General features: G+C 45.1%; 1 protein-coding gene across 1 annotated transcript; it reads right to left on the bottom strand.

Moving 5' to 3' along the window:
* Positions 1-28942: 28942 nt before the first annotated feature.
* Positions 28943-65533, bottom strand: LOC142312629 (scavenger receptor cysteine-rich domain-containing protein DMBT1-like). Its single transcript, XM_075351625.1, has 9 exons — positions 65500-65533; positions 64759-64836; positions 56908-57034; positions 56553-56758; positions 55624-55665; positions 38069-38146; positions 30238-30364; positions 29883-30088; positions 28943-28995 (listed from the first exon to the last, which is right to left on the bottom strand). The coding sequence occupies exons 1-9, from the start codon at positions 65531-65533 to the stop codon at positions 28943-28945; spliced, it is 951 nt and encodes a 316-aa protein (XP_075207740.1).
* Positions 65534-72089: the final 6556 nt, after the last annotated feature.

Genomic DNA, 72089 nt, shown 5'->3' with positions numbered 1-72089 from the left:
TCAAAACAGTAATATGTTGTACAACTACAGTACTTAAGAAGATGAGAGCGAATAAAAGGTACAGTTAATGGAGAATTGAAAAGAGAGATAAGAGAAGTGTGATTGATAGTCCATTTGCCATGTTGATTTTGAATTACAATAGAAAGCAGCACATCAGCACAATATGTCTTACAGAAATCTGAAACCAATGTTAGTCAGAGTTGGTGTGTTGGCTCATCGCAAGTTATAGTATTGAGTTTTCTCATTTCTACTGTAATCGTTTTGGTGAAGAAAAAAAATAATTATTTTTTAAAATTGAAAATGAAAATTTCCCAAAATGCCGACATCGAATTGCGATGTTTATACAATAGTCTGTGTATCCTTTATGATTCTAAGAACTGGGGAGTTGAAGAGCTCATGTGAATGGAGATGTGGGCAATTATGTGCATTTCTACTTCATTCACATGGGCTTTTCCAAAGCTCGGTTCTCAGTATTGGGAATGGAGGTGTCCCAGGTATTGGACCTGCGGTGAGCAATAAGCTATTCAACTTCTACACTTGAGACAACCCCTTTAAGAGACTGGTAAGGGGCATGACCAAATAATGAAAAACTTGCTGAACCTTGCATTGTGCGTTGACACTTCAGTAATGGTGGAGTTTGCGTGTCATGGATGCTTTTTTTTGTCCCAGTCCTACCCTGGTGTGTATGATGTGTATAAAGATAATGTATTTTCCTATAACTTGTGTGTGAGGTGTAAATGTATATGTGGAATATAATGACTTGTTCATGGGCTGTGGATGACACATAGTCTATAATTTATTATATATGTGAGATTTGCATATGTAGAATATATAGTATTTCACTGTAAATACACTGTGTATGAGAAGATATATTAATACTCGGCTCAGTGCTTTTTACCATCTACCTCGGCATCATTGTTGAAAAAAGTGATAGACTGCAGCGGTTACATAGTCATGTTGCCACTACTGCAGACGTGTTAGCAATACAACAACGGGAGGCAACAACACAATACAACGCTGAAGTAAGCCTGTGCTTAGACAGATCAAACAAAATCCTGAAAGTGGACACTCCCTTTAACTTTTTCCTTTTCATCTGTTTATTTCTGTATGAAGGGGTGTTTGATCTGAAGGTGTACTGGGAGCGATAAACAAGGGTTACATTGCACTTTTTCTTCAAAGCAGTGAATATGAGCAGTATTGGGGCTTGTTCATACATTGTGGATTTGCAGCTTATATTCTTTGCAAATATTCCTCCTGTTGGTGGCTGTTCACATTCAGCCACTTCACCACTTTTTCACAGGCATTGCTAATTAAGCACTATACTTGGATCTGGTCCGCTTTTATTTATGGCTGCTGGTCTGGCACTGTGAAGGTCAGTTCTGACATTGTCCCGGTCTGTGTGGCATTTGCTGCACATGCTGGGTCCTGGGCTGCCTTTCATTCACAATTGCCTCTTTTTGTGACATGGAAGCGGTTATATAGAGGTCACAGGTATGTGTTGCTCCAATATGGTTCAGCTTTTAATTTATCTAGGAGGCCACATGGCACGATGAAATATAAAATATAGAGTAGGACCCCCCTGTTGAGATTTGCCGTGACGTGGCAGGGGTGGATCAAAGAGTTGATTAATTGGTTGCTAAAAATCTCATTTTGTATTATAGTAGAGTTGGAATAAATCCGTGAATTTACACTTTTATTTGATGCATGCCATTTGCATATGTGCTGGCTCCCCTCTCTTTTTTGAGCTTATATTCTTTCTTGATTTGTAATTGAAAATCCATTAGCAGATAAATTAATGAGATTTCAATAATCCCTCCCGCGAGCTGATGAGAATATTCATGTGGAAATTCACTTGTGCGGATTTTTGAATTTGAATTTTTGAATTTGAAGCAAGTTAGGAGCGATATTACTCTGAACTGCCCCAATAATATGTAGCTTTCCCTGTCATTAATAATTGGGAACTATGTCCTTCTGTGACTGTGGCCTGCATAGTTTATTGTATTTTTTTTGGGGTGCAAGAGAGCGGGGGTCCAATTAAGACTTTTGCTATTTCCCCCATGATTTTTATGTACGTGCCTTGCTTGAGTCAAGGATGGTGAGTAGAGCACAATTTGTGATTTTTATATAACAAACTGCTCCCAGTGACCTGGACTTTGTGAAAGTAGACAACCCCTTTAACATGTCATTAATAAACTATCGATTTGATGAACTATTACACATATTACCTGAAAAGCATATGATAAACACCATTTCAAACTCTCCATAGTCGTATGGGTTAACAAATATCAAGGTAATGAAGTTGAATGATGTGTAAAACCTTTGAGTTGTTTGCTCGCAAATCATGCCAAGTTCAATGTGATTCTCGACATCTCCATCATATATTATCAAATACTCGTAGTCGTAACTGCAAATACCACCATTACTTCGCATACTATAAAAAAGAGAAATTCTATTAAATTAAATAACTAATTAATTATACAATATGAAACATTAAGTTATGCTGGGGAGAGGGTTAAAAGAAAACCAAAAGGGGGGGTTTGTAAAAACAAATGTTAGTGCACATGTAAATATTACTTACTGTATACTACTGAAGTATATGAAGATACAATTATATGGGACCTCAATTATCCAGATGCAATAACTGTAATAGGAATAACCATTTATAAATCCTGTTTCATCATTCAGACTGCCCCCGCATGACGGTGCTGGAAGAAAGCGAGACAAATGATGTGAACAAAAATGACATAGTTTTAACCCCTTCTTTTCATTGGATCTACTGGCATGTTCGTTGTCAAGTCCTGTCTTTGGTGCAGGCTCAGTAGCTGAGTCTGCAACTTCATTGGCAGATAATTGTCGAGTTACACAGCCACTATATCTGCGTCCAACATCAGAAAGCCCAACAAAGCTTCACCTGCCATGGCGGCACTGCCATGAAGGTCAACCTATGACTGGTGTTTATAGGAGACTGTCGTTATTGTTATATATTGCAATAATTGCATGTCAATGTGCCATAAGGCTATGTGCACACGTTGCTAATTGGATGAAGAGATTTCTGCACCATTTCTGCATCTCTTGTCCAGAAAAATGCAACTACAAAAACTTGCAAGTTTACATACAATAATGCGGGCGTCACACGGTACGATATATCGGGCGATATGTCGTCGGGGTCACGTCGGTAGTGACGCACATCCGGCATCGTCTGATATATCATAGCATGTGACAGCTACGTGCGACGGTGAACGAGCAGAAATACTCATCTTCTCGTTCATCGTTGACACGTCGCTCACTTTCAAAAAAATCGACCGTCTGGTTGTTCATCGTTCCCGAGGCAGCACACATCGCTCCGTGTGACATCACGGGAACGATGAACACAGCTTACCTGCGTCCCGCCGGCAATGCAGAAGGAAGAAGGTGGGCGGGAGGTTTACGTCCCGCTCATCTCCGCCCCTCCACTTTTATTGGCCGGCCGCTGTGTGACGTCGCAATGACGCCGAACGTCCCTCCCCCTTCAGGAAGTGGATTTTTGCCGCCCACAGAGACGTCGTCCGGAAGGTAAGTACGTGTAACAGTGGGTTAACAACTTTGTGCGCCACGTGCAACTAATTGCCCGTGATGCACAAACGACGGTGGCGAGCATGATCGCTCGTGCAATCGCACGATAGATTGGCTCGTGTGACGCCCGCATAAGAGTCCTATGCCTTTAAACAATATGGAACAGCCCATATAATGATGTCATGCATTTAGAAGCCTCTGATAGGGTTATTGGCAACATCTGACTCTAGCGGCACAACTGGAAACCTTGTTTGTTTGTTTTTTAACTATTACTCATTATTTTTGCAGAAGCCACCTATAGTCTGCCAGCAAATATTAGCTTATATCAAGAGTTTGTTCAAAGTTTATTCAAAGTTGTTTATGCAGGCAAGCGTTCATTACTATCTATGTACAGTGGAACCTCGGTTTACAAGTAACTTGGTGTGCGAGTATTTTGCCATATGAGCAAATCTTGCTGTAAATTTGTAACTAAGTTTACGAGCAATCTTTGCGGTACAAGCAAATACTCACCGCACACACTTCCGGTTCCGTACTTTCACCGCACTCTGAGACGCTCTTGCAGTCCACACAAAGACAGACAAACACACACAAACACACATAAACACACACGCACACACATATATTATGCTCATCTTACCTTCCGTTCCCTTGGCGGCCTCCTGGTTCTTGTAGTCCACAGGTACAGTAAGTGTATCCGGTAACCATTGTGACGATGGAGAAACTTCCGCTGTTTCCGCGATGGTTACCAGATACACATACCTGCGGACTACAGGAACCAGGAGGCCGCCGAGGGAACGGAGGGTAAGGTGAACATAATGTGTGTGTGTGTGTGTGTGTGTGTGTGTTTGTGCGTGTTTGTGCTTGTGTGGAATGGCACAATTGGGGACATTGCACAAGTTGTGGAACGAATTGTCTGAGCTTCCATTATTTCCTATGGGAAATTTTGCTTTCCTAGATGAGTAACTTGGTTTATGAGCACACTCACATAATGGATTGTTCTCGTAAACCAAGGTTCCACTGTAGTTATTTATTTACACATTTTCTCCAGTTCACATCGGGCCCTCTGAGGTCATAATAATGAATTTTGTTTGTTGATGTTGTACCCATGATATGCCAACAGGTATTCCTTATATCTGAAATGTGACCTACTTCTACAAGATTATCAACATTAAGGCAAGCACTTTTTCTTCACAACCACAATTGTGATAAGTAGACATAATCAAGTGTATATACAGTACAGACGAAACGTTTGGACACACCTTCTCATTCAAAGAGTTTTCTTTATTTTCATAACTCTGAAAATTGTAGATTCACATTGAAGGCATCAAAACTATGAATTAAAACATGTGGAATGAAATACTTAAGAAAAAAGCGTGAAACAACTGAAAAGATGTCTTATATTCTAGGTTCTTCAAAGTAGCCACCTTTTGCTTTGATTACTGCTTTGCACACTCTTGACATTCTCTTGATGAGCTTCAAGAGGTAGTCACCGGAAATGGTCTTCCAACAGTCTTGAAGGAGTTCCAAGAGATGCCTAGCACATGTTGGCCCTTTTGCCTTCACTCTGCGGTCCAGCTCACCCCAAACCATCTCGATTGGGTTCAGGTCTGGTGACTGTGAAGACTAGGTCATCTGGCGTAGCACCCCATCACTCTCCTTCTTAATCAAATAGCCCTTTCACAGCCTGGAGGTGTGTTTGGGGTCATGGTCCTGTTGAAAATAAATAATGGTCCAACTAAACGCAAACCGGATGGAATAGCATGCCGCTGCAAGATGCTGTGGTAGCCATGCTGGTTCAATATGCCTTCAATTTTGAATAAATCCCCAACAGTGTCATCAGCAAAGCACCCCCACACCATCCCATCTCCTCCTTCATGCTTCACGGAGGGAACCAGGCATGTAGAGTCCAATCCGTTCACCTTTTCTGCGTCGCACAAAGACACGGTGGTTTGATCCAAAGATCTCAATTTTGGACTCATCAGACCAAAGCACAGATTTCCATTGGTCTAATGTCCATTCCTTGTGTTCTTTAGCCCAAACAAGTCTCTTCTGCTTGTTGCCTGTCCTTAGCAGTGGTTTCCTAGCAGCTATTTTACCATGAAGACCTGCTCCACAAACTCTCCTCTTAACAGTTGTTCTAGAGATGTCTCTGCTGCTAAAACTCTGTGTGGCATTGACCTGGTCTCTAATCTGAGCTGCTGTTAACCTGCGATTTCTGAGGCTGGTGACTCGGATAAACTTATCCTCCGCAGTAGAGGTGACTCTTGGTCTTCCTTTCCTGGGGCGGTTCTCATGTGAGCAGTTTCTTTGTAGCGTTTGATGGTTTTTGCCACTGCACTTGGGGACACTTTCAAAGTTTTCCCAATTTTTCGGACTAACTGACCTTCATTTCTTAAAGTAATGATGGCCTCTCGTTTTTCATAATACAAATACATAATACAAATTTTAACAGTCTATTCAGTAGGACTATCATCTGTGTATCCAACAGACTTCTGCACAAAACAACTGATGGTCCCAACCCCATTTAAAAAGCAAGAAATTCCACTTATTAAACTTATTAAACCTGACAGGACACACCTGTGAAGTGAAAACCATTTCCGGTGACTACCTCTTGAAGCTAATCAATAGATTACCATGAGTGTGCAAAGCAGTAATCAAAGCAAAAGGTGGCTACTTTGAAGAACCTAGAATATAAGACATATTTTCAGTTGTTTCACACTTTTTTGTTATTTCATTCCACATTAATTCATAGTTTTGATGCCTTCAATGTGAATCTAAAATTTTCAGAGTCATGAAAATAAAGAAAACTCTTTGAATAAGAAGTTGTGTCCAAACGTTTGGTCTGTATTATGTATATATATATATATATATATATATATATATATATATATATAATATAAAGCTGAGTGTATGTGTGCGTGTATGTATGTCCGCCACAGGAATCCGCACCGTCGCATTTACAATCACACAATTTTGCACAGACACCCCATGTGACCCAGGGAGCGTCGTAGACTATGTTTTGACAGAAAAGTTTAATCCCGTGCTTTAGTCTCTAAAATCCTGCCGCCATTAAACTGAATGGAGGTGGGAGATATAGGTTATTAATAGCAACTGTCGGTGGTTGCTATAGGAACAAAATAAACTGTTAGTTGAAGCTTATGTGTGAGGTAATATGATGTCGGTCGAGAGATGGATAGAGAGATAGAAAAAGACAGACAGACAGAGACACAGACAGAGACAGATGGGGAAACAGACAGACAGACAGGGAAAGAGACAGCCCTGGAAAGAGACAGCCCTGGAAAGGGACAGATGCGCAAAGAGACAGATGGGCAAAGTGACAGACGGGCAAAGAGACAGACGGGGAAAGAGACAGACAGGGAAAGAGACAGACAGGGAAAGAGACAGACAGGGAAAGAGACAGACAGGGAAAGAGACAGCCCTGAAAAGAGACAGCCCTGGAAAGAGTCAGCCGGGCAAAGAGACAGCCCTGGAAAGAGAGAGCCCTGGAAAGAAACAGACAGGGGAAGACACAGACGGAGAAAGAGACAGCCCTGGAAAGAGACAGCCCTGGAAAGAGACAGACGGGCAAAGAGACAGACGGGCAAAGAGACAGATGGGGAAAGAGACAGACGAGGAAAGAGACAGACGAGGAAAGAGATAGTCCTGGAAAGAGTCAGCTGGGCAAATAGACAGACGGGGAAAGAGACAGACAGTGAAAAATACAACCCTGGAAAGAGACAGCCCTGGAGAGGGACAGGCGGTCAAAGAGACAGCCGGGGAAACAGACAGCCGGGGAAACAGACAGCCGGGGAAACAGACAGTCCTGCAAAGAGACAGTCCTAGAAAGAGTCAGCTGGACAAAGGGACAGCCCTGAAAAGAGAAGGCCCTGGAAAGAGACAGACAGGGAAAGACACAGACGGAGAAAGAGACAGCCCTGGAAAGAGACAGACGGGCAAAGAGACAGACGGGAAAAGAGACAGACGGGGAAAGAGACAGACGAGGAAAGAGACAGTCCTGGAAAGAGTCAGCTGGGCAAAGAGACAGACCGGGAAAGAGACAGACGGGGAAAGAGACAGACGGGGAAAGAGACAGACCTGAAAAGAGACAAACCTGGAAAGAGACAGACCTGGAAAGAGACAGACCAAGACAGACGGAAAAGAGACAGATGGAAAAGAGACAGACAGTCACACACATAGAGACAGACAGAGATAGAGAGAGACAGACAGACACAGAGATGGAGACCAATAGACTGATACAAATACAGACAGAGATAGAAATAGTCAGACAGAGACATAGACACAGACAGACACGGAAAGAGACAGACAGACAGCAACATACAGACAGAGACTGGGAGAGAGGCAGAGAGACAGTTACTATCCCGGGCAATGCCGGGAGCTACAGCTAGTATATATATATATATATATATATATATATATATATATTTCAAACACAGGAGGAAAAGAGTAAAGTGCAAAATCAATACTTTATTAGGACAGACACAACAGAAACATTTTTTAAAAGAGGTATACTACCAGACCAATAGGGATACAGTTACAATAGTCCCATTATCATGACAGTTTGCAATCCATATATTACATAAAAGTCAGACCAATAAATATTGGAGTAGGAGGTAGATAAGATAAGGACTAACCAGAAGTTCAGTCAGGACTAAGAAAAGTAGTAAAGATGAAAAAAAGGGGGCTGTTTAGGAATGCGGTGCAGGTAAGTCGTCATGGAATCTCCAGCTGGAGGCAGGGAGAGACCATGATGGCTACAAAGTCAGGCACCAGCAGTGGTAAAATAACAATTTAGAGTTACATGGTAAGTGGAATAGCTTATTACAAGGCACAGAATGGGGTTCGTTTCTCTTACCTAAAGTGCAAGTGCAGGATGAAAGGATCCACAGTGTGCCTAAGGTGTCAGCAACCCAGATACAGTCCCTTTAGCGAGTCTAAGCCTAAGGCTCCCCACCTTGAAAAAGCTAAACCCACCCGCGAAACGCGCGTCGGATGGAGATCTTGGGCGTTTATTAGGGAATCCACTCGCTAAAGGGACTGTATATGGGTTGCTGGCACCTTAGGCACACTATGGATCCTTTCATCCTCAACTTGCACTTTAGGTAAGAGAAGCGAACCCCATTCTGTGCCTTGTAATAAGCTATTCCACTTACCATGTAACTCTAAATTGTTATTTTACCACTGCTGGTGCCTGACTTTGTAGCCATCATGGTCTCTCCCTGCCTCCAGCTGGAGATTCCATGACGACTTACCTGCACCGCATTCCTAAACAGCCCCCTTTTTTCATCTTTACTACTTTTCTTAGTCCTGACTGAACTTCTGGTTAGTCCTTATCTTATCTACCTCCTACTCCAATATTTATTGGTCTGACGTTTATGTAATATATGGATTGCAAACTGTCATGATAATGGGACTATTGTAATTTTATCCCTATTGGTCTGGTAGTATACCTCTTTTAAATTTTTTTCTTGTTGTGTCTGTCCTAATAAAGTATTGATTTTGCACTTTACTCTTTTCCTCCTGTGTTTGATTAGTACTATGAGTAGTGCTGACACCCTTCCCATCCTACCTTGGCTTGTTCGGTGTTTACATTAATGGCTCATATTTTGAGATATGTGTTGATAATATATATATATTTGTTGTGACTTTGTCTTCAAATATGTATGTATTCCTGCATGTGTACGTATCTGTGTATGTGCGTGTCTGTGTGTGCATGAGACTGAGACTTTTTTTGCCCAGGCCCACGAAGACCTGAAGCCGGACCTGGCAGCAAGCAAGGGTGTCCTGAATGTTTGACCAGTTTTAAATATACAGTTAGGTCCAGAAATATTTGGACAGTGACACAAGTTTTGTTATTTTAGCTGTTTACAAAAACATGTTCAGAAATACAATTATATATATAATATGGGCTGAAAGTGCACACTCCCAGCTGCAATATGAGAGTTTTCACATCCCAATCGGAGAAAGCGTTTAGGAATCATAGCTCTGTAATGCATAGCCTCCTCTTTTTCAAGGGACCAAAAGTAATTGGACAAGGACTCTAAGGGCTGCAATTAACTCTGAAGGCGTCTCCCTCGTTAACCTGTAATCAATGAAGTAGTTAAAAGGTCTGGGGTTGATTACAGGTGTGTGGTTTTGCATTTGGAAGCTGTTGCTGTGACCAGACAACATGCGGTCTAAGGAACTCTCAATTGAGGTGAAGCAGAACATCCTGAGGCTGAAAAAAAAGAAAAAATCCATCAGAGAGATAGCAGACATGCTTGGAGTAGCAAACTCAACAGTCGGGTACATTCTGAGAAAAAAGGAATTGACTGGTGAGCTTGGGAACTCAAAAAGGCCTGGGCGTCCACAGATGACAACAGTGGTAGATGATCGCCGCATACTTTCTTTGGTGAAGAAGAACCCGTTCACAACATCAACTGAAGTCCAGAACACTCTCAGTGAAGTAGGTGTATCTTTCTCTAAGTCAACAGTAAAGAGAAGACTCCATGAAAGTAAATACAAAGGGTTCACATCTAGATACAAACCATTCATCAATTCCAAAAATAGACAGGCCAGAGTTAAATTAGCTGAAAAACACCTCATGAAGCCAGCTCAGTTCTGGAAAAGTATTCTATGGACAGATGAGACCAAGATCAACCTGTACCAGAATGATGGGAAGAAAAAAGTTTGGAAAAGAAAGGGAACGGCACATGATCCAACGCACACAACATCCTCTGTAAAACATGGTGGAGGCAACGTGATGGCATGGGCATGCATGGCTTTCAATGGCACTGGGTCACTTGTGTTTATTGATGACATAACAGCAGACAAGAGTAGCCGGATGAATTCTGAAGTGTACCGGGATATACTTTCAGCCCAGATTCAGCCAAATGCTGCAAAGTTGATCGGACGGCGCTTCATAGTACAGATGGACAATGACCCCAAGCATACAGCCAAAGCTACCCAGGAGTTCATGAGTGCAAAAAAGTGGAACATTCTGCAATGGCCAAGTCAATCACCCGATCTTAACCCAATTGAGCATGCATTTCACTTGCTCAAATCCAGACTTAAGATGGAAAGACCCACAAACAAGCAAGACCTAAAGGCTGTGGCTGTAAAGGCCTGGCAAAGCATTAAGAAGGAGGAAACCCAGCGTTTGGTGATGTCCATGGGTTCCAGACTTAAGGCAGTGATTGCCTCCAAAGGATTCGCAACAAAATATTGAAAATAAAAATTTTTTTTTTGGGTTTGGTTTATTTGTCCAATTACTTTTGACCTCCTAAAATGTGGAGTGTTTGTAAAGAAATGTGTACAATTCCTACAATTTCTATAAGATATTTTTGTTCAAACCTTCAAATTAAACGTTACAATCTGCACTTGAATTCTGTTGTAGAGTTTCATTTCAAATCCAATGTGGTGGCATGCAGAGCCCAACTCGCGAAAATTGTGTCACTGTCCAAATATTTCTGGACCTAACTGTACCTGTATATTTTTGCTCATTTTCTGTGACTCATATTCTTCTCTACAAACTACAAGCATCTCACCCTCTTTTTCTGACAGGTTTTAAAAATTAAGAGGGATCATGGCATTTTAAATAAGGTCTTTCCCCAAATTCGAATGATACCTGATTATTTACACCAGGAAAATAAACATGTTTTCATTAAATGTGTAATTACATATATTACACTTACTAGGTGAGCCTGGTGTTGGGAAAGGCAAGATTACAAAAAAAAAACTTTGTACCTTAGAATTTGCACAATGTAACTCAGAGCATAATGTAACATAATACATTATATAAGAGCATTAATACAAGAACAGTTAGTAGATAATGCTTCATTACAACTTACTAGTAGTACTAGGAGTACTAGGAGTAGTAGTAGCAGTAGTAGGAGTAGTACTAGCAGTGGTATGAGTAGTAGAAAGTGCTAGTTACAACAAAAAAAAAGGAAAAATGTAATTAATTATTTTCATTTTGGTAAGCACAATATTAACCATAGTAATAACAGTGCATAATAAATTAAACTTTCATGATACAAGGAGGAATATACTGTGAGAAGTGCGATATCAAACAGTAAAAAATAATAATACACTGATATATTTGCTATTTGGATAGATCACTCATGATACAAGTTAATACATTAAAGAAATTGCTGCACAATGTGCTCAGGTAGCTGCTTCTAAATTTCTTGAACTTTACATTGGGCAGATTCACTTAAATCAGGGGGAAATTTAATTCAAGTTGAATAAATTTGATGCAAATTAAATCAGCCGGTAGGTGTAAAGAATATTAGTGCAGTATTCTTCCAACCCTCCAAATAACACTCCTCTTACCACAAAGTCTCCAGTTGATTCATTTATCATCTTATTTTTATTCTATACTCTACTTCCCTTATTTCTGGGTCTTCCATTCACAAGGTTCCAAGTCAGCACACGAGATACCATGTGTTGTGAACATAAACACTCTCATAGACGGGTAACAGAAAAAGTGAAGACCTAATACAGGGAGAAAAGGTGCATGCACCCAACTGGTCCCTGTAGAGACTAGAAAGACCCTAGCCGCACAACTAACAACTTGACCTCGGACCTTACTGCCTAAACCACTGTAGAGCGATTTCTCATACATCTTGAGGGACTAAAAGGCAGGCTGCAACACATTGCCAACAAGTAGAGAGGAAGGTGTGCAGGAAGACACAAAAACTCAGGGTGAGAGAACTAAAACACATTCATGTAAGGTGAAATGGATAGGAGCTAGGAAGAAAAACAAACCAACTCACAGCAGGAACTCAACTGGTGTTTACCCAAAGGTAAACCCTTAAACTGAAGGGCTGGAAGTCCCAGATACAAATCCACCGAGAAGAGCTGCCATGCAACAACAGGTCACCAGAGCAAACCTTCAAACTGAGCCATAATACCATGTACATAAGTGACAAGTCACACTGCGTACAGTCACGTAGATGCTAAACAAATCATGTACCCGTGTCTCACCTAATACTATGGTGCGAGGTTTGTCGGATGGCATACGCACACAAATGGACGTTAGAAGGTAGAAAAAAGAATACTGAAAATAGTAGAATTAATCAGATGACCACTTCCAGCAAGACATCTAGAAGTGGCAGAAGTAGGTAAAACATTTTTATATTCTAACCAGTTCTCAGCCCTTCATAATCAAGCAAAATGCAAAATCATAGAGGAAATGTAGAAATGCGCAAAATATGTCAAAATGTTTTTCTTTTAGAGTTTTCCATTTTGATTTTACATTTGCCCCGAAATATTGTATTAAGACTTGATTATAACTTACTCGTTGTAATTGATGCTGGTTAAAAGAAAAAAAAACATTAGAAGAGAATGGGAAAAAGAAATAACTTTAATATTTTTGTAATGCACAATATTAACAATATTAATAACAGAATATAACACATGCGATCTTCAATATACATTATAAAGATAGGGCTCTGAGAAGTTTTGATATAATTTCCTCAAGTTTAGTTTGGGCAGATTCACTTAATTCAGCAATACATGTTATTATTGTTTTCATGGCAGTTTCGGGCAGCTCCATCACAAAGGTAATATCGGGGAAGTAGGTTAGGTAGGTAGCAAGGAAGAGGAATAGGAGGAGGTGTGAGGGAATAGGGTCACTGGTGCAGGTAGTAGGGCAAGAAGAAGAAAGTAGCCTTTTACATTTTTCTTCTCTAACCATTTCAAAGACAGTAAATAAACTTGATGAAGTGCGTGAGGAAACAAGATCCACAATATTAGTGGTTTGGGAGACAATTTGCAGCAGATGAGAACTAGAAACAAGTTTAAATATCTTGAACTCCTGACCTGTCTGCTGCCCTTTCTAACTACCATGTTTAACTTCTGCACACTTTGACAAATATGGCAATTGGAAAAATTTGCTCTAAGTGCCACCCAGAACTCATGTACTCCCCTTGGCTAGATATACATTTATGGGGAAGTTTGTTCTTGGATCTAGGTCTCATTTAACTCCTTCCATAAGATAACAACTGACTAAAGACAGGAGAAGGCAAAGAAATATGTAAAGAAAAACAAACAATCTTGCAGACCTTCTTGGGCCATGCAACTTTGAGGTAAATATATAACGTTACAACATTTGGGAACACGGAAATAAAAATATATTACAAATTAGATATTACAAAAAAAAGAAGAGATGTATCATGCTTTACATGGGGTTATCAAAAGAGAAAATTAATATATACCATAAATTAAGTCAGTTCGGATAGGACCACCACTTGTCCTGATGGCCTCCTCTTAACATGCAGCAAGCAGGGCTGGCATCAGCACATGGCACATACGGGCAAAAGCTGGGGCCTGGGCCGCTGGGGGGGCCCACTCGCCGGCATCAGCGACAATTATCAGTTCCCGGCTGCCAGTCTTGCACCTGCTCCCACAGCGTTCAGCTGCGTTGTGTAGCATGCCGTGCACTGCTGTCCCACAGATAAAGGGAAAGAGGAGCCACTGCGCAGCATCACCAGGAAGCAGGCACACAGCTGTAAGATGGCTTTGCACCGACCACCCCCCTGCTTCCCCTAGCAGTATGGTTCCCCAGACCTGTTTGAGCCACCCCCAAAGCAGTATGGGTCCCCAAGACCTGTATGAACGACCCACCAGAGCATTATGGGCCCCCAGACCTGTATAAGCCAACCCAGACTGGTATAGGCACCCCAGACCTGTATGGGCTACCCCCACATAGCAATATGGGTCCCCAGACTTGTATGAGCCACCCTCAGAGCAGTATAGGTCTCCAGACCTATATTAGTTACCCCCCAAGGCAGTAGTGGCACCAGACCTGTATGAGCTAGCCCCCAGAGCAGGATGGGCCCCCCAGACCTGTATGAGCTAGCCCCCAGAGCAGTATGGGCCCCCAGACCTGTATGATCCATCTTCCAGAGCAGTATGTGCCCCCAGACCTGTATGAGTCACCCTCCCAGAGCAGTATGAACCTCCATACCTGTATGAGTCACCCTCCCAGAGCAGTATGGACCCCCAGACCTGTATGAGCCACCCCCACACCGATATGGGCTCCCAGACCAATATGAGCTACTCTTCAGTGCAGTATGGGCCCCCAGATTTGAATGAGCCACACCCCAGAGCAGTATGCCTCCCAGTAACGTCTAAGCCTCTCAGCTCCCAGTAATGTGTATGTCTCCCAGTAATGTGTATAACCCAGTAATGTCTATTCCCCCAGCCTCTCCTGTGATGCATATACTGTAGCCTCCAGCCTCACCTGTGATGTATATACTGCAGTCCTCAGCCCTCCCTGTGAAGTATATACTGTAGCCCACACCTCCACTGTGATGAATATACAGTAGCTCAAGCCTTTACTGTGATGTAGTAGTAGTATATACTGTAACTCCCAGCCTTCCTTTTGATGTAAATACTGTAGCTCTCAGCCCCTCCTGTGATGTTTATATTGCAGACCCCAGCCTCTACTGTGATATATATATTGTGAGACTATGACCGGGGTTATCTATGACGGCCGGTACGTCTCGCCCCAGTTGTGCTCACTCCATGCATAGAAAGCAACTCCACTCCAGGGTTTATGCTGTTTCCCTGCAGGCTGAAAGGAGGGTTAAAAGGAAACAGGAACATGGGCGTGGGGCCTTAGTGTGAGGGAGTGAACACAACTTCCTGAGTGTCTGCCCGGGGAGCACATGTAAATTGTTGTTGGACTTTTGGTTTGTGTAATAAACCGTGTGCCGTGACCATTGGTGCCTGGATCCCGTGTCTTCTGCCGTGCAGCCGACCACGCTACCTCACAGATAGTGGAGAATGCGGGCATGCCAGCCCGGTGAGGTGTAGCATCCATCCCTGGTGACCCGGTAGCACATGTCCTGGATTCGAACGGCTATACTACAGCCCAAACCCGGTGATGCCATGGAGGACATACTAAAGCAGCTGGCTCAGGCTAATGCACAGCAACAACAGGCTAATGCACAGCAACAACAGGCTAATGCACAGCAACAACAGGCTAATGAACAGCAGCAACAGACCAATGCACACCTGCTCCGGTCGTTGGAACGTCAGCAGCAATCCTTGCAATTGCAGGAAAAAAGGCACCAAGAACAGATGGTTCTCCTGGCCAAGTCGATCCGTGCCGGACCAGCAGCAACAACCCTGGAACCGGGTGACGACGGCAGCGTCCGGAAAGTGGTGAGACAAGCGTTGCAAAAGATGACCCCGGGGGATGATGTGGAAGCGTTCCTGGCGGTGTTTGAGCGGGTGGCCGAGCGGGAAAAGCTGCCGACCCCCCAGTGGGCTGAGGTATTGTCGCCCTATCTGACGGGGGAGCCCCAAAAAGCGTACCTGGACCTCTGTACCGAGGACGCCATAGAATATGCGACTCTGAAAGCCGAAATACTTGCTCGGTTGGGGGTGAATACCTATGTACGGGCTCAGCGGGTAAATCAGTGGTTCTATGAGGAAGCCAAACCCGTACGCTCCCAGGCCTATGACTTGTTGCATCTGGTAAAGAAGTGGTTGCAGCCTGACACTCTGAGCCCTGCGCAAATGGTGGAAAGGGTAGTAGTTGATCGCTTTGTGCGCACTTTACCCGTCACCATTCAACGGTGGGTCGGTCAGGGTGACCCAAGTACCCTGGACCAATTAGTATGCCTGGTTGAGCGGCATGTGGCTACGTAGGACTTGATACGGGACACTGAGACTTTGCGTACCGCCCGTCGGTCCGGCCCCTCCAAGCCTAGAGTCAAGGACCCACCGCTGACACCGGTGCGGGAGACCGCTACCGTCCTGTCCGAGGCCGCGCCCACCGTCCCTGAGGTCCGGAAGGCTATGTACCCTAAACGACAACTCGTCAAGGGGGTTTCCTTCCCTATTAGATGTTGGCGGTGCCAGCGGGTGGGACATATGGAAGCCCAGTGTCCACTCACCACGGAGCCCATGGATTGTGGGGTTACCCGGCGGGGTTCAATGTATGCTCAGGTGGTGTGTACCGCTGACCTTGTCTCCCCAGAGACTGAGCCCCACTTGTGCCAAATACAGGTGAATGGATGTCCGGTTACAGGCTTGTTGGATTCCGGAAGCTTAGTGACCATGGTGCGATCAACCCTAAGGGCTGAAGTAAAAGCCACAGGACGTACCGTGGGGGTGGTTTGCATACATGGGGACCGCCGAGACTATCCCACGGGGATTGTCACCATCACAGCACCCTGTGGTCAGGTGCAACATGAGGTGGGACTTATTAACACTCTTCCCTATGACGTGATCCTAGGAAGGGATCTGCCCTATTTTTGGACTTTATGGAAGGGGCCTCCTAAGTCCCCTCAGATATTGGACAGTCCGGGACCTGAGCCCGACAATCCCGAATCCGGGACGCCTGCCGTAGGGATCCCCATGATAGGGACAGAATGTGAACCCGATAGGTCGCCCCTAGAGGTTTTGGCAGGAGAGGCTGAGATGGTCGAGCCCATCCCGGAGTTGGAGGCGTCCCCGGATACGTTTGGGACAGCCAAACTCCAGGATCCTACATTAATACATGCCCGGAGTCGGGTGACAGTGGTTGACGGGGTGGCACAGCTGCCCGGTGCCCAGGAAAGGTACCCCCATTTCGCTCTTAAACAGGATTTACTCTACCGGGTAGATGAAATACGGGGCGTGGGGGTAGAGCAGTTGGTGGTGCCCAGGCCATATCGCCGGCGGGTCCTCGACTTGGCTCATAAACACCTGATGAGTGGCCACCTAGGGGTCAAGAAAACGCAGGAGCGAATATTGCAAAGGTTCTATTGGCCCGGGGTCTTTGGGGAGGTAAAACGGTTCTGCGAAACCTGCCCGGAGTGTCAACTTACCGCACCCCTGGCCCACTTTCGCAGTCCGTTGGTACCCTTACCCATTATAGAAGTCCCTTTTGAATGGATAGGGATAGATCTGGTGGGGCCCCTCGTAAAGTCCGCTCGAGGGCACCAACACATCCTATGATCGTTGACTATGCCACTCGGTATCCAGAGGCGATACCTCTCAGACATACTGCAGCGAAGCTTATAGCTCGGGAGTTGTTTGCTGTGTTCTGCCGGGTGGTGCCGGGTGGGGTTGCCCAAGGAGATCTTTACGGATCAGGGGACCCCATTCATGTCTAAAGTGACCAAAGAGCTATGCCGGCTACTCCAGATCAAGCAGTTGCGTACGTCTGTGTATCATCCTCAGACGGACGGTTTAGTGGAACGATTCAATAAAACCCTGAAAACCATGCTCAAAAGGGTGATTTACAAAGAAGGGAAAGACTGGGATATGATGCTTCCCTATTTGATGTTTGCCATCCGAGAGGTGCCACAGGCATCCACGGGGTTTTCGCCTTTTGAGTTGTTATACGGGCGACATCCCCGGGGATTGTTGGACCTGGCAAAGGAAACATGGGAGCAAGAGCCCACCCCCCATAAAAGTGTGATTGAACACATTTTAGGAATGCAGAACCGCATAAGCGCGGTCATGCCAATTGTGAAGGAGCATTTACAGGAGGCTCAGGCCGCGCAAAGCGGCCGCTACAATAGACAAGCCACCGTGTGGACCTTTAACCCCGGGGATCGGGTGTTGGTATTGATCCCCACGGCGGAGAGTAAATTCCTGGCTCAGTGGCAAGGCCCCTACGAGATAAAGGAAAGAGTCGGGGTGGTCAACTATAAGGTATTGCAGCCCGGTAGGCGGAAACCTGAACAAATATACCATGTCAACCTATTAAAACCTTGGCAGGAACGGGAAAGCCTGATGGTTGCTTTTTCCCCATCTACCTCCTCTTCGGGTCGTTCAAACCCGGCTCCAGCGACTTCCGGAGAGAACGAACCGGAAGTAAGGATTGGAGAAGCCCTCACCAAGCAACAGAGGTGAGAGGCCAGACGGCTGGTTCAGCAGAACCCCGATGTCTTCTCCGAACTGCCTGGTAGAACCAGTCTGATACAACATGACATTGTCACCGAGCCTCACCTGAAGGTACGCCTGAAGTCATACCGGGTGCCGGAGGCTCGAAGACAAGCCATATCAGAGGAAGTGAAGACAATGCTACGCCTCGGGGTCATCGAAAAATCCCGGAGTGAATGGGCTAGTCCCATTGTCCTAATACCAAAACCCGATGGCTCCTTAAGGTTCTGCAACGACTTTAGGAGATTGAACGAAGTATCCAAGTTCGATCTCTACCCCATGCCCTGGGTGGATGAGCTGATTGATAGGCTGGGAAGGGCGCAATATTTCACCACGCTCGACCTGACCAAGGGGTACTGGCAGGTGCCACTGACGGAGTCTGCCAAGGAGAAAACCGCTTTTGTTACGCCGGAGGGTCTCTTCCACTATTTTGTCTTGCCTTTTGGGTTACATGGCGCTCCGGCCACGTTCCAGAGGTTGATGGACCTGGTGCTGGAACCCCACCAGGCGTATGCATCAGCGTACCTTGATGACATCATTATTTACAGCTCTGAGTGGCAGACCCACTTGGAAAAGGTACAAGCGGTGGTGAACGCGCTCCGAACAGCCGGATTGACAGCCAATCCCAAGAAATGTGCGTTGGGGCTCACGGAAGCCCGCTACTAGGGCTACGTAATAAGCCAAGGAGTGATTAAGCCCCAAATTAACAAAGTTAAGGCGATCCAGAAGTGGCCTAGACCCCTGACCACGAAGCAGGTTAGGGCCTTCCTGGGTATCGTGGGGTACTACAGGAGGTTTGTAAAAAATTTTGCAGGACTATCAGCCCCCTTGACGGACCTTCTCAAAGGCAAGAAGTCCATCATGGTGCGCTGGACTCAGCAGGCCGAGGACTCATTCCGGGCCCTGAAGGGGGTCCTGTGTGGACAGCCCGTTCTTATCAACCCTGAATTCCGGAAGGAGTTCATAGTACAGACTGACGCCTCGGAGGTCGGCCTGGGGCAGTGCTGTCTCAGGTGGTTCAGGGGGAGGAACACCCCGTCACCTTCTTAAGTAGGAAGCTCACTCCTCCCGAGCGGAATTATAGCGTAGTAGAGAAGGAGTGCCTGGCGATCAAGTGGGCCTTGGAGTCCCTACGCTATTACCTGCTGGGACGACAGTTTCGCTTGGTGACTGATCACTCTCCGCTGGTCTGGATGAGGTCCGCCAAGGAACGGAATGCCCGGGTTACCCGGTGGTTCCTTTCTCTGCAGAACTTCTGGTTTACGGTTGAACACCGGGCCGGTAGGTTGCAGGGCAACGCCGATGCCTTGTCCCGCGGCCCGTGTTTGATGGCGGGAGTTCAACCCCGCTCGCTTGAACTGAGAGGGGGGGTGTGTGAGACTATGACCGGGGTTATCTATGACGGCCGGTACGTCTCGCCCCGGTTGTGCTCACTCCATGCATAGAAAGCAACTCCACTCCAGGGTTTATGCTGTTTCCCTGCAGGCTGAAAGGAGGGTTAAAAGGAAACAGGAACATAGCCGTGGGGCCTTAGTGTGAGGGAGTGAACACAACTCCCTGAGTGTCTGCCTGGGGAGCACATGTATATTGTTGTTGGACTTTTGGTTTGTGTAATAAACCGTGTGCTGTGACCATTGGTGCCTGGATCCCGTGTCTTCTGCCGTGCAGCCGACCACACTACCTCACAATATACTGTAGCCCCCAGTGCCTCCTGTGATGTATATACTGTAGCCCCCAGCCTTTCTTGTGATGTAAATACAGCAGTGCAAGTGTGCACTGTGCGCGGCTACATCTGTTAAAGTGACTGTCATCATGGAGTACAGTCTGCAAAGCCACATGCTCTGGAGAAGCTGGATGGAGTCAAGCGTGGGAGGTGAGCGAGGCTGCTGCCAGCCTCCTCATTTTAAAAATATCTGCAATGTGTCTGTGTGCATGTATGATGTGTATATCTATGTATGTTAGTTTATATCACTTTGTGAGTGTGTGTGTGTGTGTATCTATGTATTTGTGAATTTGTCTTCAAATATGTATGTATTCCTGTATGTGTATGTGACGCCCTGAACCCCAGAGGTCACAGGTAATAACACCTACCACATTACACACACACACCCATTCCCTGTGAGGACACACCCATCACCCGAAAGGGAGACCTGATGCCTCCCTCAGGGCCAGTAGGGGACACCAGGTGGGCGGAGTCAGGCAGAAAGGCACGCCCACCGAGGAGACTACTGCCCTGAGGCAGGAAATACAAACAAGAGAATAGTTTAGAGAGGGACAGTGACAGGAGGTGTAGAGGAGCAGAACTGTCAGGGACCCGGGTTAGAGCCTGGAATCTCTGAAACATCAGGCAGGCAGGCGGTGGTGGCCGTCTGCAAGAGTACCGGTACAGCAACCGACAGAACCAGAGGGACCGGACTAGGGTTGGAGCCCGCCGGCCCTGAACCAGGGAGTCAACCGTGTACCGGAGCACCAGAAACCGGGTACTCAGACCCCGTCCTAGCTTAGAAGCCACTGAGTTTAGGCAAATTGACTGATTGCTGGCTGGACCTCACAGGTTCATCCACACCCAAGGTCCCGAAAGAAGGCAAAAGCCCACCGATACCGGGTGAGTGCCACCGCCAAGGGCCAAACATCCAATGGGCCAGCACCTGCGGGCAACCGAGGGCTCCTCCGGCAGCTCAACGCCAGGGAGCGGGCTACCACTGCCCAGGCAGGGGAGCCAAAGACCATACTAGAGGTGCATGGGAAAGGGGCCGCCACCAATTTCACAGGGGGACACAAGCAGCCGGCTGCGGGACCCGACCATACCTGAACTTTGGTTTACCAGTGACTCTGAGTGTGAATTAATCGTGAGTACACCAGTGCCACCCGGGCATGACACTGCACCGCAGCCCGGCACCCTGCACCTCGATGACAACCACGTCACCAGCACCCTGCCCTCCACGCCAGGCCCTGGGACACAGCGCCCGTACCCACGGAAGGTCTAACATCTAGGCTGCGGCCGCAACACCGATCCCGGATGAGCCCCCCCATCTCTCCAGCCACAGCTGTGGTGCATCCCGTCACCACGACCTGTGGGCGACGTCACGACTTGTAGGACGATAACGCGACCTCCCCCAGCTGTGCGCCTCACCCCACACCACCACGCCACCGCCTCTCCCTTAACAGAGTGAAGTGGCCCCCAGTCCGGAAGCGCTCGTGCCACCGACAACCCGAGCCCGGACCTCGAGCGGCTCGGCCCGAGCAAGCGGAGAAACGGCCGGGCGCCTCGCAGGGTGGTACATGTACATATCTGTGTATGTGCATGCCTGTGCATGCATGGGGCTTAGTGAGACTTTTTTGCCCGGGGCCCACGAAAACTTGGAGCCAAACCTGGCAGCAAGCAATGGTGTCCTAAATGTTTGACCAGTTTTAGATATACCTGTATATTTTTGCACATTTTCTGTGACTCATATTCTTCTCTTCCTAAGCGTACAAACCTCAAGTATAACCCCTCACCCTCTTTTTCTGACAGGTTTTAAAAAAAATAAGTGGGGTTATGACTTTATAAATAAGGGGTTTCCCCAAATTCCATTGATAACTGATTGTTTACACCAGGAAAAAAAAATGTTTTCATTAAATGTCTAAATACATATATTACACTTACTAGGTGAGCTTGGTGTTGGGAAAGGTAAGAGAATGGGAAAAAGTGTACCTTAATATTTGTAAAATGTAACTCAGAGCATAATGAAACATAATACAATATATAAGTGTCTTAATAAAAGAATAGATAGAGGATAATGCTTCATTACAACTTACTAGTAGTACTAGGAGTAGTATGAGTAGTAGGACGGGCTAGTTAAAACACAGAAAAAAAGGAAAAATTGAATTAATTTTAATCTTGGTAAGCAGAATATTAACCATACTAATAACAGTACATAATAAATTAAACCTTCATGATACACTGGAGAATATACTGTGAGAAGTGTGATATCAAAGAGTAAAAAATAATGATGCATTGTTATATTTGCTATTTGGAGAGATACAAGTTAATACATTAAAGAAATTTCTGCACAATGTGCTCAGGTAGCTGCTTCTAAATCTCATGAAGTTCACTTTGGGCAGATTCACTTAAATCAGGGGGAAATTTTATTCCAGCTTAATAAATTTGATGCAAATTAAATCAGCCGGTAGGTGTAAAGAAAAAAAAATTACAGTATTCTTCCAACCCTCCAAATAACGCTCCTCTTACCACAAAGTCTCCGGTTGATTAATTTATCATCTTATTTTTCTACTCTACTTCCCTGTTTTCTGGGACTTTCATTCACTAGGTTCTAAGTCATCACATGAGATACCATTTGCTATGAACATAAACACTCTCATACACGGGTAACAGAAAAGGTGAAGACCTAATACAGGGAGAAAACGTGCCTGCACCCAACTGGTCCCTGTAGAGACTAGAAAAACCCTAGCCGCACAACTAACAACATGACCTCGGACCTTTCCACCTAAATCACCGTAGAGCGATTTCTCATATATCTTGAGGGACTAAAAGGCAGGCTGCAACACATTGCCAACAAGTAGAGAGGAAGGTGTGCAGGAAGACACAAAAACTCAGGGTGAGAGAATTAAAACACATTCATGTAAGGTGAAATGGATAGGAGCTAGGAAGAAAAACAAACCAACTCACAGCAGGAACTCAACTGGTGTTTACCCAATGGTAAACCCTTAAACTGAAGGGCTGGAAGTCCCAGATACAAATCCACCGAGAAGAGCTGCCATGCAACAACAGGTCACCAGAGCAAACCTTCAAACTGAGCAATAATAACATGTACATAAGTGACAAGTCACACTGTGTACAGTCACGTAGATACTAAACAAATCATCTACCCGTATCTCACCTAATATTATGGTGTGAGGCTTATCGGATGGCATACGCACACAAATGGACATTAGAAGGTAGAAAAAAGAATACTGAAAATAGTAGAATTAATCAGATGACCACTTCCAGCAAGACATCTAGAAGTGGCAGAAGTAGGTAAAACATTTTTATATTCTAACCAGTTCTCAGCCCTTTATAATCAAGCAAAATGCAAAATCATAGAAGAAATGTAGAAATGCGCAAAATATGTCAAAATGTTTTTCTTTTAGAGTTTTCCATTTTGATTTTACATTTGCCCCAAAATATTGTATTAAGACTTGATTATAACTTACTCGTTGTAATTGATGCTGGTTAAAAGAAAAAAAAAACATTAGAAGAGAATGGGAAAAAGAAATAACTTTAATATTTTTGTAAAGCACAATATTAACAATGTTAATAACAGAATATAACACATGCGATCTTCAATATACATTATAAGGATAGGGCTCTGAGAAGTTTTGACAAAATTTCCTCAAGTTTAGTTTGGGCAGATTCACTTAATTCAGGAATACATGTTATTATTGTTTTCATGGCAGTTTCGGGCAGCTCCATCACAAAGGTAATATCGGGGAAGTAGGTTAGGTAGGTAGCAAGGAAGAGGAATTGGAGGAGGTGTGAGGGAATAGGGTCACTGGTGCAGGTAGTAGGGCAAGAAGAAGAAAGTAGCCTTTTACATTTTTCTTCTCTAACCATTTCAAAGACAGTAAATAAACTTGATGAAGTGCGTGAGGAAACAAGATCCACAATATTAGTGGTTTGGGAGACAATTTGCAGCAGATGAGAACTAGAAACAAGTTTAAATATCTTGAACTCCTGACCTGTCTGCTGCCCTTTCTAACTACCATGCTTAACTTCTGCACACTTTGACAAATATGGCAATTGGAAAAATTTGCTCTAAGTGCCACCCAGAACTCATGTACTCCCCTTGGCTAGATATAAATTTATAGGGATGTTTGTACATAGATTTAGGTCTCATTTAAGGGTGCCTTCACACTTTAGCGATGCAGCAGCGATCCGACCAGCGATCTGACCTGGTCAGGATCGCTGCTGCATCGCTACATGGTCGCTGGTGAGCTGTCAAACAGGTAGAATTCACCAGCGACCAGTGACCAGCCCCCAGCCAGCAGCGACGTGCAAGCGACGCTGCGCTTGCACGGAGCCGGCGTCTGGAAGCTGCGGACACTGGTAACTAAGGTAAACATCGGGTATGGTTACCCGATATTTACATTAGTTACCAGCGCACACCGCTTAGCTTAGCGCTGGCTCCTTGCTCTCCTAGCTACAGTACACATCGGGTTAATTAACCCGATGTGTAATGCAGCTACATGTGCAGAGAGCAGGGAGCCGCGCACACTGCTTAGCGCTGGCTCCTTGCTCTCCTAGCTACAGTACACATCGGGTTAATTAACATGATGTGTACAGCAGCTACATGTGCAGAGAGCCGGAGCCGGCAGCACAGGCAGAGTGAGAGCTGCGGAGGCTGGTAACTAAGGTAAATATTGGGTAACCACCTTGGTTACCTGATGTTTATCTTGGCTACAGCTTACCGCAGCTGCCAAATGCGGGCTCCTGCTCCCTGCTCGCTTCATTTCGTCGCTCTCTCGCTGTCCCACACAGCGATCTGTGTGTCACAGTGGGAGAGCGCCTTTGAAGAAAACGAACCAGGGCTGTGTGTAACGAGCAGCGATCTCGCAGCAGGGGCCAGATCGCTGCTCAGTGTCACACACAGCGAGATCGCTAATGAGGTCACTGCTGCATCACAAAAAGCGTGACTCAGCAGCGATCTCGGCAGCGAGTTCGCTGTGTGTGAAGCACCCCTAACTCCTTCAATAAGATAACAACTGACTTAAGACAGGAGAAGGCAATAATATGCAAAGAAAGACAAACACTCTTGCAGACCTTCTTGGGCCATAAAACTGGGGGAAATATATAACATTACAACCTTTGGGAACATGAAAATTAATATATATTATAAATTAAATCTTGCAAAAAAAAAAAGAAGAAACGATGTATCATGCTTTAGGCCTGAAACACACATCCGTGAAACACGTGCGTGTTTGGTCCGTTTCCGTGTATACTGGAGACACGGCCAAACGTGCACCAATGTTACTATATCTCTGCGGTTACAATTGCGTTTTTGGTTATGTCCGTGAGTCCGTCTCCGTGATGCGTTTTTTGGTCCGTGTCTCACGCCAGCATGTCCGTTTTCTGCACGCAACACGCAGCACGGACCCAATGAAAGTCAATGGGTCTGGGCGCACGTCCGAGTTACACGGACGCATCTCTATTTGCTCCCTGTATGTTTTGTGCTTTTTTCATGTGATGTCGGTCTTTTTTCTTTTTCTGTTTCGTTCTCTCCCTCAGCCCGTCGGTCGGTCTCTATGTCTGTCAGTCGGTCTCTCTGTCTTATCTGTCCCTCTAGCTGTCTGACGGTCAGTTTCCCCCCCTCTCTCATACTTACCGTTCCCCGATCTCCGGTGCGGCGCTGCACGGCTGTTATAAAAACTCCGGCGGCTTTTACTATTTTGAAAAAGCCGGCCGCCCATTAATCAATCTCGTATTCCCTACTTTACCCGCCCACCGGCGCCTGTGATTGGTTGCAGTCACACATGCCCACCACACTGAGTGACAGCTGTCTAACTGTACCCAATCACAGCAGCCGGTGGGCGTGTCTATACTGTGCAGTGAAATAAATAAATAAATAATTAAAAAAAACGGCGTGCGGTCCCCCCCCATTTTAATACCAGCCAGATAAAGCCATACGGCTGAAGGCTGGTATTCTCAGGATGGGGAGCTCCACGTTATGGGGAGCCCCCCACCCTAACAATATCAGTCAGCAGCCGCCCAGAATTGCCGCATACATTATATGCGACAGTTCTGGGGCTGTACCCGGCTCTTCCCGATTTACCCTGGTGCGTTGGCAAATCGGGGTAATAAGGAGTTATTGGCAGCCCATAGCTGCCAATAAGTCCTAGATTAATCATGTCAGGCGTCTCCCCGAGATTCCTTCCATGATTAATCTGTAAGTAACAGTAAATAAACACACACACCCGAAAAAATCCTTTATTAGAAATAAAAAACACAAACAAATTCCCTCATTACCAATTTATTAATCCCGACAAACCGGGGAAAGCAGGGAATACGAGATTGTTTAATGAGCGGCCGGCTTTTTCAAATTAGAAAAAGCCGCCGGAACAGTGTGAATGCCGTGCAGCGCCGGTGATCGGGGAACGGTGAGTATGAGAGAGGGGGGGACACTTCAGTCACTCGGGGGATTAGCGGTCAACAGTGAATACTTCACAGGTGACCGCTAATCAGTACACGGCACAAAGACAGAGCCGCGGCATGACAATGAAGTCGGGTGAAGTTCACCCGAGTTCATTCTCATCCCGCTACTCTGTCTTCCGACATGTAGTAACGACATTTTGCATCACACACGTACATTTCACACGGACAACACACACACGTCAGTTATTTCACTCACGCACACACGGACATTCCACACGAACATACGGCTAGCATACGGGATACATACGCAGGCCACACATACCATAAGAACGGGCCTAAAAAAACGGAAAACGGACCCGAAAAACGGCCCGTTTTACACGGACGTGGTTTTCACGGATGTGTGGCGGAGCCCTTACATAGGGTTAAGAAAAGGAGAAAATTAATATATACCATAAATTAAGTCCGTAGTGAAGGACCACCATATGTCCTGATGGCCTCCTCATGATGTGCATTAAGCAATGGTGTCCTGAATATTTGATGACTTTTAGATATACCTGTATATTTTTGCTCATTTTCTGTGACTCATATTCTTCTCTTCCTAAGACTGCAAACTACAAGTATAACCCCTCACCCTCTTTTTCTGACAGATTTTAGAAAACAAGTGGGGTCATGACTTTATAAATATGGGCTTTCCCCAAATTCCATTGACACCTGATTATTTACACCACGAAAATAAACATATTTTCATTAACCCTCTTCAGTCCCCAGGCATTTTGCGTTTTTCCAGGGGGGGGGTTCCTCTCTTTTTTCCAAGAGCCGTAAGATTTTTAAATTTTCCATCAATCTTGCCATATAAGGGCTTGTTTTTTCGGGACAAGTTGTAGTTTTAAATGAAACCATAAGTTTTACTATACACTGTACTGGAAAGTGGCACATTAATTCCAAGTGTAGAAAAACTGCAAATAAAGTGTGATCATACATTAGTTTTTAAGATATTTTATTCCCCGTGTTCACTATATGGTAAGACTGATGTGACAGTGTGATTCCTGAGGGCGGTGCAAGTGCAAGACTTCAAAAATGAATAGGTCTACTTGTATCTAAGGGGTTAAAAAAATTCACAAGCTTGTCCAAAAAAAGTGGTGCACGTTTTGCGGCATTTTCTAAAACCCGTAGCGTTCTCATTTTTCTGGATCTTTGGCTCAGTGATGACTTATTTTTTGTGTCTCGAGCTGGCGTTTTTACCTGTACTATTTTTGTGCAGATGCTACATTTTGATCGCCTTTTATTGCATTTTACGCAAAATTTGCGCCGACCAAAAAACTTAATTTTGGCTTATGGAATTTTTTTGCTGCTACGCCATTTACAAATCAGATTATTTGATTTTATATTTTAAATTATCGGGCATTTATGAACGCGGTGATACGAAATATGTGTATTTTTTTATTTTTTTTAACCCTTTAATTTTCAATGGTGTGAAAAGGGGGATGATTTGAACTTTTAGGGTTTTTGTTTTTTGTTTTTTTTTTTTAATTTTTTAAAACTTTTTTTAACTTTTTTTTATTTTACTAGTCTCCCTAGGGGGCTATATGGATCAAGAATCTGATCGCTATGCCATATCTCCAGATCACAGCTGCAGAGCTAAAGGGTGCTTTACACGCTGTGACATCGCTGTTAGCGATGTGACACACCAGATCGCAGATGCGACCGGCGCTATAAAAACGCTCTATGTGCGATCTCGGCAGATCGCATCTGCGATCTGGGATGTCAGATCGCTAACGAGATTGCTAGCGATGTCACAGCATGTAAAGCCCCCTTAAGAGCTGCAGATATTCTGCTTTACTTTCAATGCCGGCAGTATTCTGGCATTGAGAGGAAGTGACTCATGTTAGCTATAAGTGTCATTACATGACCCTGTGCTACGTAAGTCACGTGATCATGTCACGTCACTTCCGATGGGGGCGGGGTCAGCATAATGCCGGCGCGCATATAAATCGCGCTGCCAGATTTTGGCAGCGAGATGTAAGGGGTTAATAGTCGCAGGTGGAAGCGATTCCACTCGCGACTAGCAGACACACATGTCAGCTGTTGAAATCAGCTGATATGTGCGTGGATCACTGCGGCCTGCCCACGGCAGGGGTGAGGGATTAACCGCACACAATCCATGACCTACGCAGTACATCATGGGTCGCTAAGGGGTTAAATGTGTAATTACATATATTACACTTACTAGGTGAGCCTGGTATTGGGAGAGCTAAGAGAATAAGAAAAATAAATACTTTGTACCTTAGAATTTGTAAAATGTAACTCAGAGCATAATGAAACATAATACAATATATAAGAGCCTTAATACAAGAACAGTTAGAGGATAATGCTTCATTACAACTTACTAGTAGTACTAGGAGTAGTAGTAGTAGGAGTAGTAGAGGGTGCTAGTTAAAACATAGAAAAAAGGAAAAATTGAATTAATTTTAGTAAGCACAATATCAACCATAGTAATAACAGTGCATAATAAAGTAATCCTTCATGATACACTGAGGAATATACTGTGAGAAGTGCGATATCACAGAGTAAAAAATAATGATATTTGTTGCTCCAATATGGTTCAGCTTTTAATTTATCTAGGAGGCCACATGGCACGATGAAATATAAAATATAGAGTAGGACCCCCTGTTGAGATTCGCCATGACATGGCAGGGGTGGCTCAAACAGTTGATCAATTGGTTGCTAAAGATCTCATTTTGTATTATAGTAGAGTTGGAATAAATCCGTGAATTTACACTTTTATTTGATGCATGCCATTTGCATATGTGCTGGCTCCCCTCTCTTTTTGGTTGAGCTTATATTCTTTCTTGATTTGTAATTGAAAATCCATTAGCAGATAAATTAATGAGATTTCAATAATCCCTCCCGCGAGCTGATGGGAATATTCATGTGGAAATTGACTTGTGTGGATTTTTTAATTTGAATTTTTGAATTTGAAGTAAGTAAGGAGCGATATTACTCTGAACTGCCCCAATAATATGTAGCTTTCCCTGTCATTAATAATTGGGAACTATGTCCTTCTGTGACTGTGGCCTGCATAGTTTATTGTATTTTTTTTGGGGTGCAAGAGAGCGGGAGTCCAATTAAGACTTTTGCTATTTCCCCCATGATTTTTATGTACGTGCCTTGCTTGAGTCAAGGATGGTGAGTAGAGCACAATTTGTGATTTTTATATAACAAACTGCTCCCAGTGACCTGGACTTTGTGAAAGTAGACAACCCCTTTAACATGTCATTAATAAACTATCGATTTGATGAATTATTACACATATTACCTGAAAAGCATATGATAAACACCATTTCAAACTCTCCATAGTCGTATGGGTTAACAAATATCAAGGTAATGAAGTTGAATGATGTGTAAAACCTTTGAGTTGTTTGCTCGCAAATCATGCCAAGTTCAATGTGATTCTCGACATCTCCGTCATATATTATCAAATACTCGTAGTCGTAACTGCAAATACCACCATTACTTCGCATACTATAAAAAAAGAGAAATTCTATTAAATTAAATAACTAATTAATTATATAATATGAAACATTAAGTTATTCTGGGGAGAGGGTTAAAAGAAAACCAAAAGGGGGGGGTTTGTAAAAACAAATGTTAGTGCACGTGTAAATATTACTTACTGTATACTACTGAAGTATATGAAGATACAATTATATGGGACCTCAATTATCCAGATGCAATAACTGTAATAGGAATAACCATTTATAAATCCTGTTTCATCATTCAGACTGCCCCCGCATGACGGTGCTGGAAGAAAGCGCGACAAATGATGTGAACAAAAATGACATAATTTTAACCCCTTCTTTTCATTGGATCTACTGGCATGCTCGTTGTCAAGTCCTGTCTTTGGTGCATGCTCAGTAGTTGAGTCTGCAACTTCATTGGCAGATAATTGTCGAGTTACACAGCCACTATATCTGCATCCAACATCAGAAAGCCCAACAAAGCTTCACCTGCCATGGCGGCACTGCCATGAAGGTCAACCTATGACTGGTGTTTATAGGAGACTGTCGTTATTGTTATATATTGCAATAATTGCATGTCAATGTGCCATAAGGCTATGTGCACACGTTGCTAATTGGATGAAGAGATTTCTGCACCATTTCTGCATCTCTTGTCCGGAAAAATGCAACTACAAAAACGTGCAAGTTTACATACACTAATGCGGGCGTCACACGGTACGATATATCAGGCGATATGTCGTCGGGGTCACGTCGGTAGTGACGCACATCCGGCATCGTCTGATATATCATAGCATGTGACAGCTACGTGCGACGGTGAACGAGCAGAAATACTCATCTTCTCGTTCATCGTTGACACGTCGCTCACTTTCAAAAAAATCGACCGTCTGGTTGTTCATCGTTCCCGAGGCAGCACACATCGCTCCGTGTGACATCACGGGAACGATGAACACAGCTTGCCTGCGTCCCGACGGCAATGCGGAAGGAAGAAGGTGGGCGGGAGGTTTACGTCCCGCTCATCTCCGCCCCTCCACTTTTATTGGCCGGCCGCTGTGTGACGTCGCAGTGACGCCGAACGTCCCTCCCCCTTCAGGAAGTGGATTTTTGCCGCCCACAGAGACGTCGTCCGGAAGGTAAGTACGTGTAACGGGGGGTTAACGACTTTGTGCGCCACGTGCAACTAATTGCCCGTGATGCACAAACGACGGTGGCGGGCACGATCGCTCGTGCAATCGCACGATAGATTGGCTCGTGTGATGCCCGCATAAGAGTGCTATGCCTTTAAACAATATGGGACAGCCCATATAATGATGTCATGCATTTAGAAGCCTCTGATAGGGTTATTGGCAACATCTGACTCTAGCGGCACAACTGGAAACCTTGTTTGTTTGTTTTTTAACTATTACTCATTATTTTTGCAGAAGCCACCTATAGTCTGCCAGCAAATATTAGCTTATATCAAGAGTTTGTTCAAAGTTTATTCAAAGTTGTTTATGCAGGCAAGCGTTCATTACTATCTATGTACAGTGGAACCTCGGTTTACAAGTAACTTGGTGTGCGAGTATTTTGCCATATGAGCAAAGCTTGCTGTAAATTTGTAACAAAGTTTACGAGCAATCTTTGCGGTACAAGCAAATACTCACCGCACACACTTCCGGTTCCGTACTTTCACCGCACTCTGAGCTGCTCTTGCAGTCCACACAAAGACAGACAAACACACACAAACACACATAAACACACACGCACACACATATATTATGCTCATCTTACCTTCCGTTCCCTTGGCAGCCTCCTGGTTCTTGTAGTCCACAGGTACAGTAAGTGTATCGGTAACCATTGTGACGATGGAGAAACTTCCGCTGTTTCCGCGATGGTTACCAGATACACATACCTGCGGACTACAAGAACCAGGAGGCCGCCGAGGGAACGGAGGGTAAGGTGAACATAATGTGTGTGTGTGTGTGTGTGTGTGTGTGTGTGTTTGTGCGTGTTTGTGCTTGTGTGGAATGGCACAATAGGGGACATTGCACAAGTTGTGGAACGAATTGTCTGAGCTTCCATTATTTCCTATGGGAAATGTTGCTTTCCTAGATGAGTAACTTGGTTTATGAGCACACTCACATAATGGATTGTTCTCGTAAACCAAGGTTCCACTGTAGTTATTTATTTACACATTTTCTCCAGTTCACATCGGGCCCTCTGAGGTCATAATAATAAATTTTGTTTGTTGATGTTGTACCCATGATATGCCAACAGGTATTCCTTATATCTGAAATGTGACCTACTTCTACAAGATTATCAACATAAAGGCAAGCACTTTTTCTTCACAACCACAATTGTGATAAGTAGACATAATCAAGTGTATATACAGTACAGACGAAACGTTTGGACACACCTTCTCATTCAAAGAGTTTTCTTTATTTTCATAACTCTGAAAATTGTAGATTCACATTGAAGACTTCATAACTATGAATTAACACATGTGGAATGAAATACTTAACAAAAAAGCTTGAAACAACTGAAAAGATGTCTTATATTCTAGGTTCTTCAAAGTAGCCACCTTTTGCTTTGATTACTGCTTTGCACACTCTTGGCATTCTCTTGATGAGCTTCAGGAGGTAGTCACCGGAAATGGTCTTCCAACAGTCTTGAAGGAGTTCCAAGAGATGCCTAGCACATGTTGGCCCTTTTGCCTTCACTCTGCGGTCCAGCTCACCCCAAACCATCTCGATTGGGTTCAGGTCTGGTGACTGTGAAGGCTAGGTCATCTGGCGTAGCACCCCATCACTCTCCTTCTTAATCAAATAGCCCTTTCACAGCCTGGAGGTGTGTTTGGGGTCATGGTCCTGTTGAAAATAAATAATGGTCCAACTAAACGCAAACCGGATGGAATAGCATGCCGCTGCAAGATGCTGTGGTAGCCATGCTGGTTCAATATGCCTTCAATTTTGAATAAATCCCCAACAGTGTCATCAGCAAAGCACCCCCACACCATCCCATCTCCTCCTTCATGCTTCACGGAGGGAACCAGGCATGAAGAGTCCAATCCGTTCACCTTTTCTGCGTTGCACAAAGACACGGTGGTTTGATCCAAAGATCTCAATTTTGGACTCATCAGACCAAAGCACAGATTTCCATTGGTCTAATGTCCATTCCTTGTGTTCTTTAGCCCAAACAAGTCTCTTCTGCTTGTTGCCTGTCCTTAGCAGTGGTTTCCTAGCAGCTATTTTACCATGAAGACCTGCTGCACAAACTCTCCTCTTAACAGTTGTTCTAGAGATGTGTCTGCTGCTAAAACTCTGTGTGGCATTGACCTGGTCTCTAATCTGAGCTGCTGTTAACCTGCGATTTCTGAGGCTGGTGACTCGGATAAACTTATCCTCCGCAGTAGAGGTGACTCTTGGTCTTCCTTTCCTGGGGCGGTTCTCATGTGAGCAGTTTCTTTGTAGCGTTTGATGGTTTTTGCCACTGCACTTGGGGACACTTTCAAAGTTTTCCCAATTTTTCGGACTAACTGACCTTCATTTCTTAAAGTAATGATGGCCTCTCCTTTTTCATAATACAAATACATAATACAAATTTTAACAGTCTATTCAGTAGGACTATCATCTGTGTATCCAACAGACTTCTGCACAAAACAACTGATGGTCCCAACCCCATTTAAAAAGCAAGAAATCCCACTTATTAAACTTATTAAACCTGACAGGGCACACCTGTGAAGTGAAAACCATTTCCGGTGACTACCTCTTGAAGCTAATCAATAGATTACCATGAGTGTGCAAAGCAGTAATCAAAGCAAAAGGTGGCTACTTTGAAGAACCTAGAATATAAGACATATTTTCAGTTGTTTCACACTTTTTTGTTATTTCATTCCACATTAATTCATAGTTTTGATGCCTTCAATGTGAATCTAAAATTTTCAGAGTCATGAAAATAAAGAAAACTCTTTGAATAAGAAGTTGTGTCCAAACGTTTGGTCTGTATTGTATATATATATATATATATATATATATATATATATATATATATATATATTATATAAAGCTGAGTGTATGTGTGTGTGTATGTATGTCCGCCACAGGAATCCGCACCGTCGCATTTACAATCACAAAATTTTGCACAGACACCCCATGTGACCCAGGGAGCGTCGTAGACTATGTTTTGACAGAAAAGTTTAATCCCGTGCTTTACAGTTAGTCTCTAAAATCCTGCCGCCATTAAACTGAATGGAGGTGGGAGATATAGGTTATTAATAGCAACTGTCGGTGGTTGCTATAGGAACAAAATAAACTGTTAGTTGAAGCTTATGTGTGAGGTAATATGATGTCGGTCGAGAGATGGATAGAGAGATAGAAAAAGACAGACAGACAGAGACACAGACAGAGACAGATGGGGAAACAGACAGACAGACAGGGAAAGAGACAGCCCTGGAAAGAGACAGCCCTGGAAAGGGACAGATGCGCAAAGAGACAGATGGGCAAAGTGACATACGGGCAAAGAGACAGATGGGCAAAGAGACAGACAGGGAAAGAGACAGACAGGGAAAGAGACAGACAGGGAAAGAGACAGACAGGGAAAGAGACAGACGGGGAAAGAGACAGAAGGGGAAAGAGACAGCCCTGAAAAGAGACAGCCCTGGAAAGAGTCAGCCGGGCAAAGAGACAGCCCTGGAAAGAGAGAGCCCTGGAAAGAAACAGACAGGGGAAGACACAGACGGAGAAAGAGACAGCCCTGGAAAGAGACAGACGGGCAAAGAGACAGACGGGCAAAGAGACAGATGGGGAAAGAGACAGACGAGGAAAGAGACAGACGAGGAAAGAGACAGTCCTGGAAAGAGTCAGCTGGGCAAATAGACAGACGGGGAAAGAGACAGACAGTGAAAAATACAACCCTGGAAAGAGACAGCCCTGGAAAGGAACAGACGGGCAAATAGACAGCCAGGGAAACAGACAGCTGGGGAAAGAGACAGTCCAGGAAAGAGACAGTCCTGGAAAGAGTCAGCTGGACAAAGAGACAGCCCTGAAAAGAGAAGGCCCTGGAAAGAGACAGACAGGGAAAGACACAGACGGAGAAAGAGACAGCCCTGGAAAGAGACAGACGGGCAAAGAGACAGACGGGCAAAGAGACAGATGAGGAAAGAGACAGACGAGGAAAGAGACAGTCCTGGAAAGAGTGGGGTTCGTTTCTCTTACCTAAAGTGCAAGTGCAGGATGAAAGGATCCACAGTGTGCCTAAGGTGTCAGCAACCCAGATACAGTCCCTTTAGCGAGTCTAAGCCTAAGGCTCCCCACCTTGAAAAAGCTAAACCCACCCGCGAAACGCGCGTCGGATGGAGATCTTGGGCGTTTATTAGGGAATCCACTCGCTAAAGGGACTGTATCTGGGTTGCTGGCACCTTAGGCACACTATGGATCCTTTCATCCTCAACTTGCACTTTAGGTAAGAGAAGCGAACCCCATTCTGTGCCTTGTAATAAGCTATTCCACTTACCATGTAACTCTAAATTGTTATTTTACCACTGCTGGTCTGACGTTTATGTAATATATGGATTGCAAACTGTCATGATAATGGGACTATTGTAATTTTATCCCTATTGGTCTGGTAGTATACCTCTTTTAAATTTTTTTCTTGTTGTGTCAGTCCTAATAAAGTATTGATTTTGCACTTTACTCTTTTCCTCCTGTGTTTGATTAGTACTATGAGTAGTGCTGACACCCTTCCCGTCCTACCTTGGCTGGTTCGGTGTTTACATTAATGGCTCATATTTTGAGATATGTGTTGATAATATATATATATTTGTTGTGACTTTGTCTTCAAATATGTATGTATTCCTGCATGTGTACGTATCTGTGTATCTGCGTGTCTGTGTGTGCATGAGACTGAGACTTTTTTTGCCCGGGCCCACGAAGACCTGAAGCCGGACCTGGCAGCAAGCAAGGGTGTCCTGAATGTTTGACCAGTTTTAAATATACAGTTAGGTCCAGAAATATTTGGACAGTGACACAAGTTTTGTTATTTTAGCTGTTTACAAAAACATGTTCAGAAATACAATTATATATATAATATGGGCTGAAAGTGCACACTCCCAGCTGCAATATGAGAGTTTTCACATCCAAATCGGAGAAAGGGTTTAGGAATCATAGCTCGGTAATGCATAGCCTCCTCTTTTTCAAGGGACCAAAAGTAATTGGACAAGGGACTCTAAGGGCTGCAATTAACTCTGAAGGCGTCTCCTTCGTTAACCTGTAAGCAATGAAGTAGTTAAAAGGTCTGGGGTTGATTACAGGTGTGTGGTTTTGCATTTGGAAGCTGTTGCTGTGACCAGACAACATGCGGTCTAAGGAACTCTCAATTGAGGTGAAGCAGAACATCCTGAGGCTGAAAAAAAAGAAAAAATCCATCAGAGAGATAGCAGACATGCTTGGAGTAGCAAAATCAACAGTCGGGTACATTCTGAGAAAAAAGGAATTGACTGGTGAGCTTGGGAACTCAAAAAGGCCTGGGCATCCACGGATGACAACAGTGGTAGATGATCGCCGCATACTTTCTTTGGTGAAGAAGAACCCGTTCACAACATCAACTGAAGTCCAGAACACTCTCAGTGAAGTAGGTGTATCTGTCTCTAAGTCAACAGTAAAGAGAAGACTCCATGAAAGTAAATACAAAGGGTTCACATCTAGATGCAAACCATTCATCAATTCCAAAAATAGACAGGCCAGAGTTAAATTAGCTGAAAAACACCTCATGAAGCCAGCTCAGTTCTGGAAAAGTATTCTATGGACAGATGAGACCAAGATCAACCTGTACCAGAATGATGGGAAGAAAAAAGTTTGGAGAAGAAAGGGAACGGCACATGATCCAAGGCACACCACATCCTCTGTAAAACATGGTGGAGGCAACGTGATGGCATGGGCATGCATGGCTTTCAATGGCACTGGGTCACTTGTGTTTATTGATGACATAACAGCAGATAAGAGTAGCCGGATGAATTCTGAAGTGTACCGGGATATACTTTCAGCCCAGATTCAGCCAAATGCCGCAAAGTTGATCGGACGGCGCTTCATAGTACAGATGGACAATGACCCCAAGCATACAGCCAAAGCTACCCAGGAGTTCATGAGTGCAAAAAAGTGGAACATTCTGCAATGGCCAAGTCAATCACCAGATCTTAACCCAATTGAGCATGCATTTCACTTGCTCAAATCCAGACTTAAGACGGAAAGACCCACAAACAAGCAAGACCTAAAGGCTGCGGCTGTAAAGGCCTGGCAAAGCATTAAGAAGGAGGAAACCCAGCATTTGGTGATGTCCATGGGTTCCAGACTTAAGGCAGTGATTGCCTCCAAAGGATTCGCAACAAAATATTGAAAATAAAAATTTTTTTTTGGGGTTTGGTTTATTTGTCCAATTACTTTTGACCTCCTAAAATGTGGAGTGTTTGTAAAGAAATGTGTACAATTCCTACAATTTCTATAAGATATTTTTGTTCAAACCTTCAAATTAAACGTTACAATCCGCACTTGAATTCTGTTGTAGAGGTTTCATTTCAAATCCAATGTGGTGGCATGCAGAGCCCAACTCGCGAAAATTGTGTCACTGTCCAAATATTTCTGGACCTAACTTTACCTGTATATTTTTGCTCATTTTCTGTGACTCATTCTTCTCTACAAACTACAAGCACCTCACCCTCTTTTTCTGACAGGTTTTAAAAATTAAGAGGGATCATGGCATTTTAAATAAGGTCTTTCCCCAAATTCGAATGATACCTGATTATTTACACCAGGAAAATAAACATGTTTTCATTAAATGTGTAATTACATATATTACACTTACTAGGTGAGCCTGGTGTTGGGAAAGGTAAGATTACAAAAAAAAATACTTTGTACCTTAGAATTTGCACAATGTAACTCAGAGCATAATGTAACATAATACATTATATAAGAGCATTAATACAAGAACAGTTAGTAGATAATGCTTCATTACAACTTACTAGTAGTACTAGGAGTACTAGGAGTAGTAGTAGCAGTAGTAGGAGTAGTACTAGCAGTGGTATGAGTAGTAGAAAGTGCTAGTTACAACAAAAAAAAAGGAAAAATGTAATTAATTATTTTCATTTTGGTAAGCACAATATTAACCATAGTAATAACAGTGCATAATAAATTAAACTTTCATGATACAAGGAGGAATATACTGTGAGAAGTGCGATATCAAACAGTAAAAAATAATAATACACTGATATATTTGCTATTTGGATAGATCACTCATGATACAAGTTAATACATTAAAGAAATTGCTGCACAATGTGCTCAGGTAGCTGCTTCTAAATTTCTTGAACTTTACATTGGGCAGATTCACTTAAATCAGGGGGAAATTTAATTCAAGTTGAATAAATTTGATGCAAATTAAATCAGCCGGTAGGTGTAAAGAATATTAGTGCAGTATTCTTCCAACCCTCCAAATAACACTCCTCTTACCACAAAGTCTCCAGTTGATTCATTTATCATCTTATTTTTATTCTATACTCTACTTCCCTTATTTCTGGGTCTTCCATTCACAAGGTTCCAAGTCAGCACACGAGATACCATGTGTTGTGAACATAAACACTCTCATAGACGGGTAACAGAAAAAGTGAAGACCTAATACAGGGAGAAAAGGTGCATGCACCCAACTGGTCCCTGTAGAGACTAGAAAGACCCTAGCCGCACAACTAACAACTTGACCTCGGACCTTACTGCCTAAACCACTGTAGAGCGATTTCTCATACATCTTGAGGGACTAAAAGGCAGGCTGCAACACATTGCCAACAAGTAGAGAGGAAGGTGTGCAGGAAGACACAAAAACTCAGGGTGAGAGAACTAAAACACATTCATGTAAGGTGAAATGGATAGGAGCTAGGAAGAAAAACAAACCAACTCACAGCAGGAACTCAACTGGTGTTTACCCAAAGGTAAACCCTTAAACTGAAGGGCTGGAAGTCCCAGATACAAATCCACCGAGAAGAGCTGCCATGCAACAACAGGTCACCAGAGCAAACCTTCAAACTGAGCCATAATACCATGTACATAAGTGACAAGTCACACTGCGTACAGTCACGTAGATGCTAAACAAATCATGTACCCGTGTCTCACCTAATACTATGGTGCGAGGTTTGTCGGATGGCATACGCACACAAATGGACGTTAGAAGGTAGAAAAAAGAATACTGAAAATAGTAGAATTAATCAGATGACCACTTCCAGCAAGACATCTAGAAGTGGCAGAAGTAGGTAAAACATTTTTATATTCTAACCAGTTCTCAGCCCTTCATAATCAAGCAAAATGCAAAATCATAGAGGAAATGTAGAAATGCGCAAAATATGTCAAAATGTTTTTCTTTTAGAGTTTTCCATTTTGATTTTACATTTGCCCCGAAATATTGTATTAAGACTTGATTATAACTTACTCGTTGTAATTGATGCTGGTTAAAAGAAAAAAAAACATTAGAAGAGAATGGGAAAAAGAAATAACTTTAATATTTTTGTAATGCACAATATTAACAATATTAATAACAGAATATAACACATGCGATCTTCAATATACATTATAAAGATAGGGCTCTGAGAAGTTTTGATATAATTTCCTCAAGTTTAGTTTGGGCAGATTCACTTAATTCAGCAATACATGTTATTATTGTTTTCATGGCAGTTTCGGGCAGCTCCATCACAAAGGTAATATCGGGGAAGTAGGTTAGGTAGGTAGCAAGGAAGAGGAATAGGAGGAGGTGTGAGGGAATAGGGTCACTGGTGCAGGTAGTAGGGCAAGAAGAAGAAAGTAGCCTTTTACATTTTTCTTCTCTAACCATTTCAAAGACAGTAAATAAACTTGATGAAGTGCGTGAGGAAACAAGATCCACAATATTAGTGGTTTGGGAGACAATTTGCAGCAGATGAGAACTAGAAACAAGTTTAAATATCTTGAACTCCTGACCTGTCTGCTGCCCTTTCTAACTACCATGTTTAACTTCTGCACACTTTGACAAATATGGCAATTGGAAAAATTTGCTCTAAGTGCCACCCAGAACTCATGTACTCCCCTTGGCTAGATATACATTTATGGGGAAGTTTGTTCTTGGATCTAGGTCTCATTTAACTCCTTCCATAAGATAACAACTGACTAAAGACAGGAGAAGGCAAAGAAATATGTAAAGAAAAACAAACAATCTTGCAGACCTTCTTGGGCCATGCAACTTTGAGGTAAATATATAACGTTACAACATTTGGGAACACGGAAATAAAAATATATTACAAATTAGATATTACAAAAAAAAGAAGAGATGTATCATGCTTTACATGGGGTTATCAAAAGAGAAAATTAATATATACCATAAATTAAGTCAGTTCGGATAGGACCACCACTTGTCCTGATGGCCTCCTCTTAACATGCAGCAAGCAGGGCTGGCATCAGCACATGGCACATACGGGCAAAAGCTGGGGCCTGGGCCGCTGGGGGGGCCCACTCGCCGGCATCAGCGACAATTATCAGTTCCCGGCTGCCAGTCTTGCACCTGCTCCCACAGCGTTCAGCTGCGTTGTGTAGCATGCCGTGCACTGCTGTCCCACAGATAAAGGGAAAGAGGAGCCACTGCGCAGCATCACCAGGAAGCAGGCACACAGCTGTAAGATGGCTTTGCACCGACCACCCCCCTGCTTCCCCTAGCAGTATGGTTCCCCAGACCTGTTTGAGCCACCCCCAAAGCAGTATGGGTCCCCAAGACCTGTATGAACGACCCACCAGAGCATTATGGGCCCCCAGACCTGTATAAGCCAACCCAGACTGGTATAGGCACCCCAGACCTGTATGGGCTACCCCCACATAGCAATATGGGTCCCCAGACTTGTATGAGCCACCCTCAGAGCAGTATAGGTCTCCAGACCTATATTAGTTACCCCCCAAGGCAGTAGTGGCACCAGACCTGTATGAGCTAGCCCCCAGAGCAGGATGGGCCCCCCAGACCTGTATGAGCTAGCCCCCAGAGCAGTATGGGCCCCCAGACCTGTATGATCCATCTTCCAGAGCAGTATGTGCCCCCAGACCTGTATGAGTCACCCTCCCAGAGCAGTATGAACCTCCATACCTGTATGAGTCACCCTCCCAGAGCAGTATGGACCCCCAGACCTGTATGAGCCACCCCCACACCGATATGGGCTCCCAGACCAATATGAGCTACTCTTCAGTGCAGTATGGGCCCCCAGATTTGAATGAGCCACACCCCAGAGCAGTATGCCTCCCAGTAACGTCTAAGCCTCTCAGCTCCCAGTAATGTGTATGTCTCCCAGTAATGTGTATAACCCAGTAATGTCTATTCCCCCAGCCTCTCCTGTGATGCATATACTGTAGCCTCCAGCCTCACCTGTGATGTATATACTGCAGTCCTCAGCCCTCCCTGTGAAGTATATACTGTAGCCCACACCTCCACTGTGATGAATATACAGTAGCTCAAGCCTTTACTGTGATGTAGTAGTAGTATATACTGTAACTCCCAGCCTTCCTTTTGATGTAAATACTGTAGCTCTCAGCCCCTCCTGTGATGTTTATATTGCAGACCCCAGCCTCTACTGTGATATATATATTGTGAGACTATGACCGGGGTTATCTATGACGGCCGGTACGTCTCGCCCCAGTTGTGCTCACTCCATGCATAGAAAGCAACTCCACTCCAGGGTTTATGCTGTTTCCCTGCAGGCTGAAAGGAGGGTTAAAAGGAAACAGGAACATGGGCGTGGGGCCTTAGTGTGAGGGAGTGAACACAACTTCCTGAGTGTCTGCCCGGGGAGCACATGTAAATTGTTGTTGGACTTTTGGTTTGTGTAATAAACCGTGTGCCGTGACCATTGGTGCCTGGATCCCGTGTCTTCTGCCGTGCAGCCGACCACGCTACCTCACAGATAGTGGAGAATGCGGGCATGCCAGCCCGGTGAGGTGTAGCATCCATCCCTGGTGACCCGGTAGCACATGTCCTGGATTCGAACGGCTATACTACAGCCCAAACCCGGTGATGCCATGGAGGACATACTAAAGCAGCTGGCTCAGGCTAATGCACAGCAACAACAGGCTAATGCACAGCAACAACAGGCTAATGCACAGCAACAACAGGCTAATGAACAGCAGCAACAGACCAATGCACACCTGCTCCGGTCGTTGGAACGTCAGCAGCAATCCTTGCAATTGCAGGAAAAAAGGCACCAAGAACAGATGGTTCTCCTGGCCAAGTCGATCCGTGCCGGACCAGCAGCAACAACCCTGGAACCGGGTGACGACGGCAGCGTCCGGAAAGTGGTGAGACAAGCGTTGCAAAAGATGACCCCGGGGGATGATGTGGAAGCGTTCCTGGCGGTGTTTGAGCGGGTGGCCGAGCGGGAAAAGCTGCCGACCCCCCAGTGGGCTGAGGTATTGTCGCCCTATCTGACGGGGGAGCCCCAAAAAGCGTACCTGGACCTCTGTACCGAGGACGCCATAGAATATGCGACTCTGAAAGCCGAAATACTTGCTCGGTTGGGGGTGAATACCTATGTACGGGCTCAGCGGGTAAATCAGTGGTTCTATGAGGAAGCCAAACCCGTACGCTCCCAGGCCTATGACTTGTTGCATCTGGTAAAGAAGTGGTTGCAGCCTGACACTCTGAGCCCTGCGCAAATGGTGGAAAGGGTAGTAGTTGATCGCTTTGTGCGCACTTTACCCGTCACCATTCAACGGTGGGTCGGTCAGGGTGACCCAAGTACCCTGGACCAATTAGTATGCCTGGTTGAGCGGCATGTGGCTACGTAGGACTTGATACGGGACACTGAGACTTTGCGTACCGCCCGTCGGTCCGGCCCCTCCAAGCCTAGAGTCAAGGACCCACCGCTGACACCGGTGCGGGAGACCGCTACCGTCCTGTCCGAGGCCGCGCCCACCGTCCCTGAGGTCCGGAAGGCTATGTACCCTAAACGACAACTCGTCAAGGGGGTTTCCTTCCCTATTAGATGTTGGCGGTGCCAGCGGGTGGGACATATGGAAGCCCAGTGTCCACTCACCACGGAGCCCATGGATTGTGGGGTTACCCGGCGGGGTTCAATGTATGCTCAGGTGGTGTGTACCGCTGACCTTGTCTCCCCAGAGACTGAGCCCCACTTGTGCCAAATACAGGTGAATGGATGTCCGGTTACAGGCTTGTTGGATTCCGGAAGCTTAGTGACCATGGTGCGATCAACCCTAAGGGCTGAAGTAAAAGCCACAGGACGTACCGTGGGGGTGGTTTGCATACATGGGGACCGCCGAGACTATCCCACGGGGATTGTCACCATCACAGCACCCTGTGGTCAGGTGCAACATGAGGTGGGACTTATTAACACTCTTCCCTATGACGTGATCCTAGGAAGGGATCTGCCCTATTTTTGGACTTTATGGAAGGGGCCTCCTAAGTCCCCTCAGATATTGGACAGTCCGGGACCTGAGCCCGACAATCCCGAATCCGGGACGCCTGCCGTAGGGATCCCCATGATAGGGACAGAATGTGAACCCGATAGGTCGCCCCTAGAGGTTTTGGCAGGAGAGGCTGAGATGGTCGAGCCCATCCCGGAGTTGGAGGCGTCCCCGGATACGTTTGGGACAGCCCAACTCCAGGATCCTACATTAATACATGCCCGGAGTCGGGTGACAGTGGTTGACGGGGTGGCACAGCTGCCCGGTGCCCAGGAAAGGTACCCCCATTTCGCTCTTAAACAGGATTTACTCTACCGGGTAGATGAAATACGGGGCGTGGGGGTAGAGCAGTTGGTGGTGCCCAGGCCATATCGCCGGCGGGTCCTCGACTTGGCTCATAAACACCTGATGAGTGGCCACCTAGGGGTCAAGAAAACGCAGGAGCGAATATTGCAAAGGTTCTATTGGCCCGGGGTCTTTGGGGAGGTAAAACGGTTCTGCGAAACCTGCCCGGAGTGTCAACTTACCGCACCCCTGGCCCACTTTCGCAGTCCGTTGGTACCCTTACCCATTATAGAAGTCCCTTTTGAATGGATAGGGATGGATCTGGTGGGGCCCCTCGTAAAGTCCGCTCGAGGGCACCAACACATCCTATGATCGTTGACTATGCCACTCGGTATCCAGAGGCGATACCTCTCAGACATACTGCAGCGAAGCTTATAGCTCGGGAGTTGTTTGCTGTGTTCTGCCGGGTGGTGCCGGGTGGGGTTGCCCAAGGAGATCTTTACGGATCAGGGGACCCCATTCATGTCTAAAGTGACCAAAGAGCTATGCCGGCTACTCCAGATCAAGCAGTTGCGTACGTCTGTGTATCATCCTCAGACGGACGGTTTAGTGGAACGATTCAATAAAACCCTGAAAACCATGCTCAAAAGGGTGATTTACAAAGAAGGGAAAGACTGGGATATGATGCTTCCCTATTTGATGTTTGCCATCCGAGAGGTGCCACAGGCATCCACGGGGTTTTCGCCTTTTGAGTTGTTATACGGGCGACATCCCCGGGGATTGTTGGACCTGGCAAAGGAAACATGGGAGCAAGAGCCCACCCCCCATAAAAGTGTGATTGAACACATTTTAGGAATGCAGAACCGCATAAGCGCGGTCATGCCAATTGTGAAGGAGCATTTACAGGAGGCTCAGGCCGCGCAAAGCGGCCGCTACAATAGACAAGCCACCGTGTGGACCTTTAACCCCGGGGATCGGGTGTTGGTATTGATCCCCACGGCGGAGAGTAAATTCCTGGCTCAGTGGCAAGGCCCCTACGAGATAAAGGAAAGAGTCGGGGTGGTCAACTATAAGGTATTGCAGCCCGGTAGGCGGAAACCTGAACAAATATACCATGTCAACCTATTAAAACCTTGGCAGGAACGGGAAAGCCTGATGGTTGCTTTTTCCCCATCTACCTCCTCTTCGGGTCGTTCAAACCCGGCTCCAGCGACTTCCGGAGAGAACGAACCGGAAGTAAGGATTGGAGAAGCCCTCACCAAGCAACAGAGGCGAGAGGCCAGACGGCTGGTTCAGCAGAACCCCGATGTCTTCTCCGAACTGCCTGGTAGAACCAGTCTGATACAACATGACATTGTCACCGAGCCTCACCTGAAGGTACGCCTGAAGTCATACCGGGTGCCGGAGGCTCGAAGACAAGCCATATCAGAGGAAGTGAAGACAATGCTACGCCTCGGGGTCATCGAAAAATCCCGGAGTGAATGGGCTAGTCCCATTGTCCTAATACCAAAACCCGATGGCTCCTTAAGGTTCTGCAACGACTTTAGGAGATTGAACGAAGTATCCAAGTTCGATCTCTACCCCATGCCCTGGGTGGATGAGCTGATTGATAGGCTGGGAAGGGCGCAATATTTCACCACGCTCGACCTGACCAAGGGGTACTGGCAGGTGCCACTGACGGAGTCTGCCAAGGAGAAAACCGCTTTTGTTACGCCGGAGGGTCTCTTCCACTATTTTGTCTTGCCTTTTGGGTTACATGGCGCTCCGGCCACGTTCCAGAGGTTGATGGACCTGGTGCTGGAACCCCACCAGGCGTATGCATCAGCGTACCTTGATGACATCATTATTTACAGCTCTGAGTGGCAGACCCACTTGGAAAAGGTACAAGCGGTGGTGAACGCGCTCCGAACAGCCGGATTGACAGCCAATCCCAAGAAATGTGCGTTGGGGCTCACGGAAGCCCGCTACTAGGGCTACGTAATAAGCCAAGGAGTGATTAAGCCCCAAATTAACAAAGTTAAGGCGATCCAGAAGTGGCCTAGACCCCTGACCACGAAGCAGGTTAGGGCCTTCCTGGGTATCGTGGGGTACTACAGGAGGTTTGTAAAAAATTTTGCAGGACTATCAGCCCCCTTGACGGACCTTCTCAAAGGCAAGAAGTCCATCATGGTGCGCTGGACTCAGCAGGCCGAGGACTCATTCCGGGCCCTGAAGGGGGTCCTGTGTGGACAGCCCGTTCTTATCAACCCTGATTTCCGGAAGGAGTTCATAGTACAGACTGACGCCTCGGAGGTCGGCCTGGGGCAGTGCTGTCTCAGGTGGTTCAGGGGGAGGAACACCCCGTCACCTTCTTAAGTAGGAAGCTCACTCCTCCCGAGCGGAATTATAGCGTAGTAGAGAAGGAGTGCCTGGCGATCAAGTGGGCCTTGGAGTCCCTACGCTATTACCTGCTGGGACGACAGTTTCGCTTGGTGACTGATCACTCTCCGCTGGTCTGGATGAGGTCCGCCAAGGAACGGAATGCCCGGGTTACCCGGTGGTTCCTTTCTCTGCAGAACTTCTGGTTTACGGTTGAACACCGGGCCGGTAGGTTGCAGGGCAACGCCGATGCCTTGTCCCGCGGCCCGTGTTTGATGGCGGGAGTTCAACCCCGCTCGCTTGAACTGAGAGGGGGGGGTGTGTGAGACTATGACCGGGGTTATCTATGACGGCCGGTACGTCTCGCCCCGGTTGTGCTCACTCCATGCATAGAAAGCAACTCCACTCCAGGGTTTATGCTGTTTCCCTGCAGGCTGAAAGGAGGGTTAAAAGGAAACAGGAACATAGCCGTGGGGCCTTAGTGTGAGGGAGTGAACACAACTCCCTGAGTGTCTGCCTGGGGAGCACATGTATATTGTTGTTGGACTTTTGGTTTGTGTAATAAACCGTGTGCTGTGACCATTGGTGCCTGGATCCCGTGTCTTCTGCCGTGCAGCCGACCACGCTACCTCACAATATACTGTAGCCCCCAGTGCCTCCTGTGATGTATATACTGTAGCCCCCAGCCTTTCTTGTGATGTAAATACAGCAGTGCAAGTGTGCACTGTGCGCGGCTACATCTGTTAAAGTGACTGTCATCATGGAGTACAGTCTGCAAAGCCACATGCTCTGGAGAAGCTGGATGGAGTCAAGCGTGGGAGGTGAGCGAGGCTGCTGCCAGCCTCCTCATTTTAAAAATATCTGCAATGTGTCTGTGTGCATGTATGATGTGTATATCTATGTATGTTAGTTTATATCACTTTGTGAGTGTGTGTGTGTGTGTATCTATGTATTTGTGAATTTGTCTTCAAATATGTATGTATTCCTGTATGTGTATGTGACGCCCTGAACCCCAGAGGTCACAGGTAATAACACCTACCACATTACACACACACACCCATTCCCTGTGAGGACACACCCATCACCCGAAAGGGAGACCTGATGCCTCCCTCAGGGCCAGTAGGGGACACCAGGTGGGCGGAGTCAGGCAGAAAGGCACGCCCACCGAGGAGACTACTGCCCTGAGGCAGGAAATACAAACAAGAGAATAGTTTAGAGAGGGACAGTGACAGGAGGTGTAGAGGAGCAGAACTGTCAGGGACCCGGGTTAGAGCCTGGAATCTCTGAAACATCAGGCAGGCAGGCGGTGGTGGCCGTCTGCAGGAGTACCGGTACAGCAACCGACAGAACCAGAGGGACCGGACTAGGGTTGGAGCCCGCCGGCCCTGAACCAGGGAGTCAACCGTGTACCGGAGCACCAGAAACCGGGTACTCAGACCCCGTCCTAGCTTAGAAGCCACTGAGTTTAGGCAAATTGACTGATTGCTGGCTGGACCTCACAGGTTCATCCACACCCAAGGTCCCGAAAGAAGGCAAAAGCCCACCGATACCGGGTGAGTGCCACCGCCAAGGGCCAAACATCCAATGGGCCAGCACCTGCGGGCAACCGAGGGCTCCTCCGGCAGCTCAACGCCAGGGAGCGGGCTACCACTGCCCAGGCAGGGGAGCCAAAGACCATACTAGAGGTGCATGGGAAAGGGGCCGCCACCAATTTCACAGGGGGACACAAGCAGCCGGCTGCGGGACCCGACCATACCTGAACTTTGGTTTACCAGTGACTCTGAGTGTGAATTAATCATGAGTACACCAGTGCCACCCGGGCATGACACTGCACCGCAGCCCGGCACCCTGCACCTCGATGACAACCACGTCACCAGCACCCTGCCCTCCACGCCAGGCCCTGGGACACAGCGCCCGTACCCACGGAAGGTCTAACATCTAGGCTGCGGCCGCAACACCGATCCCGGATGAGCCCCCCCATCTCTCCAGCCACAGCTGTGGTGCATCCCGTCACCACGACCTGTGGGCGACGTCACGACTTGTAGGACGATAACGCGACCTCCCCCAGCTGTGCGCCTCACCCCACACCACCACGCCACCGCCTCTCCCTTAACAGAGTGAAGTGGCCCCCAGTCCGGAAGCGCTCGTGCCACCGACAACCCGAGCCCGGACCTCGAGCGGCTCGGCCCGAGCAAGCGGAGAAACGGCCGGGCGCCTCGCAGGGTGGTACATGTACATATCTGTGTATGTGCATGCCTGTGCATGCATGGGGCTTAGTGAGACTTTTTTGCCCGGGGCCCACGAAAACTTGGAGCCAAACCTGGCAGCAAGCAATGGTGTCCTAAATGTTTGACCAGTTTTAGATATACCTGTATATTTTTGCACATTTTCTGTGACTCATATTCTTCTCTTCCTAAGCGTACAAACCTCAAGTATAACCCCTCACCCTCTTTTTCTGACAGGTTTTAAAAAAAATAAGTGGGGTTATGACTTTATAAATAAGGGGTTTCCCCAAATTCCATTGATAACTGATTGTTTACACCAGGAAAAAAAAATGTTTTCATTAAATGTCTAAATACATATATTACACTTACTAGGTGAGCTTGGTGTTGGGAAAGGTAAGAGAATGGGAAAAAGTGTACCTTAATATTTGTAAAATGTAACTCAGAGCATAATGAAACATAATACAATATATAAGTGTCTTAATAAAAGAATAGATAGAGGATAATGCTTCATTACAACTTACTAGTAGTACTAGGAGTAGTATGAGTAGTAGGACGGGCTAGTTAAAACACAGAAAAAAAGGAAAAATTGAATTAATTTTAATCTTGGTAAGCAGAATATTAACCATACTAATAACAGTACATAATAAATTAAACCTTCATGATACACTGGAGAATATACTGTGAGAAGTGTGATATCAAAGAGTAAAAAATAATGATGCATTGTTATATTTGCTATTTGGAGAGATACAAGTTAATACATTAAAGAAATTTCTGCACAATGTGCTCAGGTAGCTGCTTCTAAATCTCATGAAGTTCACTTTGGGCAGATTCACTTAAATCAGGGGGAAATTTTATTCCAGCTTAATAAATTTGATGCAAATTAAATCAGCCGGTAGGTGTAAAGAAAAAAAAATTACAGTATTCTTCCAACCCTCCAAATAACGCTCCTCTTACCACAAAGTCTCCGGTTGATTAATTTATCATCTTATTTTTCTACTCTACTTCCCTGTTTTCTGGGACTTTCATTCACTAGGTTCTAAGTCATCACATGAGATACCATTTGCTATGAACATAAACACTCTCATACACGGGTAACAGAAAAGGTGAAGACCTAATACAGGGAGAAAACGTGCCTGCACCCAACTGGTCCCTGTAGAGACTAGAAAAACCCTAGCCGCACAACTAACAACATGACCTCGGACCTTTCCACCTAAATCACCGTAGAGCGATTTCTCATATATCTTGAGGGACTAAAAGGCAGGCTGCAACACATTGCCAACAAGTAGAGAGGAAGGTGTGCAGGAAGACACAAAAACTCAGGGTGAGAGAATTAAAACACATTCATGTAAGGTGAAATGGATAGGAGCTAGGAAGAAAAACAAACCAACTCACAGCAGGAACTCAACTGGTGTTTACCCAATGGTAAACCCTTAAACTGAAGGGCTGGAAGTCCCAGATACAAATCCACCGAGAAGAGCTGCCATGCAACAACAGGTCACCAGAGCAAACCTTCAAACTGAGCAATAATAACATGTACATAAGTGACAAGTCACACTGTGTACAGTCACGTAGATACTAAACAAATCATCTACCCGTATCTCACCTAATATTATGGTGTGAGGCTTATCGGATGGCATACGCACACAAATGGACATTAGAAGGTAGAAAAAAGAATACTGAAAATAGTAGAATTAATCAGATGACCACTTCCAGCAAGACATCTAGAAGTGGCAGAAGTAGGTAAAACATTTTTATATTCTAACCAGTTCTCAGCCCTTTATAATCAAGCAAAATGCAAAATCATAGAAGAAATGTAGAAATGCGCAAAATATGTCAAAATGTTTTTCTTTTAGAGTTTTCCATTTTGATTTTACATTTGCCCCAAAATATTGTATTAAGACTTGATTATAACTTACTCGTTGTAATTGATGCTGGTTAAAAGAAAAAAAAAACATTAGAAGAGAATGGGAAAAAGAAATAACTTTAATATTTTTGTAAAGCACAATATTAACAATGTTAATAACAGAATATAACACATGCGATCTTCAATATACATTATAAGGATAGGGCTCTGAGAAGTTTTGACAAAATTTCCTCAAGTTTAGTTTGGGCAGATTCACTTAATTCAGGAATACATGTTATTATTGTTTTCATGGCAGTTTCGGGCAGCTCCATCACAAAGGTAATATCGGGGAAGTAGGTTAGGTAGGTAGCAAGGAAGAGGAATTGGAGGAGGTGTGAGGGAATAGGGTCACTGGTGCAGGTAGTAGGGCAAGAAGAAGAAAGTAGCCTTTTACATTTTTCTTCTCTAACCATTTCAAAGACAGTAAATAAACTTGATGAAGTGCGTGAGGAAACAAGATCCACAATATTAGTGGTTTGGGAGACAATTTGCAGCAGATGAGAACTAGAAACAAGTTTAAATATCTTGAACTCCTGACCTGTCTGCTGCCCTTTCTAACTACCATGCTTAACTTCTGCACACTTTGACAAATATGGCAATTGGAAAAATTTGCTCTAAGTGCCACCCAGAACTCATGTACTCCCCTTGGCTAGATATAAATTTATAGGGATGTTTGTACATAGATTTAGGTCTCATTTAAGGGTGCCTTCACACTTTAGCGATGCAGCAGCGATCCGACCAGCGATCTGACCTGGTCAGGATCGCTGCTGCATCGCTACATGGTCGCTGGTGAGCTGTCAAACAGGTAGAATTCACCAGCGACCAGTGACCAGCCCCCAGCCAGCAGCGACGTGCAAGCGACGCTGCGCTTGCACGGAGCCGGCGTCTGGAAGCTGCGGACACTGGTAACTAAGGTAAACATCGGGTATGGTTACCCGATATTTACATTAGTTACCAGCGCACACCGCTTAGCTTAGCGCTGGCTCCTTGCTCTCCTAGCTACAGTACACATCGGGTTAATTAACCCGATGTGTAATGCAGCTACATGTGCAGAGAGCAGGGAGCCGCGCACACTGCTTAGCGCTGGCTCCTTGCTCTCCTAGCTACAGTACACATCGGGTTAATTAACATGATGTGTACAGCAGCTACATGTGCAGAGAGCCGGAGCCGGCAGCACAGGCAGAGTGAGAGCTGCGGAGGCTGGTAACTAAGGTAAATATTGGGTAACCACCTTGGTTACCTGATGTTTATCTTGGCTACAGCTTACCGCAGCTGCCAAATGCGGGCTCCTGCTCCCTGCTCGCTTCATTTCGTCGCTCTCTCGCTGTCCCACACAGCGATCTGTGTGTCACAGTGGGAGAGCGCCTTTGAAGAAAACGAACCAGGGCTGTGTGTAACGAGCAGCGATCTCGCAGCAGGGGCCAGATCGCTGCTCAGTGTCACACACAGCGAGATCGCTAATGAGGTCACTGCTGCGTCACAAAAAGCGTGACTCAGCAGCGATCTCGGCAGCGAGTTCGCTGTGTGTGAAGCACCCCTAACTCCTTCAATAAGATAACAACTGACTTAAGACAGGAGAAGGCAATAATATGCAAAGAAAGACAAACACTCTTGCAGACCTTCTTGGGCCATAAAACTGGGGGAAATATATAACATTACAACCTTTGGGAACATGAAAATTAATATATATTATAAATTAAATCTTGCAAAAAAAAAAAGAAGAAACGATGTATCATGCTTTAGGCCTGAAACACACATCCGTGAAACACGTGCGTGTTTGGTCCGTTTCCGTGTATACTGGAGACACGGCCAAACGTGCACCAATGTTACTATATCTCTGCGGTTACAATTGCGTTTTTGGTTATGTCCGTGAGTCCGTCTCCGTGATGCGTTTTTTGGTCCGTGTCTCACGCCAGCATGTCCGTTTTCTGCACGCAACACGCAGCACGGACCCAATGAAAGTCAATGGGTCTGGGCGCACGTCCGAGTTACACGGACGCATCTCTATTTGCTCCCTGTACGTTTTGTGCTTTTTTCATGTGATGTCGGTCTTTTTTCTTTTTCTGTTTCGTTCTCTCCCTCAGCCCGTCGGTCGGTCTCTATGTCTGTCAGTCGGTCTCTCTGTCTTATCTGTCCCTCTAGCTGTCTGACGGTCAGTTTCCCCCCCTCTCTCATACTTACCGTTCCCCGATCTCCGGTGCGGCGCTGCACGGCTGTTATAAAAACTCCGGCGGCTTTTACTATTTTGAAAAAGCCGGCCGCCCATTAATCAATCTCGTATTCCCTACTTTACCCGCCCACCGGCGCCTGTGATTGGTTGCAGTCACACATGCCCACCACACTGAGTGACAGCTGTCTAACTGTACCCAATCACAGCAGCCGGTGGGCGTGTCTATACTGTGCAGTGAAATAAATAAATAAATAATTAAAAAAAACGGCGTGCGGTCCCCCCCCATTTTAATACCAGCCAGATAAAGCCATACGGCTGAAGGCTGGTATTCTCAGGATGGGGAGCTCCACGTTATGGGGAGCCCCCCACCCTAACAATATCAGTCAGCAGCCGCCCAGAATTGCCGCATACATTATATGCGACAGTTCTGGGGCTGTACCCGGCTCTTCCCGATTTACCCTGGTGCGTTGGCAAATCGGGGTAATAAGGAGTTATTGGCAGCCCATAGCTGCCAATAAGTCCTAGATTAATCATGTCAGGCGTCTCCCCGAGATTCCTTCCATGATTAATCTGTAAGTAACAGTAAATAAACACACACACCCGAAAAAATCCTTTATTAGAAATAAAAAACACAAACAAATTCCCTCATTACCAATTTATTAATCCCGACAAACCGGGGAAAGCAGGGAATACGAGATTGTTTAATGAGCGGCCGGCTTTTTCAAATTAGAAAAAGCCGCCGGAACAGTGTGAATGCCGTGCAGCGCCGGTGATCGGGGAACGGTGAGTATGAGAGAGGGGGGGACACTTCAGTCACTCGGGGGATTAGCGGTCAACAGTGAATACTTCACAGGTGACCGCTAATCAGTACACGGCACAAAGACAGAGCCGCGGCATGACAATGAAGTCGGGTGAAGTTCACCCGAGTTCATTCTCATCCCGCTACTCTGTCTTCCGACATGTAGTAACGACATTTTGCATCACACACGTACATTTCACACGGACAACACACACACGTCAGTTATTTCACTCACGCACACACGGACATTCCACACGAACATACGGCTAGCATACGGGATACATACGCAGGCCACACATACCATAAGAACGGGCCTAAAAAAACGGAAAACGGACCCGAAAAACGGCCCGTTTTACACGGACGTGGTTTTCACGGATGTGTGGCGGAGCCCTTACATAGGGTTAAGAAAAGGAGAAAATTAATATATACCATAAATTAAGTCCGTAGTGAAGGACCACCATATGTCCTGATGGCCTCCTCATGATGTGCATTAAGCAATGGTGTCCTGAATATTTGATGACTTTTAGATATACCTGTATATTTTTGCTCATTTTCTGTGACTCATATTCTTCTCTTCCTAAGACTGCAAACTACAAGTATAACCCCTCACCCTCTTTTTCTGACAGATTTTAGAAAACAAGTGGGGTCATGACTTTATAAATATGGGCTTTCCCCAAATTCCATTGACACCTGATTATTTACACCACGAAAATAAACATATTTTCATTAACCCTCTTCAGTCCCCAGGCATTTTGCGTTTTTCCAGGGGGGGGGTTCCTCTCTTTTTTCCAAGAGCCGTAAGATTTTTAAATTTTCCATCAATCTTGCCATATAAGGGCTTGTTTTTTCGGGACAAGTTGTAGTTTTAAATGAAACCATAAGTTTTACTATACACTGTACTGGAAAGTGGCACATTAATTCCAAGTGTAGAAAAACTGCAAATAAAGTGTGATCATACATTAGTTTTTAAGATATTTTATTCCCCGTGTTCACTATATGGTAAGACTGATGTGACAGTGTGATTCCTGAGGGCGGTGCAAGTGCAAGACTTCAAAAATGAATAGGTCTACTTGTATCTAAGGGGTTAAAAAAATTCACAAGCTTGTCCAAAAAAAGTGGTGCACGTTTTGCGGCATTTTCTAAAACCCGTAGCGTTCTCATTTTTCTGGATCTTTGGCTCAGTGATGACTTATTTTTTGTGTCTCGAGCTGGCGTTTTTACCTGTACTATTTTTGTGCAGATGCTACATTTTGATCGCCTTTTATTGCATTTTACGCAAAATTTGCGCCGACCAAAAAACTTAATTTTGGCTTATGGAATTTTTTTGCTGCTACGCCATTTACAAATCAGATTATTTGATTTTATATTTTAAATTATCGGGCATTTATGAACGCGGTGATACGAAATATGTGTATTTTTTTATTTTTTTTAACCCTTTAATTTTCAATGGTGTGAAAAGGGGGATGATTTGAACTTTTAGGGTTTTTGTTTTTTGTTTTTTTTTTTTAATTTTTTAAAACTTTTTTTAACTTTTTTTTATTTTACTAGTCTCCCTAGGGGGCTATATGGATCAAGAATCTGATCGCTATGCCATATCTCCAGATCACAGCTGCAGAGCTAAAGGGTGCTTTACACGCTGTGACATCGCTGTTAGCGATGTGACACACCAGATCGCAGATGCGACCGGCGCTATAAAAACGCTCTATGTGCGATCTCGGCAGATCGCATCTGCGATCTGGGATGTCAGATCGCTAACGAGATTGCTAGCGATGTCACAGCATGTAAAGCCCCCTTAAGAGCTGCAGATATTCTGCTTTACTTTCAATGCCGGCAGTATTCTGGCATTGAGAGGAAGTGACTCATGTTAGCTATAAGTGTCATTACATGACCCTGTGCTACGTAAGTCACGTGATCATGTCACGTCACTTCCGATGGGGGCGGGGTCAGCATAATGCCGGCGCGCATATAAATCGCGCTGCCAGATTTTGGCAGCGAGATGTAAGGGGTTAATAGTCGCAGGTGGAAGCGATTCCACTCGCGACTAGCAGACACACATGTCAGCTGTTGAAATCAGCTGATATGTGCGTGGATCACTGCGGCCTGCCCACGGCAGGGGTGAGGGATTAACCGCACACAATCCATGACCTACGCAGTACATCATGGGTCGCTAAGGGGTTAAATGTGTAATTACATATATTACACTTACTAGGTGAGCCTGGTATTGGGAGAGCTAAGAGAATAAGAAAAATAAATACTTTGTACCTTAGAATTTGTAAAATGTAACTCAGAGCATAATGAAACATAATACAATATATAAGAGCCTTAATACAAGAACAGTTAGAGGATAATGCTTCATTACAACTTACTAGTAGTACTAGGAGTAGTAGTAGTAGGAGTAGTAGAGGGTGCTAGTTAAAACATAGAAAAAAGGAAAAATTGAATTAATTTTAGTAAGCACAATATCAACCATAGTAATAACAGTGCATAATAAAGTAATCCTTCATGATACACTGAGGAATATACTGTGAGAAGTGCGATATCACAGAGTAAAAAATAATGATATTTGTTGCTCCAATATGGTTCAGCTTTTAATTTATCTAGGAGGCCACATGGCACGATGAAATATAAAATATAGAGTAGGACCCCCTGTTGAGATTCGCCATGACATGGCAGGGGTGGCTCAAACAGTTGATCAATTGGTTGCTAAAGATCTCATTTTGTATTATAGTAGAGTTGGAATAAATCCGTGAATTTACACTTTTATTTGATGCATGCCATTTGCATATGTGCTGGCTCCCCTCTCTTTTTGGTTGAGCTTATATTCTTTCTTGATTTGTAATTGAAAATCCATTAGCAGATAAATTAATGAGATTTCAATAATCCCTCCCGCGAGCTGATGGGAATATTCATGTGGAAATTGACTTGTGTGGATTTTTTAATTTGAATTTTTGAATTTGAAGTAAGTAAGGAGCGATATTACTCTGAACTGCCCCAATAATATGTAGCTTTCCCTGTCATTAATAATTGGGAACTATGTCCTTCTGTGACTGTGGCCTGCATAGTTTATTGTATTTTTTTTGGGGTGCAAGAGAGCGGGAGTCCAATTAAGACTTTTGCTATTTCCCCCATGATTTTTATGTACGTGCCTTGCTTGAGTCAAGGATGGTGAGTAGAGCACAATTTGTGATTTTTATATAACAAACTGCTCCCAGTGACCTGGACTTTGTGAAAGTAGACAACCCCTTTAACATGTCATTAATAAACTATCGATTTGATGAATTATTACACATATTACCTGAAAAGCATATGATAAACACCATTTCAAACTCTCCATAGTCGTATGGGTTAACAAATATCAAGGTAATGAAGTTGAATGATGTGTAAAACCTTTGAGTTGTTTGCTCGCAAATCATGCCAAGTTCAATGTGATTCTCGACATCTCCGTCATATATTATCAAATACTCGTAGTCGTAACTGCAAATACCACCATTACTTCGCATACTATAAAAAAAGAGAAATTCTATTAAATTAAATAACTAATTAATTATATAATATGAAACATTAAGTTATTCTGGGGAGAGGGTTAAAAGAAAACCAAAAGGGGGGGGTTTGTAAAAACAAATGTTAGTGCACGTGTAAATATTACTTACTGTATACTACTGAAGTATATGAAGATACAATTATATGGGACCTCAATTATCCAGATGCAATAACTGTAATAGGAATAACCATTTATAAATCCTGTTTCATCATTCAGACTGCCCCCGCATGACGGTGCTGGAAGAAAGCGCGACAAATGATGTGAACAAAAATGACATAATTTTAACCCCTTCTTTTCATTGGATCTACTGGCATGCTCGTTGTCAAGTCCTGTCTTTGGTGCATGCTCAGTAGTTGAGTCTGCAACTTCATTGGCAGATAATTGTCGAGTTACACAGCCACTATATCTGCATCCAACATCAGAAAGCCCAACAAAGCTTCACCTGCCATGGCGGCACTGCCATGAAGGTCAACCTATGACTGGTGTTTATAGGAGACTGTCGTTATTGTTATATATTGCAATAATTGCATGTCAATGTGCCATAAGGCTATGTGCACACGTTGCTAATTGGATGAAGAGATTTCTGCACCATTTCTGCATCTCTTGTCCGGAAAAATGCAACTACAAAAACGTGCAAGTTTACATACACTAATGCGGGCGTCACACGGTACGATATATCAGGCGATATGTCGTCGGGGTCACGTCGGTAGTGACGCACATCCGGCATCGTCTGATATATCATAGCATGTGACAGCTACGTGCGACGGTGAACGAGCAGAAATACTCATCTTCTCGTTCATCGTTGACACGTCGCTCACTTTCAAAAAAATCGACCGTCTGGTTGTTCATCGTTCCCGAGGCAGCACACATCGCTCCGTGTGACATCACGGGAACGATGAACACAGCTTGCCTGCGTCCCGACGGCAATGCGGAAGGAAGAAGGTGGGCGGGAGGTTTACGTCCCGCTCATCTCCGCCCCTCCACTTTTATTGGCCGGCCGCTGTGTGACGTCGCAGTGACGCCGAACGTCCCTCCCCCTTCAGGAAGTGGATTTTTGCCGCCCACAGAGACGTCGTCCGGAAGGTAAGTACGTGTAACGGGGGGTTAACGACTTTGTGCGCCACGTGCAACTAATTGCCCGTGATGCACAAACGACGGTGGCGGGCACGATCGCTCGTGCAATCGCACGATAGATTGGCTCGTGTGATGCCCGCATAAGAGTGCTATGCCTTTAAACAAAATGGGACAGCCCATATAATGATGTCATGCATTTAGAAGCCTCTGATAGGGTTATTGGCAACATCTGACTCTAGCGGCACAACTGGAAACCTTGTTTGTTTGTTTTTTAACTATTACTCATTATTTTTGCAGAAGCCACCTATAGTCTGCCAGCAAATATTAGCTTATATCAAGAGTTTGTTCAAAGTTTATTCAAAGTTGTTTATGCAGGCAAGCGTTCATTACTATCTATGTACAGTGGAACCTCGGTTTACAAGTAACTTGGTGTGCGAGTATTTTGCCATATGAGCAAAGCTTGCTGTAAATTTGTAACAAAGTTTACGAGCAATCTTTGCGGTACAAGCAAATACTCACCGCACACACTTCCGGTTCCGTACTTTCACCGCACTCTGAGCTGCTCTTGCAGTCCACACAAAGACAGACAAACACACACAAACACACATAAACACACACGCACACACATATATTATGCTCATCTTACCTTCCGTTCCCTTGGCAGCCTCCTGGTTCTTGTAGTCCACAGGTACAGTAAGTGTATCGGTAACCATTGTGACGATGGAGAAACTTCCGCTGTTTCCGCGATGGTTACCAGATACACATACCTGCGGACTACAAGAACCAGGAGGCCGCCGAGGGAACGGAGGGTAAGGTGAACATAATGTGTGTGTGTGTGTGTGTGTGTGTGTGTGTGTGTTTGTGCGTGTTTGTGCTTGTGTGGAATGGCACAATAGGGGACATTGCACAAGTTGTGGAACGAATTGTCTGAGCTTCCATTATTTCCTATGGGAAATGTTGCTTTCCTAGATGAGTAACTTGGTTTATGAGCACACTCACATAATGGATTGTTCTCGTAAACCAAGGTTCCACTGTAGTTATTTATTTACACATTTTCTCCAGTTCACATCGGGCCCTCTGAGGTCATAATAATAAATTTTGTTTGTTGATGTTGTACCCATGATATGCCAACAGGTATTCCTTATATCTGAAATGTGACCTACTTCTACAAGATTATCAACATAAAGGCAAGCACTTTTTCTTCACAACCACAATTGTGATAAGTAGACATAATCAAGTGTATATACAGTACAGACGAAACGTTTGGACACACCTTCTCATTCAAAGAGTTTTCTTTATTTTCATAACTCTGAAAATTGTAGATTCACATTGAAGACTTCATAACTATGAATTAACACATGTGGAATGAAATACTTAACAAAAAAGCTTGAAACAACTGAAAAGATGTCTTATATTCTAGGTTCTTCAAAGTAGCCACCTTTTGCTTTGATTACTGCTTTGCACACTCTTGGCATTCTCTTGATGAGCTTCAGGAGGTAGTCACCGGAAATGGTCTTCCAACAGTCTTGAAGGAGTTCCAAGAGATGCCTAGCACATGTTGGCCCTTTTGCCTTCACTCTGCGGTCCAGCTCACCCCAAACCATCTCGATTGGGTTCAGGTCTGGTGACTGTGAAGGCTAGGTCATCTGGCGTAGCACCCCATCACTCTCCTTCTTAATCAAATAGCCCTTTCACAGCCTGGAGGTGTGTTTGGGGTCATGGTCCTGTTGAAAATAAATAATGGTCCAACTAAACGCAAACCGGATGGAATAGCATGCCGCTGCAAGATGCTGTGGTAGCCATGCTGGTTCAATATGCCTTCAATTTTGAATAAATCCCCAACAGTGTCATCAGCAAAGCACCCCCACACCATCCCATCTCCTCCTTCATGCTTCACGGAGGGAACCAGGCATGAAGAGTCCAATCCGTTCACCTTTTCTGCGTTGCACAAAGACACGGTGGTTTGATCCAAAGATCTCAATTTTGGACTCATCAGACCAAAGCACAGATTTCCATTGGTCTAATGTCCATTCCTTGTGTTCTTTAGCCCAAACAAGTCTCTTCTGCTTGTTGCCTGTCCTTAGCAGTGGTTTCCTAGCAGCTATTTTACCATGAAGACCTGCTGCACAAACTCTCCTCTTAACAGTTGTTCTAGAGATGTGTCTGCTGCTAAAACTCTGTGTGGCATTGACCTGGTCTCTAATCTGAGCTGCTGTTAACCTGCGATTTCTGAGGCTGGTGACTCGGATAAACTTATCCTCCGCAGTAGAGGTGACTCTTGGTCTTCCTTTCCTGGGGCGGTTCTCATGTGAGCAGTTTCTTTGTAGCGTTTGATGGTTTTTGCCACTGCACTTGGGGACACTTTCAAAGTTTTCCCAATTTTTCGGACTAACTGACCTTCATTTCTTAAAGTAATGATGGCCTCTCCTTTTTCATAATACAAATACATAATACAAATTTTAACAGTCTATTCAGTAGGACTATCATCTGTGTATCCAACAGACTTCTGCACAAAACAACTGATGGTCCCAACCCCATTTAAAAAGCAAGAAATCCCACTTATTAAACTTATTAAACCTGACAGGGCACACCTGTGAAGTGAAAACCATTTCCGGTGACTACCTCTTGAAGCTAATCAATAGATTACCATGAGTGTGCAAAGCAGTAATCAAAGCAAAAGGTGGCTACTTTGAAGAACCTAGAATATAAGACATATTTTCAGTTGTTTCACACTTTTTTGTTATTTCATTCCACATTAATTCATAGTTTTGATGCCTTCAATGTGAATCTAAAATTTTCAGAGTCATGAAAATAAAGAAAACTCTTTGAATAAGAAGTTGTGTCCAAACGTTTGGTCTGTATTGTATATATATATATATATATATATATATATATATATATATATATTATATAAAGCTGAGTGTATGTGTGTGTGTATGTATGTATGTATGTCCGCCACAGGAATCCGCACCGTCGCATTTACAATCACAAAATTTTGCACAGACACCCCATGTGACCCAGGGAGCGTCGTAGACTATGTTTTGACAGAAAAGTTTAATCCCGTGCTTTACAGTTAGTCTCTAAAATCCTGCCGCCATTAAACTGAATGGAGGTGGGAGATATAGGTTATTAATAGCAACTGTCGGTGGTTGCTATAGGAACAAAATAAACTGTTAGTTGAAGCTTATGTGTGAGGTAATATGATGTCGGTCGAGAGATGGATAGAGAGATAGAAAAAGACAGACAGACAGAGACACAGACAGAGACAGATGGGGAAACAGACAGACAGACAGGGAAAGAGACAGCCCTGGAAAGAGACAGCCCTGGAAAGGGACAGATGCGCAAAGAGACAGATGGGCAAAGTGACATACGGGCAAAGAGACAGATGGGCAAAGAGACAGACAGGGAAAGAGACAGACAGGGAAAGAGACAGACAGGGAAAGAGACAGACAGGGAAAGAGACAGACGGGGAAAGAGACAGAAGGGGAAAGAGACAGCCCTGAAAAGAGACAGCCCTGGAAAGAGTCAGCCGGGCAAAGAGACAGCCCTGGAAAGAGAGAGCCCTGGAAAGAAACAGACAGGGGAAGACACAGACGGAGAAAGAGACAGCCCTGGAAAGAGACAGCCCTGGAAAGAGACAGACGGGCAAAGAGACAGACGGGCAAAGAGACAGATGGGGAAAGAGACAGACGAGGAAAGAGACAGACGAGGAAAGAGACAGTCCTGGAAAGAGTCAGCTGGGCAAATAGACAGACGGGGAAAGAGACAGACAGTGAAAAATACAACCCTGGAAAGAGACAGCCCTGGAAAGGAACAGACGGGCAAATAGACAGCCAGGGAAACAGACAGCTGGGGAAAGAGACAGTCCAGGAAAGAGACAGTCCTGGAAAGAGTCAGCTGGACAAAGAGACAGCCCTGAAAAGAGAAGGCCCTGGAAAGAGACAGACAGGGAAAGACACAGACGGAGAAAGAGACAGCCCTGGAAAGAGACAGACGGGCAAAGAGACAGACGGGCAAAGAGACAGATGAGGAAAGAGACAGACGAGGAAAGAGACAGTCCTGGAAAGAGTGGGGTTCGTTTCTCTTACCTAAAGTGCAAGTGCAGGATGAAAGGATCCACAGTGTGCCTAAGGTGTCAGCAACCCAGATACAGTCCCTTTAGCGAGTCTAAGCCTAAGGCTCCCCACCTTGAAAAAGCTAAACCCACCCGCGAAACGCGCGTCGGATGGAGATCTTGGGCGTTTATTAGGGAATCCACTCGCTAAAGGGACTGTATCTGGGTTGCTGGCACCTTAGGCACACTATGGATCCTTTCATCCTCAACTTGCACTTTAGGTAAGAGAAGCGAACCCCATTCTGTGCCTTGTAATAAGCTATTCCACTTACCATGTAACTCTAAATTGTTATTTTACCACTGCTGGTCTGACGTTTATGTAATATATGGATTGCAAACTGTCATGATAATGGGACTATTGTAATTTTATCCCTATTGGTCTGGTAGTATACCTCTTTTAAATTTTTTTCTTGTTGTGTCAGTCCTAATAAAGTATTGATTTTGCACTTTACTCTTTTCCTCCTGTGTTTGATTAGTACTATGAGTAGTGCTGACACCCTTCCCGTCCTACCTTGGCTGGTTCGGTGTTTACATTAATGGCTCATATTTTGAGATATGTGTTGATAATATATATATATTTGTTGTGACTTTGTCTTCAAATATGTATGTATTCCTGCATGTGTACGTATCTGTGTATCTGCGTGTCTGTGTGTGCATGAGACTGAGACTTTTTTTGCCCGGGCCCACGAAGACCTGAAGCCGGACCTGGCAGCAAGCAAGGGTGTCCTGAATGTTTGACCAGTTTTAAATATACAGTTAGGTCCAGAAATATTTGGACAGTGACACAAGTTTTGTTATTTTAGCTGTTTACAAAAACATGTTCAGAAATACAATTATATATATAATATGGGCTGAAAGTGCACACTCCCAGCTGCAATATGAGAGTTTTCACATCCAAATCGGAGAAAGGGTTTAGGAATCATAGCTCGGTAATGCATAGCCTCCTCTTTTTCAAGGGACCAAAAGTAATTGGACAAGGGACTCTAAGGGCTGCAATTAACTCTGAAGGCGTCTCCTTCGTTAACCTGTAAGCAATGAAGTAGTTAAAAGGTCTGGGGTTGATTACAGGTGTGTGGTTTTGCATTTGGAAGCTGTTGCTGTGACCAGACAACATGCGGTCTAAGGAACTCTCAATTGAGGTGAAGCAGAACATCCTGAGGCTGAAAAAAAAGAAAAAATCCATCAGAGAGATAGCAGACATGCTTGGAGTAGCAAAATCAACAGTCGGGTACATTCTGAGAAAAAAGGAATTGACTGGTGAGCTTGGGAACTCAAAAAGGCCTGGGCATCCACGGATGACAACAGTGGTAGATGATCGCCGCATACTTTCTTTGGTGAAGAAGAACCCGTTCACAACATCAACTGAAGTCCAGAACACTCTCAGTGAAGTAGGTGTATCTGTCTCTAAGTCAACAGTAAAGAGAAGACTCCATGAAAGTAAATACAAAGGGTTCACATCTAGATGCAAACCATTCATCAATTCCAAAAATAGACAGGCCAGAGTTAAATTAGCTGAAAAACACCTCATGAAGCCAGCTCAGTTCTGGAAAAGTATTCTATGGACAGATGAGACCAAGATCAACCTGTACCAGAATGATGGGAAGAAAAAAGTTTGGAGAAGAAAGGGAACGGCACATGATCCAAGGCACACCACATCCTCTGTAAAACATGGTGGAGGCAACGTGATGGCATGGGCATGCATGGCTTTCAATGGCACTGGGTCACTTGTGTTTATTGATGACATAACAGCAGATAAGAGTAGCCGGATGAATTCTGAAGTGTACCGGGATATACTTTCAGCCCAGATTCAGCCAAATGCCGCAAAGTTGATCGGACGGCGCTTCATAGTACAGATGGACAATGACCCCAAGCATACAGCCAAAGCTACCCAGGAGTTCATGAGTGCAAAAAAGTGGAACATTCTGCAATGGCCAAGTCAATCACCAGATCTTAACCCAATTGAGCATGCATTTCACTTGCTCAAATCCAGACTTAAGACGGAAAGACCCACAAACAAGCAAGACCTAAAGGCTGCGGCTGTAAAGGCCTGGCAAAGCATTAAGAAGGAGGAAACCCAGCATTTGGTGATGTCCATGGGTTCCAGACTTAAGGCAGTGATTGCCTCCAAAGGATTCGCAACAAAATATTGAAAATAAAAATTTTTTTTTGGGGTTTGGTTTATTTGTCCAATTACTTTTGACCTCCTAAAATGTGGAGTGTTTGTAAAGAAATGTGTACAATTCCTACAATTTCTATAAGATATTTTTGTTCAAACCTTCAAATTAAACGTTACAATCCGCACTTGAATTCTGTTGTAGAGGTTTCATTTCAAATCCAATGTGGTGGCATGCAGAGCCCAACTCGCGAAAATTGTGTCACTGTCCAAATATTTCTGGACCTAACTTTACCTGTATATTTTTGCTCATTTTCTGTGACTCATTCTTCTCTACAAACTACAAGCACCTCACCCTCTTTTTCTGACAGGTTTTAAAAATTAAGAGGGATCATGGCATTTTAAATAAGGTCTTTCCCCAAATTCGAATGATACCTGATTATTTACACCAGGAAAATAAACATGTTTTCATTAAATGTGTAATTACATATATTACACTTACTAGGTGAGCCTGGTGTTGGGAAAGGTAAGATTACAAAAAAAAATACTTTGTACCTTAGAATTTGCACAATGTAACTCAGAGCATAATGTAACATAATACATTATATAAGAGCATTAATACAAGAACAGTTAGTAGATAATGCTTCATTACAACTTACTAGTAGTACTAGGAGTACTAGGAGTAGTAGTAGCAGTAGTAGGAGTAGTACTAGCAGTTGTAGGAGTAGTAGAAAGTGCTAGTTACAACAAAAAAAAAGAAAAATATAATTAATTATTTTCATTTTGGTAAGCACAATATTAACCATAGTAATAACAGTGCATAATAAATTAAACTTTCATGATACAAGGAGGAATATACTGTGAGAAGTGCGATATCAAACAGTAAAAAATAATAATACACTGATATGTTTGCTATTTGGATAGATCACTCATGATACAAGTTAATACATTAAAGAAATTGCTGCACAATGTGCTCAGGTAGCTGCTTCTAAATTTCCTGAACTTTACATTGGGCAGATTCACTTAAATCAGGGGGAAATTTAATTCAAGTTGAATAAATTTGATGCAAATTAAATCAGCCGGTAGGTGTAAAGAATATTAGTGCAGTATTCTTCCAACCCTCCAAATAACACTCCTCTTACCACAAAGTCTCCAGTTGATTCATTTATCATTTTATTTTTCTTCTATACTCTACTTCCCTTATTTCTGGGTCTTCCATTCACAAGGTTCCAAGTCAGCACACGAGATACCATGTGTTGTGAACATAAACACTCTCATAGACGGGTAACAGAAAAAGTGAAGACCTAATACAGGGAGAAAAGGTGCATGCACCCAACTGGTCCCTGTAGAGACTAGAAAGACCCTAACCGCACAACTAACAACTTGACCTCGGACCTTACTGCCTAAACCACTGTAGAGCGATTTCTCATACATCTTGAAGGACCAAAAGGAAGGCTGCAACACATTGCCAACAAGTAGAGAGGAAGGTGTGCAGGAAGACACAAAAACTCAGGGTGAGAGAACTAAAACACATTCATGTAAGGTGAAATGGATAGGAGCTAGGAAGAAAAACAAACCAACTCACAGCAGGAACTCAACTGGTGTTTACCCAAAGGTAAACCCTTAAACTGAAGGGCTGGAAGTCCCAGATACAAATCCACCGAGAAGAGCTGCCATGCAACAACAGGTCACCAGAGCAAACCTTCAAACTGAGCCATAATAACATGTACATAAGTGACAAGTCACACTGTGTACAGTCACGTAGATGCTAAACAAATCATCTACCCGTGTCTCACCTAATACTATGGTGCGAGGTTTGTCGGATGGCATACGCACACAAATGGACATTAGAAGGTAGAAAAAAGAATACTGAAAATAGTAGAATTAATCAGATGACCACTTCCAGCAAGACATCTAGAAGTAGCAGAAATAGGTAAAACATTTTTATATTCTAACCAGTTCTCAGCCCTTTATAATCAAGCAAAATGCAAAATCATAGAAGAAATGTAGAAATGCGCAAAATATGTCAAAATGTTTTTCTTTTAGAGTTTTCCATTTTGATTTTACATTTGCCCCGAAATATTGTATTAAGACTTGATTATAACTTACTCGTTGTAATTGATGCTGGTTAAAAGAAAAAAAAACATTAGAAGAGAATGGGAAAAAGAAATAACTTTAAAATTTTTTGTTATGCACAATACTAACAATATTAATAACAGAATATAACACATGCGATCTTCAATATACATTATAAAGATAGGGCTCTGAGAAGTTTTGATATAATTTCCTCAAGTTTAGTTTGGGCAGATTCACTTAATTCAGCAATACATGTTATTATTGTTTTCATGGCAGTTTCGGGCAGCTCCATCACAAAGGTAATATCGGGGAAGTAGGTTAGGTAGGTAGCAAGGAAGAGGAATAGGAGGAGGTGTGAGGGAATAGGGTCACTGGTGCAGGTAGTAGGGCAAGAAGAAGAAAGTAGCCTTTTAAATTTTTCTTCTCTAACCATTTCAAAGACAGTAAGTAAACTTGATGAAGTGCGTGAGGAAACAAGATCCACAATATTAGTGGTTTGGGAGACAATTTGCAGCAGATGAGAACTAGAAACAAGTTTAAATATCTTGAACTCCTGACCTGTCTGCTGCCCTTTCTATCTACCATGTTTAACTTCTGCACACTTTGACAAATATGGCAATTGGAAAAATTTGCTCTAAGTGCCACCCAGAACTCATGTACTCCCCTTGGCTAGATATACATTTATGGGGAAGTTTGTTCTTGGATCTAGGTCTCATTTAACTCCTTCCATAAGATAACAACTGACTAAAGACAGGAGAAGGCAAAGAAATATGTAAAGAAAAACAAACAATCTTGCAGACCTTCTTGGGCCATGCAACTTTGAGGTAAATATATAACGTTACAACATTTGGGAACACGGAAATAAAAATATATTACAAATTAGATATTACAAAAAAAAGAAGAGATGTATCATGCTTTACATGGGGTTATCAAAAGAGAAAATTAATATATACCATAAATTAAGTCAGTTCGGATAGGACCACCACTTGTCCTGATGGCCTCCTCTTAACATGCAGCAAGCAGGGCTGGCATCAGCACATGGCACATACGGGCAAAAGCTGGGGCCTGGGCCGCTGGGGGGGCCCACTCGCCGGCATCAGCGACAATTATCAGTTCCCGGCTGCCAGTCTTGCACCTGCTCCCACAGCGTTCAGCTGCGTTGTGTAGCATGCCGTGCACTGCTGTCCCACAGATAAAGGGAAAGAGGAGCCACTGCGCAGCATCACCAGGAAGCAGGCACACAGCTGTAAGATGGCTTTGCACCGACCACCCCTCTGCTTCCCCTAGCAGTATGGTTCCCCAGACCTGTTTGAGCCACCCCCAAAGCAGTATGGGTCCCCAAGACCTGTATGAACGACCCACCAGAGCATTATGGGCCCCCAGACCTGTATAAGCCAACCCAGACTGGTATAGGCACCCCAGACCTGTATGGGCTACCCCCACATAGCAATATGGGTCCCCAGACTTGTATGAGCCACCCTCAGAGCAGTATAGGTCTCCAGACCTATATTAGTTACCCCCCAAGGCAGTAGTGGCACCAGACCTGTATGAGCTAGCCCCCAGAGCAGGATGGGCCCCCCAGACCTGTATGAGCTAGCCCCCAGAGCAGTATGGGCCCCCAGACCTGTATGATCCATCTTCCAGAGCAGTATGTGCCCCCAGACCTGTATGAGTCACCCTCCCAGAGCAGTATGAACCTCCATACCTGTATGAGTCACCCTCCCAGAGCAGTATGGACCCCCAGACCTGTATGAGCCACCCCCACACCGATATGGGCTCCCAGACCAATATGAGCTACTCTTCAGTGCAGTATGGGCCCCCAGATTTGAATGAGCCACACCCCAGAGCAGTATGCCTCCCAGTAACGTCTAAGCCTCTCAGCTCCCAGTAATGTGTATGTCTCCCAGTAATGTGTATAACCCAGTAATGTCTATTCCCCCAGCCTCTCCTGTGATGCATATACTGTAGCCTCCAGCCTCACCTGTGATGTATATACTGCAGTCCTCAGCCCTCCCTGTGAAGTATATACTGTAGCCCACACCTCCACTGTGATGAATATACAGTAGCTCAAGCCTTTACTGTGATGTAGTAGTAGTATATACTGTAACTCCCAGCCTTCCTTTTGATGTAAATACTGTAGCTCTCAGCCCCTCCTGTGATGTTTATATTGCAGACCCCAGCCTCTACTGTGATATATATATTGTGAGACTATGACCGGGGTTATCTATGACGGCCGGTACGTCTCGCCCCAGTTGTGCTCACTCCATGCGTAGAAAGCAACTCCACTCCAGGGTTTATGCTGTTTCCCTGCAGGCTGAAAGGAGGGTTAAAAGGAAACAGGAACATGGGCGTGGGGCCTTAGTGTGAGGGAGTGAACACAACTTCCTGAGTGTCTGCCCGGGGAGCACATGTAAATTGTTGTTGGACTTTTGGTTTGTGTAATAAACCGTGTGCCGTGACCATTGGTGCCTGGATCCCGTGTCTTCTGCCGTGCAGCCGACCACGCTACCTCACAGATAGTGGAGAATGCGGGCATGCCAGCCCGGTGAGGTGTAGCATCCATCCCTGGTGACCCGGTAGCACATGTCCTGGATTCGAACGGCTATACTACAGCCCAAACCCGGTGATGCCATGGAGGACATACTAAAGCAGCTGGCTCAGGCTAATGCACAGCAACAACAGGCTAATGCACAGCAACAACAGGCTAATGCACAGCAACAACAGGCTAATGAACAGCAGCAACAGACCAATGCACACCTGCTCCGGTCGTTCGAACGTCAGCAGCAATCCTTGCAATTGCAGGAAAAAAGGCACCAAGAACAGATGGTTCTCCTGGCCAAGTCGATCCGTGCCGGACCAGCAGCAACAACCCTGGAACCGGGTGACGACGGCAGCGTCCGGAAAGTGGTGAGACAAGCGTTGCAAAAGATGACCCCGGGGGATGATGTGGAAGCGTTCCTGGCGGTGTTTGAGCGGGTGGCCGAGCGGGAAAAGCTGCCGACCCCCCAGTGGGCTGAGGTATTGTCGCCCTATCTGACGGGGGAGCCCCAAAAAGCGTACCTGGACCTCTGTACCGAGGACGCCATAGAATATGCGACTCTGAAAGCCGAAATACTTGCTCGGTTGGGGGTGAATACCTATGTACGGGCTCAGCGGGTAAATCAGTGGTTCTATGAGGAAGCCAAACCCGTACGCTCCCAGGCCTATGACTTGTTGCATCTGGTAAAGAAGTGGTTGCAGCCTGACACTCTGAGCCCTGCGCAAATGGTGGAAAGGGTAGTAGTTGATCGCTTTGTGCGCACTTTACCCGTCACCATTCAACGGTGGGTCGGTCAGGGTGACCCAAGTACCCTGGACCAATTAGTATGCCTGGTTGAGCGGCATGTGGCTACGTAGGACTTGATACGGGACACTGAGACTTTGCGTACCGCCCGTCGGTCCGGCCCCTCCAAGCCTAGAGTCAAGGACCCACCGCTGACACCGGTGCGGGAGACCGCTACCGTCCTGTCCGAGGCCGCGCCCACCGTCCCTGAGGTCCGGAAGGCTATGTACCCTAAACGACAACTCGTCAAGGGGGTTTCCTTCCCTATTAGATGTTGGCGGTGCCAGCGGGTGGGACATATGGAAGCCCAGTGTCCACTCACCACGGAGCCCATGGATTGTGGGGTTACCCGGCGGGGTTCAATGTATGCTCAGGTGGTGTGTACCGCTGACCTTGTCTCCCCAGAGACTGAGCCCCACTTGTGCCAAATACAGGTGAATGGATGTCCGGTTACAGGCTTGTTGGATTCCGGAAGCTTAGTGACCATGGTGCGATCAACCCTAAGGGCTGAAGTAAAAGCCACAGGACGTACCGTGGGGGTGGTTTGCATACATGGGGACCGCCGAGACTATCCCACGGGGATTGTCACCATCACAGCACCCTGTGGTCAGGTGCAACATGAGGTGGGACTTATTAACACTCTTCCCTATGACGTGATCCTAGGAAGGGATCTGCCCTATTTTTGGACTTTATGGAAGGGGCCTCCTAAGTCCCCTCAGATATTGGACAGTCCGGGACCTGAGCCCGACAATCCCGAATCCGGGACGCCTGCCGTAGGGATCCCCATGATAGGGACAGAATGTGAACCCGATAGGTCGCCCCTAGAGGTTTTGGCAGGAGAGGCTGAGATGGTCGAGCCCATCCCGGAGTTGGAGGCGTCCCCGGATACGTTTGGGACAGCCCAACTCCAGGATCCTACATTAATACATGCCCGGAGTCGGGTGACAGTGGTTGACGGGGTGGCACAGCTGCCCGGTGCCCAGGAAAGGTACCCCCATTTCGCTCTTAAACAGGATTTACTCTACCGGGTAGATGAAATACGGGGCGTGGGGGTAGAGCAGTTGGTGGTGCCCAGGCCATATCGCCGGCGGGTCCTCGACTTGGCTCATAAACACCTGATGAGTGGCCACCTAGGGGTCAAGAAAACGCAGGAGCGAATATTGCAAAGGTTCTATTGGCCCGGGGTCTTTGGGGAGGTAAAACGGTTCTGCGAAACCTGCCCGGAGTGTCAACTTACCGCACCCCTGGCCCACTTTCGCAGTCCGTTGGTACCCTTACCCATTATAGAAGTCCCTTTTGAATGGATAGGGATGGATCTGGTGGGGCCCCTCGTAAAGTCCGCTCGAGGGCACCAACACATCCTATGATCGTTGACTATGCCACCCGGTATCCAGAGGCGATACCTCTCAGACATACTGCAGCGAAGCTTATAGCTCGGGAGTTGTTTGCTGTGTTCTGCCGGGTGGTGCCGGGTGGGGTTGCCCAAGGAGATCTTTACGGATCAGGGGACTCCATTCATGTCTAAAGTGACCAAAGAGCTATGCCGGCTACTCCAGATCAAGCAGTTGCGTACGTCTGTGTATCATCCTCAGACGGACGGTTTAGTGGAACGATTCAATAAAACCCTGAAAACCATGCTCAAAAGGGTGATTTCCAAAAAAGGGAAAGACTGGGATATGATGCTTCCCTATTTGATGTTTGCCATCCGAGAGGTGCCACAGGCATCCACGGGGTTTTCGCCTTTTGAGTTGTTATACGGGCGACATCCCCGGGGATTGTTGGACCTGGCAAAGGAAACATGGGAGCAAGAGCCCACCCCCCATAAAAGTGTGATTGAACACATTTTAGGAATGCAGAACCGCATAAGCGCGGTCATGCCAATTGTGAAGGAGCATTTACAGGAGGCTCAGGCCGCGCAAAGCGGCCGCTACAATAGACAAGCCACCGTGTGGACCTTTAACCCCGGGGATCGGGTGTTGGTATTGATCCCCACGGCGGAGAGTAAATTCCTGGCTCAGTGGCAAGGCCCCTACGAGATAAAGGAAAGAGTCGGGGTGGTCAACTATAAGGTATTGCAGCCCGGTAGGCGGAAACCTGAACAAATATACCATGTCAACCTATTAAAACCTTGGCAGGAACGGGAAAGCCTGATGGTTGCTTTTTCCCCATCTACCTCCTCTTCGGGTCGTTCAAACCCGGCTCCAGCGACTTCCGGAGAGAACGAACCGGAAGTAAGGATTGGAGAAGCCCTCACCAAGCAACAGAGGCGAGAGGCCAGACGGCTGGTTCAGCAGAACCCCGATGTCTTCTCCGAACTGCCTGGTAGAACCAGTCTGATACAACATGACATTGTCACCGAGCCTCACCTGAAGGTACGCCTGAAGTCATACCGGGTGCCGGAGGCTCGAAGACAAGCCATATCAGAGGAAGTGAAGACAATGCTACGCCTCGGGGTCATCGAAAAATCCCGGAGTGAATGGGCTAGTCCCATTGTCCTAATACCAAAACCCGATGGCTCCTTAAGGTTCTGCAACGACTTTAGGAGATTGAACGAAGTATCCAAGTTCGATCTCTACCCCATGCCCTGGGTGG

The sequence above is a fragment of the Anomaloglossus baeobatrachus genome, chromosome 5 (assembly GCF_048569485.1).
Source record: "Anomaloglossus baeobatrachus isolate aAnoBae1 chromosome 5, aAnoBae1.hap1, whole genome shotgun sequence".
NCBI classification, from domain to species: domain Eukaryota; kingdom Metazoa; phylum Chordata; class Amphibia; order Anura; family Aromobatidae; genus Anomaloglossus; species Anomaloglossus baeobatrachus.
This window is presented reverse-complemented; position numbering and strand designations above follow the sequence as displayed.

Bases quoted from the DNA above. Each gene is read 5' to 3' on its own strand.
- LOC142312629 (XM_075351625.1), bottom strand. From the start codon at position 65,533: ATGTATGAGAAATCGCTCTACAGTGGTTTAGGCA. The intron at 56,759-56,907 runs GTAAGTAATATT...CTTTTTTTATAG, and splicing joins ATATACTTCAGTAGTATACA to TATGCGAAGTAATGGTGGTA. The intron at 30,089-30,237 runs GTAAGTAATATT...CTTTTTTTATAG, and splicing joins ATATACTTCAGTAGTATACA to TATGCGAAGTAATGGTGGTA.